General features: G+C 41.6%; 4 protein-coding genes across 4 annotated transcripts in view; 2 read left to right on the forward strand and 2 right to left on the reverse strand.

Moving 5' to 3' along the window:
* Nucleotides 1-9,153: 9,153 nt before the first annotated feature.
* On the reverse strand, nucleotides 9,154-12,119 carry LOC131739335 (uncharacterized). Its single transcript, XM_059032698.1, has 6 exons — nucleotides 10,979-12,119; nucleotides 10,493-10,585; nucleotides 10,249-10,353; nucleotides 9,705-9,814; nucleotides 9,306-9,503; nucleotides 9,154-9,168 (listed from the first exon to the last, which is right to left on the reverse strand). Exons 1-6 carry the CDS (start codon nucleotides 12,117-12,119, stop codon nucleotides 9,154-9,156), a joined length of 1,662 nt encoding a protein of 553 aa, XP_058888681.1.
* Nucleotides 12,120-14,820: 2,701 nt separating this feature from the next.
* On the forward strand, nucleotides 14,821-19,246 carry LOC117426784 (cis-aconitate decarboxylase-like). The gene is made up of 6 exons (XM_059033413.1): nucleotides 14,821-14,904; nucleotides 15,104-15,164; nucleotides 15,372-15,559; nucleotides 15,878-15,970; nucleotides 17,118-17,323; nucleotides 17,672-19,246. The coding sequence occupies exons 1-6, from the start codon at nucleotides 14,887-14,889 to the stop codon at nucleotides 18,594-18,596; spliced, it is 1,491 nt and encodes a 496-aa protein (XP_058889396.1). The 5' UTR covers nucleotides 14,821-14,886; the 3' UTR covers nucleotides 18,597-19,246.
* A 46,461-nt stretch (nucleotides 19,247-65,707) lies between these two features.
* Nucleotides 65,708-67,056, reverse strand: LOC131739336 (uncharacterized). Its single transcript, XM_059032701.1, has 2 exons — nucleotides 66,889-67,056; nucleotides 65,708-66,519 (listed from the first exon to the last, which is right to left on the reverse strand). Exons 1-2 carry the CDS (start codon nucleotides 67,043-67,045, stop codon nucleotides 65,708-65,710), a joined length of 969 nt encoding a protein of 322 aa, XP_058888684.1. The 5' UTR covers nucleotides 67,046-67,056.
* A 1,849-nt stretch (nucleotides 67,057-68,905) lies between these two features.
* Nucleotides 68,906-71,934, forward strand: part of LOC131696756 (cis-aconitate decarboxylase-like) — a 4,208-nt gene continuing 1,179 nt past the window's right edge. Inside the window, exons 1-6 of the mRNA XM_059033414.1 lie at nucleotides 68,906-68,988; nucleotides 69,212-69,272; nucleotides 69,480-69,667; nucleotides 69,986-70,078; nucleotides 70,954-71,159; nucleotides 71,507-71,934. The exon at nucleotides 71,507-71,934 is cut by the window's right edge and continues 1,179 nt beyond it. Of these exons, the coding sequence (XP_058889397.1) occupies nucleotides 68,971-68,988; nucleotides 69,212-69,272; nucleotides 69,480-69,667; nucleotides 69,986-70,078; nucleotides 70,954-71,159; nucleotides 71,507-71,934 (994 nt within the window). The 5' untranslated portion in view covers nucleotides 68,906-68,970. The remainder of the gene's footprint in view (nucleotides 68,989-69,211; nucleotides 69,273-69,479; nucleotides 69,668-69,985; nucleotides 70,079-70,953; nucleotides 71,160-71,506) is intronic.

Below are 71,934 nucleotides of genomic sequence, written 5' to 3' on the forward strand. Positions count from 1 at the left end.
GAGGCAAAACAAATTGATCTTGATAATTAGAGATAGTCTTTTTGATTGTTTGCTTAATTGTTGAATTGTGTCATTTTGCCAATGTTGGCAGTATATTGATTAGTATTGTATGGATGTATGTATTTATATATCTGTATTTTATATTACTATGAAAACGGAAGAACTCACCACTAACAAGATAAGAAAATAAAGTTTGTTTAATTTTTTTTCTTCTGATATCAAAGTGTTTGTGTGTGTAACTCATAATAAAGATCATCTAACACACAGGAAGGAATTCTACTGATACAGTATCTTTTGTAAAAACTGTTAGAAATATATTATTGTGAAATGTGATCTTTATGATAAAAATGATAATAAAACAAAAGAAAAAAGCGTTTCTATATAAAACCATTTTTCATATTCCTTTTGATGAAAGGGTCTCCGTGTATCTCGGGGTGCTGTGTTTTTGTGAAGCTCTTCAATATCTCATTGTCACTGTGGGCCTCAGCGCACTGTAATACACGGCAGAGTCACACAGCTCTGTCTGCTGGATTGTTAAAGGGACGGTTTTTAGAGTTTTGTTGAGAAATGCATCAAATCTGCCTTTGAATTCATCAGCGTTCTCTCCTGCTCCAAAAGTATCTCTTCTCAGCACATACCTCGGGAAATCATTCGGGTACTGTATGTACCAGAATAGATACGGCGAAGAACTGCTAGTACTGTATTTACAGTGGAGTGTAACTGATTGTCCTTCAGCAGCGTTCATATTGTCTGGAGTCTGAGTCACCGTGTCTTCTGCTCTGCATTCTGGAAAACAAATAAAGAAAATATATTTTAAAAACAAACACACAAAACAAACAGCAATAATAAACAAATACATACATACACACATACATACATACATACACACACACACACACACATACATACATACATACCAAAACAAACTATAGCACAGATCATGAGAATGCTCCGTGTATATGCCATGCTATACAGCGTAGCACAATGGTTCCGCGTCATGCAGCAGTGAACTCTTTTCAGAAGATTTAAACCCTCAGAGTGCCTTGTTACCTCTTATACTGTCATCAGGAGTTTCTACATGATGTGATGTCATTTCACCTGCTTATCAGAACCCGTATCGATGTTACACTAGCGCCCCCCTTAGGAAAATCTTCCATCATCTGTAACCTGACATTTTACCCTGTTCACTATTTGTATTTGTTTTTCGTTCATTTCATAGTAAGTTCAGACAGACAGTCTAACTGTTATTTATGTATTTAGCATAGCACATCTCCACTCTGGCACGCACTTGCCGATTCTTCCTGAGCAACATCCGAAGAATCCGACCCTTCCTCACCAACTATGCTACCCAGCTCCTGGTCCAGGCCCTGGTACTCTCCCGCCTAGACTACTGCAACTCCCTCCTGGCTGGCCTCCCTGCGTCCGCCACCCGTCCGCTCCAGCTCATCCAGAACTCTGCTGCCCGTCTGGTGTTCTCTCTGCCTCTCTTCGCCCACGCTACTCCACTACTCCGCTCGCTCCACTGGCTCCCGATCACCGCTCGCATCCAGTTCAAGACTCTTGTACTAGCCTACAGATGCCTTGACCAGACTGCACCCAGCTACCTCCAGACCCTCATCTCTCCCTACACCCCCACTCGACCTCTCCGCTCCGCCTGCACTAGAAGACTAGCTCTACCTCCGCTACGAACCCTGGCTCCAGAGCCCGCTCCTTCTCCACCCTTGCTCCGCAGTGGTGGAATGACCTTCCTACAGATGTCAGGACTGCCCAGTCCCTGACCACATTCCGGCGCCTCCTTAAGACTCACCTCTTCAAACAGCACCTGTAGAACTCCTCTGTTTGTATCCTGGGACACTATCACCCTTCATTTAAATGTGCTTTATTTTGCTCTTATCTGCCCCCTATTTTACTGCATTTAATCCTGTACTTCAGAATACTGTAGTCTGCCAAGTGTTTAACCTGTAGTACTTTGTATTTAATCATATCCTGATGTAACTATCACTATTATCTGCTGTATTATTGAATTGTGGTTTGTCACACTTGTACTTTGCTTGAACAAAAGTTATTGTATTTCTTGCTCTTATTGTATTACTTGTATTGTAACACTTGAAATGTATTTGCTTACGATTGTAAGTCGCCCTGGATAAGGGCGTCTGCTAAGAAATAAATAATAATAAATAATAATTTATTAGAGCAGAACACGATTAGTGCACTTGAAAAGAGAGCAGTTCTAAAAGAAATACTTTAATACATGTTCTTCTAAGTGACAGTTTCGTCACGGTAGTTTTGCATTCTTGCTAAAGGAAAATGTCAGCTAATAATTTATTTATTTATTTTTCTGTTATTAAATCATGGTATACGATATTGGTGCTTGGACTTATTTCAACAGCAAGTACAACTGAAAAAAAAAGTATTGTAAAATGGCCGCATTTTTCCAGTATATTCTGATTCTTGGTTTATTACGCATATCTGAATATGTCAGTGTGTAATAGCGTGTGTCATGCTGCAATTTAAATGAGCAATACATAATTTATCCCTTTAGTCTTTCCTCCTTCATGGTGCTCCCCAATATGTTCAGGGGACATCCAGTAACGTTTGGAATGCTTTCAGAACCATCCACTTGTGGACAGCTCCGCTAGAACAGCAAGAGATGCTAGTACCGTTCTGGAATTCACTGTGTGACAGAAACGCCAGACCGCAGTGTAGCTGTATCGAGAGCCGCAGGGTCTTCTCGTTTTCATTACAGCTTAAGATGTCAATTCATTTTATTGATCATATTCCTCAGCTAGACATTTATTTATTTATGTTCAATGTGCTTTACAGTTGATGATTGCAAAGATTTCAGGGATAAAGTGTGTTCAATTGGATCAATTGTTAAATACTTCGTTCAGTTGGGTAATTTGTTCAATTGGGTTATTAAGATCTCAAGTGGGACAAAACCCAGAAAAAACGTTTAACTTGGGGAAAGGCAGTTGATGAATACCTACCCACCCACCCAGCCAACCCCACACACCCAAACAACCCCACAAGCAATCAGTGTTGTTCATTCTGATTCGGGACGCTGGTAATAGCTGATGTACAGGGGAGGGCAGTGTTGTTCATTCTCATTCGGGACGCTGGTAATAGCTGATGTACGGGGGAGGGCAGTGTTGTTCATTCTCATTCGGGACGCTGGTAATAGCTGATGTACGGGGGAGGGCAGTGTTGTTCATTCTCATTCGGGACGCTGGTAATAGCTGATGTACGGGGGAGGGCAGTGTTGTTCATTCTGATTCGGGACGCTGGTAATAGCTGATGTACGGGGGGAGGGCAGTGTTGATGATTCTGATTCCGGACGCTGGTAATAGCTGATGTACGGGGGGAGGGCAGTGTTGTTCATTCTGATTCGGGACGCTGGTAATAGCTGATGTACGGGGGGAGGGCACTGTTGTTGATTCTGATTTACTTTTAAACCTTCTTTATTAAGTCTGGTTATCTCGTGTAGTTTATCAAGCAGTCGAGCTGGCGCCCCTTGGCCTCTGTCTGCTGTGTGTTTGTTAGGCTCTGCATTTGTTCATTGTCACTGTGGGCCTCAGCGCACAGCAGTACACGGCAGAGTCACACAGCTCTGTCTGCTAGATTGTTAAAGGGACGGTTTGGGAAGTTGTGTTGAGAGTGGCGTCACATCATTTTCCGTATCCATCAGCATTATCCTTGTTACCTGTAAAACTCTACAAATCATATTCTTAGGAGATCCAGTCAGTTGTTGAATATACCAGAAGAGGTTCGGGGTTGAAGACGCTGTATCATAACCACAGTTTAGATTCAACGCGTGTCCTTCAACAACTTTCAGTTTGATTGGAGACTGAGTCATCGAGTCTTCCGCGCTGCATCATGAAAATAAATGAATATATCGATGATTTCAATGTACTTTCTGACGACAATAAAATAAAAACGCGCTAAATGTGTGAATAAGTAAATGCATAGCAAAGATTAATGCAGTAGCAGCGATGAGCAGAAGGCCCTGTCCCATGTTCTGTAGTGCCGCTGCTGTAATAGCCTAAGCTTGGGTTAAACCATTTAGTAATGATTGTTTCAGGGGGCTGGAAGGCGCATGTCAAGTGGATGAGTTCTGCTTTCTATTGGTTAATGTATTTCATATCTTATTATTGGTTAATGTATTTCAGAAATGGAGAGGAATGTTTCATGCAGTGCCTCATCCTACAGGAAGAAAGTACAGTTTACATCCACTATCAGTTCAATTGTCAAGTTCACTTTAAATATAGAGTTAGCGCTGACTGTTCAGTGTGTATAATGAGTGCGAACGTTTATCATTTGAGGCAATTCATAATTCTTCATAATAACACACACACGCACGGACGCACGCAAGCACACGCACACACACACAGACACACACACATATACAGTATATATATATATAAGAAAAAGAGGCTTGCCTGGGCCATGAAGCACCGCCAGTGGACTACTGAAGACTGGAAGAAGGTCTTATGGACCGATGAATCAAAATTTGAAATCTTCGGTTCATCACGAAGGGTTTTTGTACGCCGTCCAGTAGGCGAAAGGATGGTTCCTCGGTGTGTGACACCAACTGTCAAACATGGAGGAAGAAGCGTGATGGTCTGGGGCTCTTTTGCTGGATCCAGAGTCGGCAACTTGCACAGAGTGAGTGGCACCCTCAACCAAAACTGTTACCACAGCATTTTGCAGCGCCATGCAATACCCTCTGGTATACGCCTAGTTGATCAGGGGTTCATCCTACAGCAAGATAATGACCCAAAACATACCTCCAGGCTATGTCAGAACTACCTTAGAAGAAAAGAACAAGACGGTAGGCTTCAAATCATGGAATGGCCAGCACAGTCTCCAGACTTAAACCCCATCGAGCTGGTTTGGGATGAACTGGACAGAAGGGTGAAAGCAAAGCAACCTACAAGTGCAACACATTTGTGGGAACTTCTGCAACAGTGTTGTGAAGAACTTTCCGAACAATATTTGATTTCCATTGTAGAAAGAATGCCACGAGTGTGTTCGGCTGTTATATCTGCAAAAGGTGGCTACTTTGATGAGTCAAAAATGTAGGTGAAATTTTGTTAAACAAAATGATTCCATTATTTCTTTTTTATCTCCAATTGTTTATTTGTTCTATGCTTTAATTTCAGAGTACATTGAGACATTAAACTGCACAAATTTCAATAAAAACTGGAAAAATGGAGGTGTTCTAAAACTTTTGACAGGTAGTGTAGATATAAGGGTAGTGAGACATCCCAAGATGATTCCAGCACCTCCAGATCTCCTATCCACCATCTGAAGGAGTCATATACCACCACCTCCCAGCAGAAAACAGGTAACCTGGCTATTATCTTAAATCTGCTGTTGGATGCTGCAACTAAATGTAATGGAAGTTTAATACATGTAAGTTGTGCTTTGGAAATTAAATAAATGTAGTCTTGTTAAGTTTCAAGTATTAGTCATTTGAGTCTTAATTATACTTTATTAATGATCATTGATAAGGACAATCACAGAATGAATGTTGTAATTATAAGACATTGAACAGTTTATACAGTTTTAACAAGGATTATTTACAGATTCAAAATCCAGTCACTTCTTCCTAGACATAGTATACTTTATAAGAACAGAAAAAAATATCTATATACATGTATACACAGTATTAAAAATGTCTTATGAAATAAAACAGTACATGTTTAGGGACGGAAATTCACAGCAGATACAAAACAGAAATGTCACCCCGGACAAATATAATTTTGAACACCTGACCATGTTTTTCTAATGCCTATACTATGCATTTAATTGCTTGACCAGTTTTTTTATATCCAGGATTTTGAGACAATCATAGCAAATAGCATTCAGGGGTAAGATTCACCAAATTATTTGATTTGTTTTATTAGTTTATAAATACAAACCTATAACAAATATATTACATAAAGTACATCACATACACAAATTGTATTATAATTTACCATTAATATGCACACACAAAATGTTTATTTACTTTATTAATATATACATTATTCACAAATGTGGACTGTAAAATTTGAAATCTTCATTTCAGGAGTAAATGCCCTAGTCAAAAAATCCATTAGGAAATCCCATAGAAAAATCCTATAGGGTTTTGGAACCTTTCCAGTAGGATTTTCTAGTGGATTCCAGTAGGATTTTTTAATGGATTCTAATATGATTCCTATAGGATTTTCTACTTGATTCCAATAGGATTCTTATAGGAAATCTACTGGATTCCAATATGATTTTCTACTGGATTCCTATAGGATTTTCTACTGGATTCCAATAGGATTCCTATAGGAATTCTACTGGATTCCAATAGGATTTCTAACGGATTTTCTACTGATTCAAATAGGATTCCTATAGGCTTTTCTACTGAATTCTAATTGGATTCCTTATTGGATTTTTCTACTGGATTTCTTACTGGGTTTTTTCTATGGGATTCCAACAGGATTTTTTTTTTTGATTTCTTTCAAGATTCCTATTGGATTTTCTTCAAATAATAATAATAATAATAATAATAATAATAATAATAATAATAATAATAATATCATTCCGTAGGTTCTCTCAAACAGTATTACACATCTTCAGAGCAAAAGTATACATTGCAACAGTTGACTCATTTCTAATGTTATTTGCAAACAGATTTTCTGGAGAACGTCATTTAAACACGCACAGAAAACACAAAATAAAATCCTGCAAAAAGTGTGTTATTAATATTTTTTTTATTAATTTAATGTTCAGAACTCAGTTTCCTTTTTGATATTTTTTCTTCATCACTACATTTTTGAGAGATGGCTTGTTTGATTATTTTTTTTCCATTCCTGTTTTTGCATTTATGAAATCTGCAAAATAAATAAATAAATAAATAAATAAATAAATAATAATAATAATAATAATAATAATAATAATAATAAATCAGCACATGGCAAAGTGGAAGTTCTTGGGCAAAGTCATATATTTGTTTTCATTCAGTTTTGGAAATAGGACTTTTTTAATTTAATTCAAACACATTAATTTTGTATGATTTGTATCAATTATATCTTAGGTTTTTTAATAACATTTTCACATTGAAGCACAAGTTAAGATGCTCATATGAATTTTATATTAAACATAATTACAAAAGTGCCGTGTGATTTCTCTGTAAATAAAAGTAAGCAAACTACAAACAGTTAAAGAAAAAAAAAAAGGTTTAACTCACGAATGATGTCTGCAGTTTTCCCTGGATCCAGTGATGGTTTGGCTTCTTTGCTTCTAAAAGCATTAGAAGTCTTCCCTGTCAAGCTGTGTGTTGCTAGAGTTTTCCGTCCAAAGACTGCACAACACAGCTCTTTGGTCGCCTTCTTGGGATCCCCCCATTTTATTTTGCCAGGCTTTACAGAAATAAGTTTAAGTATAAATTAAATGGCACAGTTTTTATAATTATAAATATTATAATAATAATTTATTATCCTAGTGATGTCACTTCATCATAATTGAAGATCACTGCTCACATTTTCACCAGCTAGTACACTTCTCACATCCTGAAAGGTGATTCACTACGTTACTGTTATTTGTAGTGAGTGTTCCTTGTCTTTACTCCATGGAATTTTTGACTTTTTCAAAAATGTGTCTAACTTGGGCAGCAGGAAAACAGCCTTCTCGTATAATAGTGATTGTACCTGAAAGAGAAAATAAAACCGAGTAACAGTGTACAGTAAAAAAAAAAAAAGCTATCAGTCCAGGCTGCCTTAAACAAAAGGGAACAGGAAAAATATCAAGGAAATACCGTCATCTGTCTTCAAACAGTTGACCACAGTGGAACTGACGGCTTCATTTGATTCTCCGTCACACAGAACCCCACTGATTTTGTGCCCGAGACGCCTGTGGGAAAAAAAAGGAAATTATAGCATTTATAACAGTGACTACAAAATATTAGCTTTCCTACACTAGCCCAGTAGGTCCTTTAATGCAGGTAAATATTATTCTAACATGCAGTATTATGTATCCATGATACAACATTTTTTTCCCATTAGTACCCAGTAGACTCTCAATAATTAGGACCAACCTCACACTGCCATGAATATAGTATGGTTGCATCTGTAGAAACCAAACATCTATGATCAATATTTTTTCCAAGGCTTATTACTTTGATTAAATATATATTGTTACAGTTTCATGAACATAAAACAATTAGAATAGAAATGACTCTTCCTTAACAGCTGCTGGTGTGACTGTCACCTGGTCATTAGCACACAGCACAAATACTTACGTTATCACCATGTCATGGTGTGTGCTATCAGGCTCTCCACTTGGATTGGCTGAAGTGATGGCCAGTGGTCCAGTCATATTGCACAGATGGGCGGTCACTGTGTGGTCAGGGACTCGGATCATGATGCTTTCTTTAGTCCCCACTCTGTCATAGGCTGGCCCGACTCCTAAACCAGAACCAAGAGAATGCTGTGAGTGTGGGTCTTTGGACAGAGCCTCTCTTACAAACTAAACTCACACAGGTTTTTGGATTTTCTTAAAGGAAACAAATGATATCCTTCCATATGAGTAAAAGAGTCAACAGATGTAGCAGTGCTATAAAAGGGAGAGTGAAGTCACCTGTGGTTTTACACTGACATTGCCATAATACCCATAAACTATTAGACCAATGCAGTGATGACTGCCAGGATTTGAAACACAGACCTTGCTTTTTTCTCTAAATTATACATTCCAATTTTCGGAAGGACAAAAACATCTATTTATGTTACAAAACTAGAAACATACAACTAAACATTCAAGAGGAGTTTTAAAGTACTTTCATTAAATTAACAGGTGTTTAAATAGTTCATATTACACTTAAGTTTTTTTTTTCCATTTGCCAGTAATATCAGTAATACAACTAAATAACAGAAACGTACTGGGTAAAATCCTATATACATACAAACGGCAGCTGACCTAACTGCCTGTACGGTGGCAGGGATCATTTCCTTTAGATGGAAGAGCCTGTCTGAACTCACCTAGTCTATTGAGCCACTCGCCCTTCTTGACAATGCAGCTGATGCCTCCTGGGTAGACGTTCCTCATGAACTCCCAGAGCAGGGGGCTGAAGGGGGGCTTGGCAGTCGACAGCTGCTCCAGGTTGGAGATTCAGATACAGATGGGCTTCTAGCGTGGGCGATCCTGAAAGAGGGACAGATGTGTGAGCTGAGAGCATGGCTCTGGAAAGTGACTCTACTCCTGCCTCCATGCAAAAGAACTCTTGAGTGCTTATTCTGCACAGCACAGACAAACAAACACATACCTACTCCAGTCCATACCTTGATATTGTAGATCTTCTCTATTGCCTGTGGGTGTTTGCAGGATGCTGCCAATGCGTACACAGTATCGGTGGGAACACCACAGACCCCACTGGCATCCAAGAGTTTTGAGATGCTCAGCAGCCCACTAGTCTTTCTTGAGGTGGTGATGGAACAAGGAGGAGGAGGGGGAGTTTTGTCAGCTTTTTCCTGTGTAGCCTATAAGAAAGAGTGTATTTAAAAGCATGCTCAAATCTGCAACAATCCACTTCAGCACTTTTGTAGTGACCACTGGGAATTCAAAGGCTTCGTGGACATACATGAGTTTAAGGATCTATTAAAAATCTTTATTTCATATTATTTTGGAAATAAAAACATTATTTTAAAACTAATTCCAATATAGCTGGATGACAACTTTACCTTCAGCAGTGGGGGCCCGAGAGGCAGCAGCTCCTTTGTGAAGATGGAATTTCCAAGGGAGGCCAGAGTACCATACAAACAGATCAAAGAGAAGATGGCCAGCATCACAACTGTAATGGAAAACCAACTTAGTTTTATCACCATCCTTGGAAAGAAAATGTACTGGAGTCTACAGGCAGGCTCCATAGAGGTAGTGCATGTGTGTAACAAAACAGACATCGGACCCAACAATGGTAACATTGGGGAGAAACAGGAGAGATTGCCATGTGTGAACTGTGGGTGAGCCAAAAGTGTAGGATCTGTTGAGTTCTGTTCAATCAAAAGCCAAAGATGAATACTCTAGTCTAAGGAAAACATTTACTCAAGAACTTAACCCGTTTGATTGCCAATCCAAACACAGAATATGTTTTCATATTATTAGCCATTATGTATGGTGTTCGGGTGATAGATGTCTGCCTTCCTAATTCAAATTGTTTAAATAACAAGTTGCTGTTAATCTTTGCTCCAGGTTTGACTTTGGGGAAGGAGAAGGGGAGGCTCTTACTTTCCAGTTGGTAAGGCAGTCTGTCCAGTGTGGAGAGCAGGAAACACACCACAATCACCTCCATGACAAGAGTCAGCAACAGCAGCACAACATTTACATAGGCACCTTGGGAAAGAGAGGAAAAAACACACCAACACACATTTATATTTTCCATCCATTTACTCTGACACTTTTCTTTTCACTCCAACTAAACAAACCCCTAAATGTTAGACGAAGATCAGATTCCGTTAAAAAAATGACTTACCTATAATCATTAGGAAGCCATTAATTACCAAGAAAGCTACAGCCCCAGCTGTGAATCCACCAGCAAAATCAGTAGAAATGCCAAGTAACACACCTACAAAATAAAGACATTATTTTAATAATTTTAAAAGCAAAACATTCCCAACTAAGAAAATCATGAATTAGGTGCAGGGCAGTCATGGACATCCTCAGGGGGATTTCACAAATAGAAAGTGTTTAGCTTGTTCTAGAATCCCTATATCATGTGTGCAGTCAAACAGAGCTACTCTTTTTTACAACAGGGACATACATCTTTTATTTATTACTTTCAACACTTATATACTTCCTCAACCACTTTATTTAACTAAAACAGGTTGCACTTCCACTGATATGACTGTTGCCTACAACAGGGGTTTATTAAAACAAATTGGTCGATCACTGTAAAGTTATCATGTGAATCTACTTAAAAAGACAGCTGCCTTTGCCTTTTCCCCTTATTAAAACATACCTGCAAACCGATACCAGGTCCAGGTAGCCCAGATGGCAGCATAGCAGGATGGGATAATGGGCCCAAAGTGCCTTCCCTTCTGGATGTCCAGTCGGCTCACGTAAACCTGGATGATTGCTCCAGGGATCAGTACCCAGGGGACGGTGAGATGGAGGATGGTGGGGTGCACGTCCTGGCTGTGGATGGCAGAGAGGGCAGCTATGCCATTGGTCACATAGAAAAGGGCATCAGGTAGCTCTGTAACGGTGCTGAGAGGGAGGTCTTGGGGTTTCACCCAGCACCGTTTGATGAGTCCCAGAACATCCTGGAGCTTCTCTGTGGATAGTGGCTGCACCCCAACAGGGATCAAGGTCTTCTCCCCTATGGAATTGATGAGTCGGGCAAAGGTACCGTAGAGAGACAGGGCTGTGAACAAGCTACAGATCACCCCAAAGAAGATGTAGTAGTCCCCCAGTGGGATCTGGGAGATTGTGGATACTGTGAGCAGGAGGAATAGCAAGTTATGGGCCACCTCTAGCACATCCATGTTGAGTGACATCAAGCAGAGAACAATGGCGGTCGCTAGGAAGAACCAGTCACCAACCATCCTTTCTCGCCCGCTGACCGCTCCCTCTCTGTCGATGAGAACTGACAGCACAAACTCCTCCCATGACTTCACCAGCCAGTAGGTGCTGTGCAGACAAAACTTGGTTGTGTGGTAGACGTCTTTTCGTAGGTAGGCATAGTAACTGGAGAAAAGCTGGGAGAAAGTGTTGATAGTAACCCAAATAGTGCCCACAAAGAAGGATGGTAGGTAGCCAAAGCAGAAGGCGGCAAAGATGAAAGGAGAGATTGTGTCGCACAGGTATCCCAGTGCCATGGGTTCAGCATATTGGGTGTTCTTCTTCTTTTCTTCTCCTATTTTTTGGGAGTTGCTGTTGTTGGCCGTCCCCAGGAGCAGCACATCAAAAAGGGGGGTCCCAAAGCCCTTGAGGATGTAACGTTGCATGACACCTTTCAGGAGCAAGGATGCCGCTCCATAAAGCCCACACATGAGGATCACCAGCTCCAGGACCCCGGAGACCACTAGAGCCCACCCCCCGACAAGCCCCGCTGCCTCAAAGATCAGCGTCAAGGTGATGGCCCCAAAGACAAAAGGCATGATGTAGTTTACAGTGGCAGAGCAGAAGGACAGGATAAATGAGATGGAAATGTAAGCGATTAGCCCTGCTATAGCAGACTGACCGATTGGTGGAGTAGCCAATTCTGTATTTCGAAAAGTGCAGTTGGCTGGATATAGCTGGTCAGTGGTGTTGGTGCTGTTAATAGAGGGTGGAAAGGCACCCAGGACTATACGGGTAGACCCATAGCTGCCCCAGAGAGCAGCAAATGCGATGAAGGATGCCCCACTTAAGTGATCATACTTCCGGAAGGATAGGAGCCCAGCCAACAGCTGAGTTACCCCCCCAATCAGAATCAGTTGAACACCTGTGAAATGTAGATAGGTAGAAGTCAGAGTCCAGCAAGGTCACCTAACAAACAAACTTCAAAGTAATTATCAGCTGTGCTATTACAGGTCCCCTTATTGTTGTGCTGAAGATCTTTCATTTCTTTTTTAAAACATTAGCATACAGGGTCACTGTATGTTCATATTGTTTTTCTAATAGAATACCAACTTTATTTGCTGCACCTCAGCCTTACACCCACGGTCTGTAAGACTGTATTGAAGCATATAAGAGTGATATAATATTACGAAACATCTTAAATATCATAGAAGAGATCAGTACAGGATGAATTGGTGTTTAGAGAACATGGAATCCTTTTTTTGCCTAAGACACAGATAGATTGTGTTTTTATCAGCCAGAATGTGCTCCACTCCCTGGGATGGTACACCAGTCTGTGCTCCGTTAAAGTTCTGCAGAAGAACGAGGAAAGCACTGATTCCATTGGCCAGGAGGCCCAGGACCCCCGACTCTCCATAGAACATGGCCACAAATTCATCTGCACTCGCCATCTTCTTAACATCAAAACTCTGTCAAATTAGAAAATCATTGAGTACACTCAGCCAACTTTAGCAGGCTTCAATGAGACGGTGCCCACTGGAACATCACAGCATCAACTGTGAATCAAACTTAAACTCAATCAGTGCAAGAGCCGGCTTTTCATTTTGATTTGCCGTAATGAAAGCTCAGTTCTATTGGACAGCAAATACCAAACAAAGACACAACTGGTACACATTTATTGTATTATCCACCACAAACAGCCAATCAATACTTTGTACCAATGAAAGCAACCAGTCTGTACCCACAACTGCCAAATCAGCCAATCACAGCCTGTCAGCTCGACTGGAGCTCAGCATCTTTCAGCAACAACAAACCTGAGAAACTGACATTTCAGTAATGTTGTTCCATTTAGATATCTGGTACTGCCCAGATAAACAATTAAAATGGATACACCAGAATGTTTATTTTCTGCTTTTCCTTTAAAGTGATTTGGAGTTCATATGCACATATGACTGATTTTTATGGTAAACTGTACAGCTGATCGCAAAATCAGAGTCAAACTATTTCCTTAAACAAGCATGGCTGATACACAATGCTATTGAAAAAGAAGAAAAGGCTTGAACAAAACACCCAGGAGTGTCGACATGCATGAGGAAATTCCTGAATCTAGCTATCAGTGATCTGTCTGCCTGCCAGCCAAGGAACAGTTAGCAATACCAGTACCAACTTAATGCACCATAATGCATACAAATGAAACTGCATAACCATGTACTAAGAGAAAAAAGGGATATCCGCCCCATTATTTGTATATACATATACACAAACTACATAAACAAACAAACAAACAAACAAATAAATAAATAAATAAATAAATACATGTTTTTATTAAATTGTGGGTAATATAATCTGTGTCAATAGTAAACTGAACTAAGTGGTCTTTTCAAAAACACAACATATTTTCCACAGTGCCAGTTTATGACAGAGGCATTTTATTTAAGTCTTAAGCATACTTGTTCAGTACAGTATAGTTCAATATAGTATGGTGCCTAATGAAAGCATATGTCAGATAACCAGGTAGATATTCTATGATCCTATTATGTGATTTATTGCAAATTATTATAATGATATATATTTTTTGAATGAAATATATTACCCACACTGTATATATACTTTGTAAACTTAACTGTTTGTTCACGTAAAAACGTAATAAATTAATTATACTGGTTTATGAAAAAGCTTGCCATTTTGATCTACTTATCTTTAGTGTTTGTAAAGGAAATATTCTGCCCAGTCTGTGTGTTTCTTTTATTATATACTGTATGGTATGTGATAATAATTATTATCACACTCATGAGGATGGGCGCCCCCAATGCATGCAGTATCTGATATATATGTTTTATAATCATCTACATTTCTACTAGTTAACTAAAATACAGTTGGTATTTTTAATAATACAAAAAATGATCACACACTATATAACATAATTTATATTAAACAAAATTCATTTAAATAGTTTCTATATAATCAAACAAGCATTTGTCTAACTGTAAAAATATGAAACAAGATTGGTATTACAGTACCTGGCCAAACTCTGGTGAGAGTTTATTTTTTATAGAACCTCTCTCTCAAGCAGGGGAGGAGTCTCCCAGTGCCAAGTTCTCAGTAAGTGTCCTCCCAGAACAGAAAGAGGGTTATTCCCCAACATTCCAGACCTCTTCTTGGTCATTACATAACCCATTTCCTGGTCAAATTAGAAAAATCCCCCCAATTAGTTGAATAGTTTCACTAAAAGAAGGAGGGGTTTTGGAACCTGGAGGAAGATCGGCATCCAGATATGAAAGAATATAAAGAGAGGATGGAACCACAGCAAAATATCAGCTCAGTGACAGAACTTTGTTGTTACACAGCAATCTACTGAACACCATCATGCTCTCAGCACTCAAGGTAATTATTGCATTGAAACTCTTAGAAATGTATGCATTTTTATTTTGTATTTTACTATTATTATTATTATTATTATTATTATTATTATTATTATTATTATTATTATTAGTATTAGTAGTAGTAGTAGTAGTAGTCGTAGTAGTATTTTCTGTCATATATCATATTGATTTTATTTAATTTTTTTCCCTTTTTAAATTAGTTTCAGAGAACCTCGAGGCACTTTTCCTGCCTGCGACTTCTACATAAATCTGCAGTTGAAGGTAAACATTTTTTAAAAAGCTATTTAATTTAAAAAAAAAAAAAAACTGTGTAAATAATGTCAATTTTAAGGATTTCATACCATCACCAATTGAATGGACCCAGTTGTCTTTAAGTGTTGTTATTTTAGTCCATTATTGTAGAGTTGATGCTCTGAATACTAAAGTGAAGCACAGGCAGAGACTGACCTGCTGTTTGTTGTCCTGCAGTGCAAGAAAGGCCTGCCCCAGAGGAGACAATCACCAGTAGTTTTGGAGGGTTCATCCACTTGGTGCACCCGGGCCAGCTGTCAGACACTGTGCTGCACCGCAGTAAGAGGATGATCCTGGACAGCATCGGGGTGGGGCTGCTGGGAAGCAGCTCCCATGTCTTCGAGCTGGCTCTGCAGCACTGCCAGGTAATCCTTCAGCTGAGGCTTACACTGGGCTATGGTACAGAGGGCACACAGGCTGCTGACCTTAGTGGCCCCAAAGGTAACAATGCTGCCCTAAAATGATGGCCAAAGAAGTGGGCCCTGGCTGTACAATTTTAATATCAACCATTCCTTCAGTACTTACCCCATTTTTGAAAAGTTTCTTTGAACAGTCACCATTCCAATTGAGGTTTGCATTGTCAAACCAGGGTGATGATAATAAAGAATTTAACTTGCTTGTTTCCATCTTGTTTCCAAGAATGTTGAGACCCTATAATGATCTGTGATTAACTCTCTTTGCAGCAAATGTATGCTCCAGATTACATCAGTTCAGTCTTTGGTCGAAGGCACACAAGACTCTCTCCCTGTCTGGCAGCCTTTGTCAATGGAGTAGCGGTAAGTCAGTGTATTTGTTGGCTGGCATGTTTTAATGTTTTAACGGGCAGCAGTGTGGAGTAGTGGTTAGGGCACTGGACTCTTGACCGGAGGGTTGTGGGTTCAATCCCCAGTGGGGGACACTGCTGTTGTACCCTTGAGCAAGGTACTTTACCTAGATTGCTCCAGTAAAAACCCAACTGTATAAATGGGTAATTGTATGTAAAATAATGTGATAACTGTATAATGTGAAATAATGTGATATCTTGTAACAATTGTAAGTCGCCCTGGATAAGGGCGTCTGCTAAGAAATGAATAATAATAATAATGTCAGGTTTGTTTACACAGTGCTCAGCCCTTTCAAATTGTAAAAATGTAGTCCATGAAATGAGCACATTCTAGCAGCTGACGAGATCTGCAGCTCGTGTCTGTGGCTGATCATTTCCTCATTGCACTTCCTGCAACTAATTTCCATGAAAACACCTCTTGAAATACAGCATTCCAAAATGATACGCTTAAAAAAAAAGACAATGTAAATGTAAATGTATTTATTAATTTAAAATTTAAAATGATATAAGCACAAAATCATCCAAACATAAAATTATCATGAACAGAGGCTGGGTTGCCAATATTTACTATCAGTATATACAGTACACAAATCAATAGATCTTGTAAGAGATGATGTGTTATTATTTCAACATAAAGTAGTTTAAAACGTTTGTTTTATCTCTAGTTTTAAGTAATTGTTTGAGAAAAGCAAACAAGAGCACTTTACAGGTTACTTAGCAGATGATTAAGGAGTAGTTCTATGAGAAAGTCAAAGGAGAAAAACTTCTGAGATCTGAGGCTAAACATTTTCATAATGCAGAAAATTAAAAACCAATGTAATGCCTTAATTGTGTAAATATAATACTTAAATAATTTAATTTGTTCATTATACTGGATATTTGCCCATCAGGGAGTGACTGTATTCAGGACACATTCCATTTATCCTGTTCTTTTTCTTTTTTTTTTTTTTTTTGAAAAGTGAAAGCTCAGGTTTGTATTCATGTCCTTGAGTTTCTTTTGTAGAAAGATGGGGCACTGCCAGGCTTCCTCACAGTCAGGAATGTCAGTGGAGATCACACTGTACCAGGTGCTTACTGTGCCCGCATGTTCTTCTTTACAGGTCCATTCAATGGATTTCGATGATACCTGGCACCCAGCCACCCACCCCTCAGGGGCAGTCCTTCCTGCCCTGCTCGCTATTGCTCAGATGTTACCTGGCAACGCCAAGCCCAGTGGGATGGACCTCCTGCTAGCTTTCAACGTGGGCATTGAGATTCAGGGTCGGCTCATGAGGTTCTCCAACGAAGCCCAAAACATCCCCAACAGGTGAGGAGACTGCTGCCGAACAAACTTGGCACAATACTGTAGTGCTGCCAAGGAGGAAGTGTGCCAATAGTCTTCCAGCATGAATGAGACAGTGTTTGAATTTGAAAGCAAATCTTAATCTGTTTTTCATTGTTTTTTTTTTAGCCTCACAGTGATTATGTTGTTTTTATTGGAAATTATTATTACACTTTCCTAGTAAAATAAAATGTTTTCTTAGAAGGCATGATAAGAAACGTTTGTCTACCCGAGGTTGTTTTTAAATCAGAATTTTAAAACCATTAAAAGCATATATAATGTAAAATACTCTCTCAGTTACCAGGATGGTCATGCCAGTGTTTCTCCCTTCAGGTTCCATCCCCCGACTGTAGTGGGCCCTCTGGGTAGTGCTGCTGCCTGCTCCCATTTGCTTTCCCTGGATCGCTTGCAGTGCTCAAACGCCTTGGCGATTGCTGCTTCGCTGGCAGGGGCTCCCATGGCCAACGCTGCCACTCAATCCAAGCCTCTTCATATTGGGAACGCAGCCCGACTTGGTCTGGAGGCGGCACTGCTGGCATCCCGGGGCCTGGAGGCCAGCACACTGATCCTGGACTCAACCCCAGGCTGCGCTGGCTTTAGCGCCTTCTACAACGACTACCTGCCTCAGGCACTGCCCTCCCCGGTGGAACAGGATCCCCGCTTCCTGCTAGAGGACCAGGACATAGCCTTCAAGCGCTTTCCTGCACACCTGGGGATGCACTGGGTGGCAGACGCAGCGTGCTCAGCACGGGAGCTTTTGGTCAACACTGTAGGGGGTTTCCACCCCTCTATGATCCAAAACATCCTACTGAGAATCCCCCTCTCCAAATATATCAACCGGCCCTTCCCTGAATCCGAGCACCAGGCCCGACACTCCTTCCAGTTCAACGCCTGCACTGCTCTGCTGGACGGCGAGGTCAGTGTCCAATCCTTCAGCCCAGCCTTCTTGGACCGTCCTGAGCTGCTCAGCCTCCTGAGCAGAGTACAGGTCGAGCACCCCCTGGACAACCCTGCCAATTTCAATAAGATGTACGCAGAGGTGCTGGTGACCCTCACAACGGGCGATGTCTTGAAGGGTCGTTGCGACACCTTTTATGGACACTGGAGGAAGCCACTGAGTCGTGACAGTCTGCTGAAAAAGTTCCGGGCCAACGCTGGGGCAGTCCTGCCAGGAGAGAGAGTGGAGGCCATCATTGATGCCGTGGAGAACATAGAAGACATGCAGGACTGCTCCCACCTCACCATGCACCTGGAGTGAAGGGCTTCATGACATCCTTTGATGACATACACTTGAAGAAAACAATATGAAATGATTGGGGAAACGATCTTTATGCCATTTGTGTTTTGTTTTACTGTATTATTATTATTATTATTATTATTATTATTATTATTATTATTATTATTGTTGTTGTTGTTGTTGTTGTTGTTGTTGTTGTTGTTTTTATATAGTGCATAATTTTAGTGATTATTTACCAATCATACTCAATTGTAAGTAAAGCACAGTTCACATGGATTATGCAATGTATATACTCTCAATTCTGCTAGCACTGTAAATCTCACTATTGCTCTATTTATTGAATTCTTGTTATTTTATTGGATCTTTTACAAAGATTTATTGTGTGTAATTTCAGACTTTTGTATCGGAATTGCAATACTGTTGATTTGTGTAACAGGTCACTAGTTTGGAAGATATCATCTGTCAATTCAATCAATTAAATCATCAAATGTGAAATCAATGCAATGCCCCAAGTGTGCAAATATAATACAAATGAAACAATTGTAATTGCTTTGGTGTTTATATTTTATTTAATTGAAAAAGATGATTAGTTTACAGTGTTTAAGGTGTACAATAATACAGTACTTTCATTGTTAAGTGATATAAATGTATTGTATATACTGCAGATAATAAATTTGTAAAATTAAGTGTTCTCTTTTGAAATCAATTGCCCATGCAAGGGGATATTTCCTTTCCTCTCCTTCAAATTACATCAATAGACAAACTGCAGCGTGAGACTACAATGAGAAATGTCCTACTTTAGGTTACAGAAACCGTCCATGCCATTTTATAACCAAATATCATAGCATACTGATACAATCTACAAGAGAACTATTAATCGGAAACATTGGTTATTTCATTTTCTTTAACTTCTATTTCTGTTCACATTTGGCATTGGGGGCAGCACAATAAAAGTTAAAAATATATGACAAACATTATTTGTTATTGGAAACAGTCTCAGTTTAAAAGAAAGAGAATACTTGGTGGGTTTCATGAGGTACTTCCACAAGAATGCAGGTCTACTCCTCTCCTGTTCTCTCGTGGCAAGGAAAACAGGCCTCGTTCACTTTATTGACCACAGCTGAATTCAACAAGAGGTTGCAATTGAACAAACTGTACCCAGCACTCCTATAAACAGAGCAAGGAACACGGAAAATATGTTTTGCAGCGGCCTGAATTCAAGAAAATGTTGGAACAGTTGTGTCAATACTCATGTGTGGCAATGTGCCCCGCCCCTGTGTGCATATTATGTGTTGTATGTTGCGTGCGTGTGTTAATGTTGGTGTATAGTCATTGGTACACGGGATATAAACGGGTCTGTGTTTCACGTGTATTAAAAAGTGTAGATTTGTATTTAGGCACGAGGAGGGCACAAATCACTTCACGTGCTGGTTAAATGTAATATGTGAGCACGGGGTTGCACAGAATTAATTCACGTGCTGGGATTCAAGTGAATAATCAATTAGTAATTGAATCCCAGCACAACAGTATATATAGATGCACGTTCTTTCACTCAGGGTTGGGTGTTCAGTGAGTGGAGAACGGGATTGGAGACGGAGGTAATAATAATAATAATAATAATAATAATAATAATAATAATAATAGTTAAAATCTGCTCACCGTGTTGTGTCGGTATAGTTCGTTTTGTTTGTCTTTTTATTTTGGCGTATAGTGCCGTGTCCAGTGTTTTTGTCTGTTCCAACCTTTTATTTTCTGTTCTGTTTATTAAATGCTGAGCGAAAGCATTCGCTCAGCTTCACCAAACCACACCTCTCTGTCTGTTTATTTCCTGCTTCTGGTCTGACGCCACCCACTCCGGCCGTCTTTGTGACACGTGGTGTCCTGCGTGGGATCTACAGCGCCGCCAGGACTCAGGCCAGAGCAGGAACCGCATTTTTGGATTAAAAAAAAAAAAATATGGCAGAAGACGCCATCAAAGTGCGGGACTGGATCCTGGAGAATGCTGGGCTGGAGGCCCAGTCTATACCAGTAGCCATCCGGTTCCTGCGGTTGATGGACAGGGAGAGATGGGAGGCTTATGGAAGGGAACACACCCTAAGCACCTGGGAGGAAGGTGTGGAGTTGGTCCTCAGCTACCTGGAGGCGGTCATAACCACAACAACAGAAATATTAAACATCTATCTTCAAATAACAATACATGTGTAATATGAAAAACCTGGAGGGAATTTCTTCAAAAGTAACTAAATCCATAACATGTGCTCACCAATGATGAGACAAATGAAAACAGAACACACAGCTTGCTTTTGTCTTCCTTCCTTCATTGTGAACACACAGATTGCGCACAGCCTCCTCTTATCTGCTCAGGCTTGTGAGTAAAACTGAAGCGTGCTTTTCCTGCAGCCCGACTGCATACCTCCCACTGCTCCACCCCTTTCTCAAAGGAAGGCATGTTGAGGAACACAAGACAACAAGTCTGTTAGCATTAGGACAGGCTTTCCATTGACTTTTATGTTTCAATAGATAAAGCAGTCTTTAGAGGTTAAAACACACATGTGTATGAATAGTGACATGGCATGGGGGGCTGGGAACGCTGAGGTGGGCCCAAGGGAGGTGGTGTCCTTGCACGGACACGGGGTGCTGCGGGTCTGCAGGGGGTTTGTTTGGTAACCCTTGCTTGTGGTCATGCTTGTGGAGTGACCACCCTGAGTTTTACTTGTGCCGTACAACGTCACATATCCGATCCCCTTTGGACTGGGGTATAGGCTGATATGTGAAAAAATTGAATTTGCGAACATCTATAGAAAAAGCATTTAAACATCCATAAATACGCAAACCGCTTTAAAGATGGGGACAATTTTTTGCTTTTAAAGTAAGCAAACGTAAACGTGATTAATTCGGCTACAAATACACAGTGTTGCTATGTGGTTTGCTATAAGCCATCTCCACGCAAAGCTTTTAAAAAAATATATACAAAAAAAAAACGGTAAATGTACAGTAACCTGCAACTGATGGCTTCTTTCTTAACTCTAGAAGTCACTGCCTCCCTGGTTCTGCTTTCTTAATATCTCTGTCACGGTACTTTGCGCTCTTTCTTGATATTGCCAGCAGCTGATAAGCAGCTTGGATTGAATATTGTTTCAGCTATTTTAAACAAACGGCCGGTAAGTGTTGCGTTTATGAAGCTTGCTTTGTTTAATCAAACACATTTAAAAGCTACGACAACATGCTGCCCATATCTGCAAGCGTGTGCTCCATCATATAAACACATTGCACAAAAAATAGCTTTCTCGACTGGTGTATTGAAACGTTACTGCTACACGCAGCTGACTGACACACGCACACAGCCCGCCTCTCTTAAAGGGGAACGCACCAAAAGAATGATAGCTGTAACGCTTTCTTTCTGTTTCCATTGCGGAAGCTGCATTTGCTGCCAATGCCATTACTCTCGTAGTTTACTTTTAATATTTATTTATTTATTTAGCGAGGTGGTTAATTGATCAGGATGGTTATGTGACGGTCAGATATGCGACGTTCCACTGTATTGTTGTACACCCTTTGGGTCATTGAAGGAAATACACTGCCCTTGTAACACACTGTGAGTGGATTTGATTCTGTCTCCCCCAATCCTGTCACTGTGTCTGTGGTTATGAAATGGTCCAGTAGGGGGCAGTGTTCATATTACCATAATGAATCCATTATGGCACCAATTTAAACCCAGTAATGGTGTTTCTTAACACTAGAACTGCCACGCGCATCAATTTGACGTGTTTTGGATTTAAAATTTAAATGACTCAGCATTTGTAAATGCAATGCGGTTGTCCTTTTTTTCTTTTTTTCGTTTAAAAAAAACGGACGACACACAAACACAACACATTCACAAACGCAGAGTTGTTTAAATTTTGAATCCCACTTACGTCCCTCAGCTGTTCTAGTGTTAATGGACCAGTACTGTGCCAGTTCCTAGCCAAACTGGGCCATGTACTGGGCCCATGTGCAAACTATACCGACCCAATTCTGGCACGTAATTGGACCAATACTGTCAAATTGGCCTGCCAGCATTGCACCAATACTGGCAAAACAGTTTGCCAACATTGGTCCAGTATTGGGTCAATTCCGACATGTTTCCTGGGACCCTGTTTGGATCATGGCTAGTCTTTTACATCTCATGAATGCAGAAAAGCTTTGATCAGCTGAATATAGCATTAGAATGTACAGGCTCTTAAGACCAGAATGGAAACGAGACGTAAAGAAGACACTCAAGTTAGTTCAGTCTCAGGAACTTAAAAAGAACACAACTCACATGCAGTATATTGGTGTCTGGAAAATGTCATTTTAAAAAGAGATTGCAGCGTGTTAATGAAGGTACCCATGATAATAGATACAAGTAGATTAATAGTGATATACATGTATCAGCTTTGAAGACCATATCTTATCCTCTGTGCTGAAAGGGTCAGTGAAGAGCTGGTGGGTTGCTGAGCGTCATGGAATTCTGTCATGGGAATATGGTGATGGGTGTGATGGTGATGGGTGTGATGTATTGTTGGTGTGTATAGTGTGTAAATGTGAGTGTATGTAATGTGCGTCTTGTTTTGTTATTGTCAAGGGTAAACGGAACAACCCGTTCCCTGGTGTTTGTTTGCAATGCTGTGTTCACGTGAGAATGAATGCATGTTAGTTGATCTTTGTAAGAATGCGCGTGTGAATGAAATCCCACGTGTGTGCTGCGTTGAGTAAGCACACACCTGCGTTGAGTAAGCACACACTGCCCAGTCTCTGACCACCTTCCAGCGCCTCCTCAAGACACACCTCTTCAGACAACACCTTGTAAAACTCAACTCTTCCCTTCTGGACAATATAACACTCTGCCTTTAATGCACTTTAACTTGCACTTATCTGCTCCCTATTTTACTGTATTTAATCCTGCTCTTAACCCAATCTGTAGTATTTTGAATTTCACCTCGTATCTAACACTGATGTAACTATCAACACTGTTATCTGCTCTTGAACTGCCCCGATATCAAATCGTACTGTGTTTTGTATTTGCTCTTATTATGACTGAAATCATTGTATTTTGTATCTTGCTCTTAATTGTACTGTATTTCTTGATATGTATTTTTTGTATACAACTGTAAGTCACCCTGGGTAAGGACGTCTGCTAAGAAATAACTAATAATAATAATAATAATAATAATAATAATAATAATAATAATAATTGTTCACGTGCGGTTTGGGAGTTTCAGGGTAATTGTATAATTATAGTCACAGTGTATTTAAGGGGACGAGGGCACTGTTTGTTTTAGTTGTGTGTGAGTCAGAGCTAGGAGTTGGAGGGTTGTGAGTGAGAGAAAGAGAGTTGAATTAAAATAAGCAATTGCTATGTGTGCTTGTCACCCCAGCACACTACTTGTTTTTTTTAATTAGATTAGTGTTTGTTGTTTTTCCCAAAGTGCCGTTTGTTTTGTGTTTTGTTTAACAGTGTGTTTTGTTTTGTTTATTTAATAAACTGAGCGTCACTGAGGCTCATTGGGCACCCTGCACTAATGTTCCTGAGTGTTTACCTCCTGGTCTGACCATGCCCACTACAGCTGTCCTGTGACATATACTGTCAGAGTGGGATAACAGCGCCTCCACGTGTCAGACCAGGAGTAGTGCAGGTGTGTTTTTTATTTTTACTATTTTTTTAATAGTGTTTATTTTTTAATGGAAGAATATATGGAGAGGTGGAATGGACGTCAGCGGCAGTTAGAAGCTGAAGGAGCTCCGTGGTGCCTTGCATGCCTGGAGCATGGACTCCTCCTGGATATCTGCCCCTGGGAAGACCCCCTCTTCATGGAAGCCTTCAATAGAGATGAGGTGGAGACCACAGAGGAGTGGAAGCCCCGGGCCAGCTGCCTGCCCAACAACCAGGCAAGGTCATCCAGGGAATGGGGAAGGTGGAAGCAACCCAGAGAAGGAAGAAGGGAAGAAGCAGCCGAAGGAAGCAGCGAAAGCAGCAGCAACACCAGGTGCAACAGGAGGAGGAGTGTTGAGTGCACTGAGTGCTATCAGTACGGGGAGGGGAGGGGGATGAACCTGAAGTCCTGTTGTGTCCAGAGCATTTCCACTGTCAGCTGGGAGGGTGACAGCATTTCCACTGTCAGCTGGGAGGGTGACAGCATTTCCACTGTCAGCTGGGTCGGGGTGACAGCATTTCCACTGTCAGCTGGAAGGGTGACAGCATTTCCACTGTCAGCTAGAAAGCTGTCAGGTGTGCCGCCCATGGGACCCTTGAAGCCTCTGTTTCTGACCCGAGACTATGCCCAAGACGTTTGGGACTTTAAGGGGGAGGTGGCCATTAAGGTCATGTGTTCCACGCACGGGGGGGGGGGGGAGTGTGACGGGGAGCTCCACCTCTTTGTATTATTTACTATTATTATTATTGTATTATTTTGCATATATTATTCTAAATATTGTGGTACTGGGTTTGTAAATAGGGGGATTATTAGTGTAAATATGTGTTATTGTTATGGTGATGGGTGTGATGTATTGTTGGTGTGTATAGTGTGTAAATGTGAGTGTATGTAATGTGCGTCTTGTTTTGTTATTGTCAAGGGTAAACGGAACAACCCGTTCACACAACAGAACTAGGACCACATGTCAGGTAATGATTGAGTTCTAATGTTTGCTCTGGTTTCACACATTAAGGAAGTCCCTGTTCAAGCATGTATTCATTATATTTCTACAGTTCATTGTGGTTAACCAGACCCTGCTTTCTAATTTCATTTCTATGAACATAGAACACGTTTTCAAAGAGTGCAGAGAAGAAAAAGCATCAAAATGCAAACAGTTTGCCTGCACTGAAACCACTTTATAATTCCTTTGCCAGTGATAGTGTGTGGAAGCAGTTCAACACAACTTTCTTTCATCTTTTACCAGGTCATGGGCCTATGCCAGTTAGTGCTGAGAGTTTTTGTACAGCGTCCCAATGAGTTTTCACACACTGCTATCCTCAGAGCACAGTGATAGATTGCTGTGTCGCTCAGAGCAAGTTTGGAAATGGTGATTGTAGTAGAAGATCTGTCTGCTGTAGAAGTGAACTGGCCTTTAGCAAAGTCTGCAGTGTGAGAATAGCTACTCCATGATCTGGCTCCTTTAAGCAGTATGTATTCCAGGGCTTGGTTTGAGTTTGTTTCGATACCACAAGATATTAATGTATTTTACTACTTGTATTATAAGAGCAGCTGATTGTTACTGACTCTCCTTCTGTTCTGTTGAGGACTGATGGAATCCCTGCTTGTCAGGGCTGAAGATTGAGGAAGAAAAAGAACATTTAATAGACAGTCAGAAATTATAATAATATTAATAATAATAATAATAATGTTTTTTGTTGTGTTGAAATTACCTGGCAGGATAATAAACATACACATGATTAATGGATCCATTTTAGCTCAGTGCTGATCTCTTTAAGAACAGAATAGAAAGGTCCTGTCTCTGTGTTGATTCTGGTGCTTTTCTCTTCACAATGCTGCTCTGAAATATTCTGCTTAAAGGTCTTGAACGGCAAAAGTCTGTAACCAATCAGCAAAGAGAAACGTAAACATGTGATGTAAATGTGATGTAATGATGTAACTCTGTGGTTCATAGTTGTGGTTACCATCTTGTTTTATCAACACCTTCATTATCAGTTAACTGGATGCAAGTCAAAGAGGTTTCAATTCTTCATTGACTAACTGCAGTCGCCCTACCCACTTTCCAATGAACCTTCCCAGAACTCAGGAAATCCAGCACTCCCCACATTATAATGTGCACTGCGGTTCCCCTTCTACACAGAACAGCTGTCACTGGAAATGCCATCAGCATTGTAATCACTAGCCTCTGTACACTCCAGGGTTTTTGTATGGGTAGGGCGCTGCTTTGTATCACTGTGCTGGTTCTATTGCACAGTAGTAGATGTAAGAATCAGACACTGAAGGCTGTATTGTCAGTTTTATTTTATTTTATTTTTTTTTTAATTAGTCGTTGCCAATTATTTTTATTATTTTCTCCCAATTTGGAGTGGCCAGTTATTTTTAGGCTCAGCTCACCGCTACCACCAGACAATTAATAAACACATTTTTTACAGCGTCGGAGGACAACGCAGCTCTCGGGCAGCTTACAGGCAAGCCCGCAGGTGCCCGGTCAGACTACTAGGGTCACTGATCCGCGGTGAGCCGAGGACAACCAGGCCGATCTAAACCCCTCCTCCCCCCCCCCCGGGTGATGCTCGGCCAATTGTGCGCTGCCCCCTGGGAGCTCCCGTCCACTGTCGGCTGTGGAATAGCCTGAACTCGAACCGGTGACGTCCAGGCTATAGAGCGCATCCTGCACTCCACATGGAGCGCCTTTACCGGATGCGCCACTCGGGAGCCCCAGGGAGCCAATTTAGATGAGGTATCTACTGCTGGTTTATATTTCCCAGAATCGTCTCCATGTGTTCCTGAGCCCCAGGCTTTGCTGGTGTATTTTAAACCCTGGTTAGGAGCTTGTTTGTACCATTGCATTGTATTAAAGCTGCTTGTCTGATAGTGACAGTTTATTTGAACTGATTCTCCTTCTGAAACTTGCTGCGAATCAGGGCTTTGAGTCACTTTGTGGAGCACGAAAATCAAACCAACCAAAAAAAATATGCCAGAGGAAAGGCAGCAAAGTCCTCTTGGTGCATGGAAAATAAAAGAAAAGTTTTGTGAGGAGCAGCTGAGAGTCCTTATGGCTGAGGTCACTCAGCATGAAACTGAGTTATTTGGAAAAGCCTCAGCCAACATCAGTTATGCTACCAAAGAGGCCACATGGTCCTCTATAGTGGAGAAAGTCAATGCTGTCGGTGTTACCAGGAGGACAGTCAACCAGGTGATGAAAAGGTGAAATTCAGCTATTAGGTCTAGGATGAGTGAGACAATCACGCCACCGCATCCTCTGGCATCCCAAACAAAGTGACCCTGGGTTTGAATATGCGGGTCTGCTCCGTCTTGCTCTTCTCTGAATGTTTTCCTGCCTGTCCTCAACAAGAGCCAAGTGTCGCCGCATCAGGAAGTGCAAACAGCAGCCATCCTGAAGCCAATGACAGGTCTCTGCAGGTGTGTGCTTTTATACAGCTCTTAATTACTCGCTTCTACATGGTTTACACCTTGTCAGAAGAGGTGCAATGTTTTTGGAGGGTCAGCAATTGCCCAAGTGCAAGGCAGAATCCTTGCATCTCATTATAATGTTTGTGCCCACTTAGTATCCCAGATCCCCTTAGTATCCCTCGTTTCTTCACTTGAATACATTTAAATATAATTTAAATTGATTAATGATGGTGTAGCAGGCCGAGCAGTCCTGTACAGGGTTTGTTCATTTTTAGAATGGGGTCTCCCCCTCTGCCCCTGTGTTATTTTGTATTGTTTATTTGTTTTATTGTATTTAAATGTATGTATGTATGTATGTATGAGTGTTTTTAGTTTGTTTATTCGCGTGGATGGGAACCCCCATCCACAGCAGTTTAATTAATAAACTCGTGCAGATTGTGGCCGAGGGGTAATAGAATAATTACTAGCCAGTTAAACCCCTCGGCCACGATATAAAAGCCTGCAGCTCGCTGCACTCGGGGTGGGTGTACGAGAGGAGTGTACAGAGAGAGAGAGAGAGAGAGAGAGAGAGAGAGAGAGAGAGAAAAAAACAAACCTTAAAAAAAAAAAATATACAGGAACAGTGACAGCGACTGCCCAGCCTGACCTGTATTTATTATTTTGTGTTCGTGATTTGTTTTATTTAAACCTTTTTTTCTCTCTGTGAGCAAGTCTTTTTGTTAAACCTTTTTTTATTTATTTTTGTATTATTTAAATAAAACGGCACCGCCGCGTCTTTCTTTTGTTAAAAAACTGCAGACTTGGTGTCAGTATTTTTACTTCCTGCATCTGGCCTGACGTCACCGCCCAGCCAGCCTGTCACACGTGGTGTCCAGCGTGGGATCACCAGCGCCTCCTGGACTCAGGCAGAAGAGGGGTACTGCAGTTTTTTTAGTTTTTTTTCATTTTTTCTATTACGTGGAGAGTAAGGGAGAAAAAATGAGAGGAAGAAGAGGAAAGGTGGGAGGAAAAAGGAGGAGTTGGAGGAAGCAACAGCCAGGGCAAGTCTGCCTGACATGCTTGAGGGGGGAGGAGTGGTGTTTCAAAGTTGGCGAAGTCAGCCACGTGTCACCCGACCTCGCCAACTTTTCCGCCTCCACCTCCGTGGGAGGACAACTTGCCGCTCCCACCTCCGCCAGCAGAGGGAGCATGCCTGCTGGTTCCGCCTCCATCGCCATCACCAGCAGAGGGAGCATGCCTGCTGGTTTCCCCGCTGCAGCCAGAAAGGCAGGAGCCTCTGCTGCCTTCGCAGCCAGAATGGTAGGAGCTGCTGTCGCCTTCGCAGCCAGAAGGGGAGGAGCCCCTGCCACCTTCACAGCCAGAAGGGGAGGAGCCCCTGCCGCCTTCACAGCCAGATGGGGAGGAGCCCCTGCCGCCTTTGCAGCCAGAAGGGGAGGAGCCCCTGCCGTCTTTGCAGCCAGAAGGGGAGGAGCCCCTGCCGCCTTCGCCACGAGCAGAGCAGCAGGAGCTGCCTCTGCTTCCACCACCACCCGCGGGAGAGGAGCAGGAGCTGCCTTTCCCTTCAAGACAGGACGGACTGGGACAAGATGCTGGCGGTCTGCAGCCACCCTTGCATAGGCTGCTAAGAAGAGCAAGGGGGAAAATCGCCGGGTCACAGTGGCTGAGAAGAGGACCAATCCCAGCACCACCGCTAGTCCTGGCTCCCCTCCTGCAATCACCTCCTGAGGGTCTGCTGCCGCTGCCGCCCTGTTGTGCATCACCCGGGGATGCGAGTTCGCCACCGCCCAAGGATACCTGCCTTGCACCGCCCAAGGATGCCTGCCTCGCACCGCTCAGGGATGCCACTCCCGCTCCGCTCAGGGACGCCACGCCTGGATCGCCTGGGGCTGCCTGTTGCTCCGCATCGCCTGGGGCTGCCTTTTGCTCCATACCGGGTATAGGGTACGAGGGAGAAGTGGAGCTCCCGCTGCCATCTCCATGGCCAGGGGCTCCCCTCCCGAGTTCCCCTCCCGAGGGTCCGCTGCTGCCGTCGCCTCCCGAGGGTCTGCCACTGCTGCCGTCTCTTCCCCAGGGTCCGCCACTGCTGCCGTCTCTTCCCGAGGGTCCGCCGCTGCTGCTGTCGCCTCCTGAGGGTCCTCTGCTGCCGTCACCTGGGGTCGCCGAGGGTCCTGCTTTGCCTGGGGTCGCTACCAGTCCTGCCATGCAGTAGGAAATACTGTGGCTGGAGCCCCATGAAGGGGAGCTGCCGGCCACGAAGAAGGGGGGGGGAGGTCAGGAGACCAACTCCCCCCGCAGCAGTTTCGCTACCAGAAATTGGGTGGCCGGAGCCCCACGGAGGGGAACTGCCGGCCATGAAGAAGGGGGTGAGGTCAGGAGACTAGCTCCCCCAGCCGCACTTTCGCGGCAGGATAGTGTGTGGCGGGAAAAGGGACCTCCCACCATGGCCACCCCCATGGACACTGTGCTTCCCCTCTTCCGGGACTCTGAGCTTGAGGGGGGAGGTGGCCGCTGGGGCTATTTGTGCGTCGCAGAAGGGGGGGATATGTAACAGGGCGAGCAGCCCTGTACAGGGTTTGTTCATTTTTAGAACGGTGTCTCCCCCTCCGCTCCTGTGTTATTTTGTATTGTTTATTTGTTTTATTGTATTTAAATGCATGTGTGTTTTTAGTTTCTTTATTCGCGTGGATGGGAAGCCCCATCCACAGCAGTTTAATTAATAAACTTGTGCAGATTGTGGCCGAGGGGTAACAGAATAATTACTAGCCAGTTAAACCCCTTGGCCACGATATAAAAGCCTGCAGCTCGCTGCACTCGGGGTGGGTGTACGAGAGGAGTGTACAGAGAGAGAGAGAGAGAGAGAGAGAGAGAGAGAGAGAGAGACTTTGACTTTTAAGATCCTTTATTTAAATATTCCAAATAAAATCCATTAAAATTCAAATAAAGGTAAAACACAACAAAAGTTAAGATTCCTACTGCCTCAGCAGAATTAAAAAAGTCCTAAAATACATCATGTTCTCCTTAAAAACAGATTTTAAACAAAATAAAAGGATCATAAAAAATCAATATAAAAACAGTGTTTTTTCCTTGTTGAAAACAGATTAAAGCCAAAATAAAAACACTGTAAAACAAAAAATTAAATAAAATTAGAACAAAAACTGGAGCTCCCCCTCCTCACTCACAGCACACAAGGCGTCTCCCACACACCACCTCTCCTGGATGTCCTCCAGGTTACTGACCAGTTTAAAATACTCAAACTCTACTCTGATCTGGCTGACCACGAGCACTCTGAACTGAACCACTAAACTGGTCAGTCCAGAACCAGAGAGTTGATTTTTCCTTGTCTTTAAAATAGCCAATTTTGCCTGTCCAATTAAAAAATTAATAAGAACACACCTGTTTTTCATTTTAAAACTGTACAGAACCCCAAAAATAAAAAGCTCCTTACTAAAAACAACCCCTAAATTATTCAGGATTCCTTGCAGTAAATTAAAAAGTGGCCGCAGCCTCTCACACTCACTGTAGGCACGAAAGAGAGTTTCCTCTGCTGAGCAAAAAACGCACTGCTCACTGATACTGGGGTCCACTCTATGGAGAAACCTGCCTGTGGACACAATGCAGTGTAGAATCTTCCACTGCAGGTCCCCCACTCTCTTGGCGAGAGGCGGCTTGTACAGCACCCTCCACACCGGCCTGTGCCCCTCCTCTACAGCCAAGTAAGCTCTCCACTTGGAGTCTACCAGACCCCTTAGCCTACTATACTCTGTGGCTTTAACACACAATTTGTATATATGTTTGCTATTCATTGTGTGAAAGACAATTTCCTCCACATTCTGCAATTTAAGCAAAGTCCCTCCATTCTCTCCACCCCCCTCTCCTTCCTCACCTACTGCTGGTGACACAATCATCCCTGGAAATAAGGAAAACTGTCTCTGTTCTGTGCCTCTGGACAGCTCCTAACTCAGGACTGCCTTGAGCCGCGAGGACAGGCAGCCCCTCAACTCACCTATTAGACTTTCTGCAAGCCTTTCTGAGTGCCAGCCTAGCTGTGCAGTTAACTGGGAGGCAGTTAGCCAGCGGGAGAGCTCAAGATTTAACAGGTGGACCAACCTGGTTACACCTGCTTTTAAAAAACTGGCACAGAGCGTCATTGACTGGAGGAACTTAACTGGAAAGAGTGGATTAAAAAATAGGGGCTCCTCAAACAGGTCCTGCCCTGTCAAGGACTCCACATCCCTTTCCACCCTCACCAGCTGCCAAGCATTTAAAATACTTTGATAAAAAGGAGGAAGTCCTGCTTTACTAAAATTGGTGTTCTCAATTAAAAACAGGTGTTTTCCTAACCCCAGCCCCCCAACTCTATTGAGAAGGAAACAGGCCAGCCTCTTCCAATGAGCCTCCTCCTCAGTGTACAGGAGTCTCTGAACTGCCTGCAGTCTGAAGGCTGCCACCCTGCTGAAAATGCTGACTAGCCCCTGCCCCCCATCACTAGGGAGGTAGAGGACTGCCGGCCTCAAACTGTGTCTCCCGCTCCAAAAGAACTCCAGCAGCACTCTCTGAATCTCCTTCACCAGGCCCTGGGGTGGGTCCAGGCATACCAGCTTGTGCCACATGCTAGAGGCCACCAGATTATTAATAACAAGCACCCGGCCCTTGAATGACAGTTGGGCCAGCAGTCCCTTCCACCTCTGCAGCCGCCCCCTCACCCTGTCCAACAAACCCTCCCAGTTCTTTTTCATGTAGTTCTCTTTTCCGAGGTGCACCCCCAGCATTTTAATGCCTGTTCTGTTCCATTCCAGCCCCTCAGGCAGGACAGGAGGAGTGCCCTCATCCCGGCTGCCTGACAGGAAGGTGTCACATTTTGCCCAGTTTACTTTGGCAGAAGATACTCTCTGGAACTCATTCAGAGTCTGCTGCAGTGCTTTGACATCTGCATCCCCACTCACAAACAGTCACATCGTCTGCGTAGGCAGACACCTTCACTGTGGCAGAGGAGGGTGTGGAGGGCAAAGAGGACACTGTCCATCCAGCTAACCTGACCCTCAGCAGGTGCAACAGGGGCTCTATAACCAGCGAATACAGCATACCAGACAGGGCGCAGCCCTGCCTTATACCCCTGCACACTGGGAAGGGCTGACTCAGCCCATTGTTGATCTTTAAAATACTAAAAATGTTGGAATATAAAAGCAGAATATAAGAGATAAAACCAGGGCCGAACCCGAAGGCCTCCAGTGTTTTAAAGAGGTAGGTGTGGTCGACTCTATCGAAAGCCTTCTCTTGATCCAGGGAGACCATTCCTACATTCAAATCACAAATATCACTTATAAGTTATCAAAAATAGAGCGACCCGGTATACAATATGTTTGATCCATATGTACCTGTGGCAATGTGCCCCGCCCCTGTGTGCATTTGTGTGTTATATGTTGTATGTTGCGTGTTGTGTGTAAATGTTGGTGTATAGAGATGGCTGCACGGGATATAAATGGGTGTGTGCAGCACAAGTTATTTAAGATGTATTTGTATTTAGGCACGGGATTGCACATCACTTCACGTGCATTTAAAGTAATTAATATGTGAGCACGAGGTTGCACGTAATTAATTCACGTGCTGGGATTCAAGTGAATAATTAATTAGTAATTGAATCCCAGCACAACAGTATAAATAGATGCACATTTCATTCACTCGGGGTTGTGTGTTCAGGGCGAAAGAACGGGAGAGAGTGAGGAGAAAGAGAACGAGAAAGAGAAAGTGAGCAATTGCTACGTGGTGCTGGATGACCAGCACAGTACGTGTTTGTTTAGTGTTCGTCCCTGTTTGTTAGTGTGTGTTCGTTTTTGTTTGTCTCTTTATTTTGGCGTGAAGTGCCGTGACCTGTTTTGTGTTCTGTTTAAACCTTTTACTTTGTTAATAAACGCTGAGTGCTACCATTTGCACTCAGCTTCTCATCACCACCGTCTGTCTGTGTGTCTCTCTCTCTGGTCTGAGTTCCTCCCTGCAGCCAGCCTGTCACACGTGGTGTCAGAACCGGGACGACAGCGCCTCCAGGACTCAGGCCAGAAAGGGTACTGCGGGTGATGTGGAAAAACCCACAGGACTATATATAAAAAAAAAATAATAAAAAAAAATATATAATGGGAAAGAACAGCCTGAAGAAGCAGCAACAGCAGAGCAAAGGGGGAAAGGAGGAAGCAGGGCTGTGGTGTTGTGCCTGTGGCAAAACCTGTCACATCACCATGCACTGCTCCGTCCACGTGGCTCTTCGGGCACTGTCCCGAAAGATGGGATGGGGGGAAGACACGGAGGAGTGGTTCCGCCGGAAGGCTAGGAAGCCAGGACCCAACCGGCTGTCACTGCCGTTGTGCCCCCTCTGCGAGGGTAAGCATTACTTTGCCGTCTGTCCCTTCCACAGTTATGAGGAGGAGCCTGAGCGTCCACAGCCCAAGCGGGAGGAGCCAGAGCGTCCACAGCCCAAGCGGGAGGAGCCTGAGCATCCACAGCCCAAGTGGGAGGAGCCTGAGCGTCCACAGCCCAAGTGGGAGGAGCCAGAGCGTCCACAGCCCAAGCGGGAGGAGCCCGAATGTCCTACGCCTGAGTGGGAGGAGCCCGAACGTCCTACGCCTGAGTGGGAGGAGCCTGAACGTCCACAGCCCAAAAGGGAGGAGTCGGTGCGTCCACAGCCCAAGAGGGGGGAGTCGGTGCTTCCACAGCCCAAAGAGAGGGAAGTCGGGGCTTCCACAGCCCTAGGACCCAAGCTGCCAGCAGAGGGAAAATGCCTGCTGGTTCCACCTCCACCAGCAGAGGAAGAATGCTTGCTGTCCCCATGTCCACCAGCAGAGGAAGAATGCCTGCTGTCCCCATGTCCACCAGCAGAGGAAGAATGCCTGCTGTCCCCATCACAACCAGCAGAGGAAGAATGCCTGCTGGTTACCCCTGCAAGGGAGGGAGACCCGCACCAGTCCCCTGCAAGTGAGGCAGAGCCGCACCAGTCCCCTGCAACAGTAGGGGACTACATGCTGCTCTCACCTCCATCGCCAGGAGACTATACGCTGCTCCCACCTCTACTGCTTCCACCACTAGGAGCAGGGCAGCAGGAGCTGCCTCTGCCTCCGCCACCTCCACCACTTCCTCCACTAGGAGCAGAGCAGCAGGAGCTGCCTCTGCCTCCACCACCGCCCGGAGCAGAGGAGCAGGAGCTGCCTCTGCCTCTGCCACTTCCAGGAGCAGAGCAGCAGGAGCTGCCTCTGCCTCCGCCACCGCCCGGAGCAGAGCAGCAGGAGCTGCCTCTGCCTCCGCCACCTCCACTAGCAGAGGGTGAATACCTACTGGTTCCACCTTCATTGTTGTGGGAGGACTGCTGGCCCCTTCCACCTCCACCAGCAGAGGGTGAATACCTGCTGGTTCCGACACCACCAGGAGTAGAGGAGCAGGAGCTTCCTCTGCCTCCACCACCGCCAGGAGAAGAGCAGCAGAAGCTGCCTCTGCCTCCGCCACTGCCAGGAGCAGAACAGCAGGAGCTGTCTCTGCTTCCCCCACCTCCATCACAGGGAGTACGGTGGCCGGAGCTCCAGAAAGGGGAGCTACCAGCTACAAAGACAGGGGGAGAGGTCAGGAGACCACTTTCCCCAGCAGCAGTTTCGCTGCAGGAGTTCTTGTGGCCGGAGCCCCACAGGAGGGAGCTACCGGCTACGAAGAAAGGGGGAGAGGTCAGGAGACCAGCATCCCCCGCAGCAATTTCGCTGCAGGAGTGGACCAGCATGCTGTCAGCCATGCCACTACCGGCAGGGGTGCTGACAGCATTGCCAGCCATGGGCCCACTGAAGCCTCCCTTCCCAGCTCGAGACTTCGTCCTGGACTGTTGGGTTTTTAAGGGGGGAGGTGGCCGTTGAGGCCATGTGTGCTGCACACAAGGGGGGGGGGGGTATATGTGGCAATGTGCCCCGCCCCTGTGTGCATTTGTGTGTTATATGTTGTATGTTGCGTGTTGTGTGTAAATGTTGGTGTATAGAGATGGCTGCACGGGATATAAATGGGTGTGTGCAGCACAAGTTATTTAAGATGTAATTGTATTTAGGCACGGGATTGCACATCACTTCACGTGCATTTAAAGTAATTAATATGTGAGCACGAGGTTGCACGTAATTAATTCACGTGCTGGGATTCAAGTGAATAATTAATTAGTAATTGAATCCCAGCACAACAGTATAAATAGATGCACATTTCATTCACTCGGGGAGAGAGTGAGGAGAAAGAGAACGAGAAAGAGAAAGTGAGCAATTGCTACGTGGTGCTGGAGGACCAGCACAGTATGTGTTTGTTTAGTGTTCGTCCCTGTTTGTTAGTGTGTGTTCGTTTTTGTTTGTCTCTTTATTTTGGCGTGAAGTGCCGTGTCCTGTTTTGTGTTCTGTTTAAACCTTTTACTTTGTTAATAAACGCTGAGTGCTACCATTTGCACTCAGCTTCTCATCACCACCGTCCGTCTGTGTGTCTCTCTCTCTGGTCTGAGTTCCTCCCTGCAGCCAGCCTGTCACAGTACCACAGTTCCAATAACTGTTTTTAATCTATTAGCGATTGTTTTGGATAAAATCTTTAAATCAGAACATAAAAGTAACACAGATCTCCAATTCTTAAGCTGGCAAAGGTCTCCCTTCTTGGGCAGCAGTGTAACCACTGCCCTACGGCAGCTAAGAGGCAGTTCCTTGTGGCTGAGGCTCTCTCTCAGAACCTGGAGCAAATCCTCCCCCTTTATATACCAGAAAATATTCTAAAATTCTGCTGGCAGTCCATCGATCCCGGGAACCTTTCCGCTGGAGAGCTGCTTGACAGCGGCGGTCATCTCCTGGTGGGTCAGCGGTGCGTCCAGCTGAATCTGCTCCTCCTCACTGAGGCTGGGTAACCCCTGGAGCAGCCGCTCAGTGTCCTCTAGGTTGCACAGTTCTTTATTATAAAGTTCCTTGTAAAAACACACCGCCTCTCTGCTGATTTCCTCCCGGGTGTGCAGTTCTTTCCCACCAGGAGTCCTGATACAGCACAGCTGTCTACTGTCCGCTCTCTTCCTTTCCAGGTTGAAGAAGAAACTGGTGGGGGCATCCATGTCTCTCAACTCCATGAATCTGGAACGCACAATCACCCCCTTCACTCTTTCCTTCAGCAAGCTCCCCAGCGCAAGTTTCTGCTCTTTTAGGTTCTCCAGGGTCTGTTCTTTAAATTCTGAATTTAAACTTTCCTCTAGGAGGAGGATTTTTGACTCCAGCTCTCTCACGGCTGTGTTCAGTGACCTGGTTGCATTTATAGTATATTGTTGACAAAAACATTTAATTTGTATTTTGCCAATGTCCCACCACTGTCTTAAATCTTTATACTGTGCTTTTTCTTTTTTCCAAATTATCCAAAAAAGTTTGAATTGTTGCTTGAATTTTACATCTTGTAATAATTTACATTGAAATGCCAGTAAGATGTTCTGTGGGGTTCTGATTGAATTATTACTGTAATTAATAGACAGTGGTGGTCAGAGAGACTACTGGGGATGATTCTTGCTTTGATAAATTTATTTAAATAATTTTTAGAAGTATAAAACCGGTCTAGTCTCGCTCTATATACACAGTTTGTGTGATACTGAGACCAGGTGTATTGTCTTGAACTGGGGTGCAGGCATCTCCATATGTCAACCAGGTCACTATGCAGCCAACTCTCTGGAGGACTGAGGGTGTGGTTCATCATTATTTCTATCAATATTAAAATTAACAGCACAATTAAAATCTCTTCCTAGTACCACCACATCATTATTATTAATATTAAAAAGAGCTTGCTTTAATTTTTTAAAAAATAAAATTCGTTCCCCCCCTCTATTGGGGGCATAAATATTAATAAAAACATACACTGTACTGCCCAGCCTAGCTCTTACTTTTAAAATCCTCCCTTTCTCGATTTCATCCATATCTAATAAAACTGCCTCTAGGCTGGGTTTAAAAAGCACGGCTACTCCTGCTCTAGTACTAGCGCCGTGACTCATCACGCACAGCCCCTTCCACTCCGCTCGCCACGCCTCCTCATTCTCCTGATCCGAGTGCGTTTCCTGCAGAAACACCACCCCCGCCTGCTTCTGCTCTAAAAACTCAACTAGCTGCGCCCTCTTAAAAGACTGTCTGCAGCCGTTTAGATTAAAAGAAACAGAAACGCACCTTTCCATCATAGCTAAAAAAACTAACAGACTAAAACAAGTAATAAAAGAAGTTTCATAAAACACAGCCATTTTTAAACAAGAGATTTTGAACCACTGTTAAGATCTTTCTTAATTTTCTGAACAATTTTTTTTAATCTATAACGATTTGGCTGATCAAATTCTTCTATTGTTGCTTTCCTTGTAATAACGTGAACGGAGTGGAGAAATAACCTTAAATCAGGGAAAAAACTCTCTATTTCTACTCCCCTTTTCCCTTTTGTTTCTGTCATAAAATCATTTACCTGCTCAAGCGTGTATAACTTTCTTACTGAAGGGTTGGCTGTCAGGGATGTCTGAGATAAGCGAGGAGTCAGAGTGCTCCCCCTCCATCTCTTCTGCGCTGTCCTCTCGCTCGCCCCGAGAATCCGCTCCTCTGCAGCTCCCTCCGACTCCTCGACACCGGTCTCTGCCTCAGCCGTCACTGTTTCAGGCGGCTGAGATTCAGCCAGCGGAGAATCTTGCACCGCGCCCGGCTCACCCTCCACTGTGTTCTCTTCCTCCGCATTGGGAGGGACTGACTCCCCGTCTGGAGCCCGCAGTCTCCCTGTCTGCACGGGTTCGGAGTTCTGCACTGGCTGAGCTCTGCCATCCGGCAGCTCTGCAGCCTTCTCTTGAAATCGTTTCTTTTTAGCTACTACCTTGAATGGTTCTTCACCATCCTCAGTAGTAGCTGTATTATCCTCCGAACCCGTCAGTGACAGACTACGGCTGGGTCTCTTTGTGCGAGGCCGTGGTGTTGGTGGTTCTGCTCCGGTTTCCTTCTGGATCGCTGCCTCCTCGGTCAGCACGGGCTCGCTCTGCGGCTGCGGTGCAGGAGCCAACTCTTCCTCCCGCTCACCCCCAACACCCCTGACTTCCTCCCCGCCAGCATCACCCTGATCCTGCCCTGTTTCTGCTCTAGCCTCCTTTCTCGGGCAGGCTTTCCTCTGGTGTCCCTGTTCTCCACAGTAAAAACACCTCATCGTTTCAGAACTGACAAATACCACACAATTCGTCCCTTCCACATTAAAATTCCAGGCTACATTAATGACTTGATTAGGATCATTTAGTAAGACAAACGCCTGCCTTCTAAACAACATGACGTGCCTAACACTGTTATTTTTGCACCCCAGCGGGATTCCCTTAATCGGGGACACCAGTTTACCAAAACGAGCTAAATTCTTTTCTAATGGCTCATTTTTTAAAAACGGAGGCACATTAGAAATAATAACTTTCGTTACCGGGGTTACTAGAGGGGAAACCTGAACAAACTCTCCTTTCACTGTAAAGCCTTCCTCTACCAGCTTGTTTACCAGAGACACCTCCACTAAAAAAATTACCAGCGCTTTATTCATCCTTGACGCTGACATAATATTCTCAAACCCCACCACCTCTCCTACTGCCAGCAGGCACTCCTCCACCGAAACCCCGGGGTCAGGCAGGCAACGGACCCCGTGTCGGCGGGTGAGAGCCCCCAGCCCTCCTGAATGAGACCCCATTATGGGATCTCCAAACACACACCACCACCCTACAAACAAACAAACAAACACACACACACACACCACTAACCTACGAACAAACAAACACCCAAAAAGAACAACTAAGTAACTATCAAAACAAAATAAATAAATAAATAAATAAAGTTTTAAATTTCCTGGTCCTACCGCACCGGCGTTCCACCTCTCTGCAAGCCCTTCCCACAATCCTGTGCGAGAGAGAGAGAGAGAGAGAGAGAGAGAGAGAGAGAGAGAGAGAGAGAGAGAGAGAGAGAGAGAGAGAGAGAGAGAGAGAGAGAGAGAGAGAGAGAGAGAGAGAGAGAGAGAGAGAGAACGAACCTTAAAAAAAAATATACAGGAACAGTGGCAGCGACTGCCCAGCCTGACCCGTATTTATCTTATTGTGTTCGTGATTCGTTTTATTTAAACCTTTTATTTTCTCTCTGTGAGCAAGTCTTTTGTTAAACCTTTTTTTAAATTTATTTTTGTATTATTTAAATAAAATGGCGCCGCCGCGTCTTTCTTTTGTTAAAAGCTGCAGACTTGGTGTCAGCATTTTTACTTCCTGCATCTGGCCTGACGTCACCGCCCAGCCAGCCTGTCACAGATGGCATAATGCTAATTTGATAGTGGGTGCAGAACACCAGGTGAAAATCGTTCTTTACATACGCCACATTTTTAGTTGTCACTAAACATGGTTTGCGTGTGGAAAATGCAGATTTTGGATGCAATATGGGTGTTTTGCAGCTGCAAATCACTTTGTCCGTATCCTTACGTCAGCCCCTTAATGTGCTATGTTTGGATATACCCACATTTTTTGGTACATTCATAAAGAAATGTTATTGACAATTAATGCACCATAGTTATAATTAGTACTTCATGAAAAGGTGTTTTTATTTTTTTTTATATACTTGACATTCTGCATTATGCTCAAGCTTCTTTCATTCCCTTCTCCAGATATTAAGGTTAAATACAATTTTGGTTTCTGTGTAATAAACATGGTTATATAACGTTATTATGCAATGTATATTTATTGAATTTATTATAAGAGTTTACATTCACTTAAAATATTTTCCATTAAAGAGTAAAAGCTATCTAATGAACACATGTTGATTTGAAATTGCAGTGGATCAATATGACCCCAAACATACCAGCTGTACCTACATTCTGAACATACTAGGAGGGTTCAATAGATTCACATTGAGTGCTTTCAGAAGGGCGCTACGCTGGTCGCTGTTCATGGGACTGAACTGGTCTGACATGGAACTGCATTGGGCTAAAGGGCTTGAGGGATAAGAACATAAGAACATAAGAAAGTTTACAAACAAGAGGAGGCCATTCAGCCCATCTTGCTCGTTTGGTTGTTAGTAGCTTATTGATCCCAGAATCTCATCAAGCAGCTTCTTGAAGGATCCCAGGGTGTCAGCTTCAACAACATTACTGGGGAGTTGGTTCCAGACCCTCACAATTCTCTGTGTAAAAAAGTGCCTCCTATTTTCTGTTCTGAATGCCCCTTTATCTAATCTCCATTTATGACCCCTGGTCCTTTTTTCTTTTTTCAAGTCAAAGAAGTCCCCTGGGTTGACATTGTCTATACCTTTTAGGATTTTGAATGTTTGAATCAGATCGCCGCGTAGTCTTCTTTGTTCAAGACTGAATAGATTCAATTCTTTTAGCCTGTCTGCATACGACATGCCTTTTAAACCTGGGATAATTCTGGTTGCTCTTCTTTGCACTCTTTCTAGAGCAGCAATATCCTTTTTGTAACAAGGTGACCAGAACTGAACACAATATTCTAGGTGAGGTCTTACTAATGCATTGTAGAGTTTTAACATTACTTCCCTTGATTTAAATTCAACACTTCTCACAATATATCCGAGCATCTTGTTAGCCTTTTTTATAGCTTCCCCACATTGTCTAGATGAAGACATTTCTGAGTCAACATAAACTCCTAGGTCTTTTTCATAGTTCCCTTCTTCAATTTCAGTATCTCCCATATGATATTTATAATGCACATTTTTATTGCCCGCATGCAATACTTTACACTTTTCTCTATTAAATGTCATTTGCCATGTGCCTGCCCAATTCTGAATGCTGTCTAGATCATTTTGAATGACCTTTGCTGCTGCAACAGTGTTTGCCACTCCTCCTATTTTTGTGTCGTCTGCAAATTTAACGAGTTTGCTTACTATACCAGAATCTAAATCATTAATGTAGATTAGGAATAGCAGAGGACCTAATACTGATCCCTGTGGTACACCACTGGTTACCTCACTCCATTTTGAGGTTTCTCCTCTAATCAGTACTTTCTGTTTTCTACCTGTTAACCACTCCCTAATCCATGTGCATGCATTTCCTTGAATCCCTACTGCGTTCAGTTTGAGAATTAATCTTTTATGCGGGACTTTGTCAAAAGCTTTCTGGAAATCTAAATAGACCATGTCGTATGCTTTGCAGTTATCCATTTTCAATGTTGCATCCTCAAAAAAGTCAAGTAGGTTAGTTAGACATGATCTCCCTTTCCTAAAACCATGCTGGCTGTCTCCCAGGATATTGTTACCATATAGGTAATTTTCCATTTTGGATCTTATTATAGTTTCCATAAGTTCACATATAATAGAAGTCAGGCTTACTGGTCTGTAGTTACCTGGTTCGGTTTTGTCTCCCTTTTTGTAGATCGGTATTACGTTTGCTATTTTCCAGTCTGTCGGTACAACCCCTGTGTCAAGAGACTGTTGCATGATCTTGGTTAGCGGTTTGTAAATAACTTCTTTCATTTCTTTGAGTACTATTGGGAGGATCTCATCTGGCCCAGGGGATTTGTTTATTTTAAGAGCTCCTATTCCCTTTAACACTTCTGCCTCTGTTATGCTAAAGTTATTTAAAATTGGATAGGAACAGGTCGATATGTGGGGCATGTTGTCCGTGTCCTCCTTTGTAAAAAAACCTGTGAAAAGTAATCATTTAATATATTTGCTATTTTTTTTTCTTCATCTATGATTTTGCCATTTGTGTCTCTTAGACATTTAACCTCCTCTTTGAATGTTCTCTTGCTGTTATAATATTGGAAAAACATTTTGGAATTGGTTTTAGCCCCCTTAGCAATATTGATTTCTATCTCTCTCTTGGCCTTTCTAACTTCCTTTTTGACTTGTGTTTGTAGTTCCAAGTACTGTTTCTGTGTACTTTGTTTTTGGTCCCTTTTAAACGCTCTGTAAAGTGCCTTTTCTCGCTGAATATTTTTTTTTTTTTTAATTGATCTATTAAACCATTTTGGCCTTTTTGTTTTAGATTTAGATTTGTCTACTTTTGGGATGTAATTGTTTTGTGCCTCTAGTACTACATTTTTTAAAAAAACAGCCATCCTTTTTCTGTGGATGTTTTCTCTATTTTACTCCAATCTACTTCTATTAGTCTCTGTTTCATACCTTCGTAGTTTGCTTTTCTAAAATTGTAAACCTTAGCTTTAGTCATTACTTTTGGGGTTTTAAAAAATATTTCAAATGAGACCATGTTGTGGTCTGAGTTTGCCAATGGCTCTCTGACCTCTGTTTTAGTTATTCTGTCTTCATTATTTGAAAAGACTAAGTCAAGGCATGCCTCCCCTCTAGTCGGTGCCTTGACAAATTGCGTTAGGAAGCAGTCATTTGTCATTTCCAACTTTTCAATTTCGTCCGTCGTGCCCCCCATCGGGTTTTCCCATTTTATACAGGGGAAGTTGAAATCCCCCATTAGTATGGCTTCTCCTTTTCTACACGTATTTCGAATGTCATTGTACAACAGATTATTTTGCTCAGCGTCTGAATTTGGCGGTCTATAGCATGCTCCTATTATTATGCCCTTTGAATTTGTGTCCATTATTCTGACCCATATTGATTCTGCATTGTTTTCTTTGTCCTGATTTAACACCTGGGCTTCAAGACTATTTCTTATGTATAGCGCTACCCCTCCGCCTCTTCTGTCCTGCCTGTCTTTCCTATATAGTGTGTACCCACTAATATTATATTCGTCTCCATCACTCTCAGACAACCAAGTTTCTGTAACACCTATCACATCGTAGTTACTTGTTAGTGCAGTAGCTTCAAGTTCTAACATTTTGTTTCTGAGACTTCTAGCATTAAGATAAATACATTTAATAGTGGTCTTACCTGAGTTGTTGCCCTTGTTTTGATGTGGTCTCCCTTCTGTTTTTTTGTTTTCTCCCCCCTTCCTTTCTAGTTTAAATGCTTCTGGACCGCCTGAAGGATCCTTTCTCAGAGTAGATTGGTTCCCTTTCTGTTTAAGTGCAGTCCGTCCCACCTGTATAGATAGTCCTTGTTGTAGAAAGTGCTCCAATGTTCAAGAAAGGTGAAGTCTTCCTGTGTGCACCACGATTTCAGCCATGCATTTTCATTTTGTATTTCCAGCTGTCCATATGGTCCTTTGCAAGGCGCCGGCAGTATCCCAGAAAATACCACAGTTTTGGTCTTGTCTTTTAATTTCCTTCCTAGCTCTCTGAATTTGTTTTGCAGGGATCTGTCTCTACCAATGTTGTTTGTACCAATGTGGATGACTACTACCGGGTCGTCTCCTGTTCATTCTAGGAGCCTGTCCACATTCTCAGTGATGTGCTTGACTGAGGCTCCTGGAAGGCAGCACACTGTTGTAGTAAGGGGGTCCAAACTGCGAACTGAACTTGCTGTGTTTCTCAGTATGGAGTCCCCAACAATCATGACCTCCCTTCTTTTTGCTACCTGGCCAGCACTGTTTATAGGGTCCTGGGTGTTGTTTCTTTCATTCTCTTGATGTTGGTTTTGGTCATCTAAATGTTGAAGTGGCTCAAATTTGTTGGCTGTCTGGATTTCTGTTGGTTGTGTTTGACGAAGTTTCTTTTTTTCCCTCCTTCTGCCTATTTGAACCCAGCTGTTTCGAGACTCTTCCATCTCCCTGGTGGCTTTCAGTCTGCTAGGGGTGCAGACTTCCATGAATTGTGGGTGTGTCAGCTCCTCAAGCTCCTCCAGCTCCTTTTCTAGCAGGCTTAATCGCTGAAGCAAGTGCTGGATCGTGCGGCACTTTACACAAACTTGGTTGAGCTCTGTTGGGTTTTCTCGGATTTCCCACATCATGCAGTTGTCACAGATTACTGGCTTGAAGACCTTTTTTTCTTTTTTTTTTTTTAGTGTAGCTTCTGCAGCTGTCAACCTGCTTTCAAACTGCTTCTAACTGCGTTGTACTTGTCCAATCATACTTCTCCCACGATGTCGCTGGCAATGACATATTTAATGGTACTGCCATAGGATATACAGCCGTGTGCCAATGCATCCGAACACCTCAAGATGTGTCATTGATATCCTTTATATAGCCGCCTGCATGAAAACCTCTGGGTGTGAGAATTTCAATTTCCACTCAATAATCAGTGATATATTATTACTTGTTTATTTAGCAGACGCCTTTATCCAAGGCGACTTACAGAGACTAGGGTGTGTGAACTATGCATCAGCTGCAGAGTCACTTACAATTACGTCTCACCCGAAAGACGGAGCACAAGGAGGTTAAGTGACTTGCTCAGGGTCACACAATGAGTCAGTGGCTGAGGTGGGATTTGAACCGGGGACCTCCTGGTTACAAGCCCTTTTCTTTAACCACTGGACCACACAGCCTCCTATACTGGACCACACAGCCTCCTATGTATCTCTGAATGTATTTCACATTCTGTGTTGTTAATGTATTGTCATCTCCTTATTGTCTGGTATGTGCCTTGTTGTTTAATGTGCCTTGTTGAGGGAAGCATTGTCTGATGGTGAATATTTAGCGTCAAACACTAACAATTCATTGTCCTACACTGCCCCCTAGTGGGGGTTCATTTGAATTGCAATGTAACAAAGAGAATATATAAATAATAGTTAACGAAGCCTAGAAATTAGCAGTCGTATGAAATAAGATACAAAAAACAATCCATCAGTCGTGACGCAATATCCGAAAGGACAGACGCAGCAAGGCAGACGTTTTCCTATAAATAATGTCAAAGTTAATGGTGAGTTGCACGTGTTGTGTGCACGTGGATATGGGGGCTAGATAGAAATTAATTTCTTTAACGCTTTATATACATGTTTATTAAAAGTTGTTTGTTTTTAACGCATTAAATACATGTAAACATCGAGCACATTGATGTTTCTTTGTAAGTTAATTCTATGAAAGTTCATTTTTTTATTAATTGCAAACATCATACACGTTACATGTTGTAATATGTATCAGTATTTCACTACCAGACCGTACGAGGGTGCAGGGGGTAATTAAGAAGAATGTCTCTGAGTAGCTTCTACACAGAACACAGGCTGCACTGCCATCTTCACCAGCGAGACTCACTCGGCAGGCAGCAGGAGGTTTTTGTATGAAGTGATATAGAGACTCTCACAGCGTGGGCCTCAGAGCACAGAAGTACGTGGCAGAGTCAGACAGCACAGCCGCAATGATATTCAGATGAAAGGCCTTCTCTGTGCTGTTATGAGATGCAGAGAAACGATTTCGAAACCTTGGTGGAATGTCATCCTGAGAATGTTCACTGAGTATGAGCTGTGGGGCTTGTTTGGGATCCTGAATGTACTAGAAGAGAACTGGAGTGCCTGATGTTAAATTATATTTACAGTGTATAGTGATGTTCTCTGTTTCTTTAACAAGGGTTGAATTTGAAGGTTGAGTCACTGTATCTCCCTGGATCATTTCTAAAAGAGGAGACAGAAGATAATCACTGTGAAATTAGAATGAAATAAACTGCAGGTACAAGCTTCCTTACAGTAAATAGAGTGATAAATAAACAACCGCTATATGCTGTAACAGGCTACAGATAAAGTAACATGAAAGCATTGCAAAATCTGGTCAAAATGTGTGTCTAATAAGAAATGCAATATTTATGCTGTATGACGGAACAGACGTTAGAAAAAGTAACACTAATTGTGTCTAATTGTGTAGCAGTTTATTTACCTATGATTAAACAGAGAAGTATCAAAGTAAAAACAGCGCATTCCTGTTCCATTGTCAAAACTTCCAAACGACAAACTTCCCTCCAGCGTCAATCTGGAGCTGAAACTGTGACGAATGCGTTTCTATAGCAGTGATGTCATGAAACCAGTGCCCCGCCCCCTACACAGTGCACGCCTTTATTGCGTCATCACTCTGTTTCGTTCACGGGCAGTCTCTTATGTTATTATTATTTGTTTATTTAGCAGACGCCTTTATCCAAGGCGACTTACAGAGACTCGGGTGTGTGAACTATGCATCAGCTGCAGAGTCACTTACAACTACGTCTCACCCGAAAGACGGAGCACAAGGAGGTTAAGTGATTTGCTCAGGGTCACATAATGAGTCAGTGGCTGAGCCGGGATTTGAACCGGGACCTTCTGGTTACAATTCCTTTTCTTTAACCACTGGACCACACAGCCTCCTGAAGCCTTATATCTCAGAAGTGCACCAAAGATTTATTTTGATCAGTTGAATATGTCTATGAAATACACGAGCTTTCGAGACCACAGTGGAGACTGAAGGAAAAGAAAGAACCTTGTTCAGGTTAGTTCAGTCTCAGAAAGTTAAAAAGAACACAACCCACATACAAAGGAATGTGTAAAACAACATTGCATCACAGAGGTGTTGTCATAGCATTCTATTGTAATGAGGACCATTGCTTTCAATTGGATTGGAAATATTGTACTCACATTTACATTGAAGCATGTCTCAGGTTTTTTATTTTTTTTATGTCAGGATAATCTATAAATTATGAAAGTCATTTTTGATAGATTAGCAAAAACTAAACTAAAACAAATACATTTAAAAATGACTTGTTTTTATTCTGAGATATGGTTGATGTCGGATCCCTAATAGTTGTTATTGTAATATTATAATTATTATAATAAGAGCTTAACCTAATTGTCTACCTCTAGTTCCATGCTACTGGTTTATATTATTATTATTTATTTCTTAGCAGACACCCTTATCCAGGGCAACTTACAATTGTTGCAACATATCACATTATTTTTACATACAATTACCCAATTATACAGTTGGGTTTTTACTGGAGCAATCTGGGTAAAGCACCTTGCTCAAGGGTACAGCAGCAGTATCCCCCACGTGAGATTGAACCCATGATCCTCCGGTCAAGAGTCCAGAGCCCTAACCACTATTCCACACTATAAATAGCAAAGCTATCGTACTTGTTAATAGTGTGAGTTTAAGCCGGATATAGAGAGAAGCTGAGATGCTGTTGTATGGAGCTCAACCAGTGCAGGTTCGTTAAATGAACTCTTATCTCGTACATTGTATGAAGGTGCCCAGGAGTATGTGTAGCAGTAGAGTCTTCTCCATTGTGTGCGAGGCTCCCAGTCTGTGCTCTGCGCTCTGCACAGGAAGTGATGTGCTGCTTGTTGCTGTGGTTTATACCCTGCAGGTGTCTGTGCAGCAGGTGGGGTATGCCTGTGGATATTGAGGCTATGTACATTACAATACATGTTGATGTGCAGGGGGATAGTTACCAGCAGGTACAGATTCATGTGTGCTGTTTTCTCTAGTAGAGTGCAGGGGGGATAGTTACCAGCAGGTACAGATTCATGTGTGCTGTTTTCTCTAGTAGAGTGCAGGGGGATAGTTACCAGCAGGTACAGGTTCATGTGTGCTGTTTTCTCTAATAGAGTGCAGGGGGATAGTTACCAGCAGGTACAGATTACTGTGTGCTGTATTCTCTAGTAGTTTCTACACAGAACACAGGCTGCACTGCCATCTTCACCAGTGAGACTCACTCGGCAGGCAGCAGGAGGTTTTTGTACAAAGTGATATAGAGACTCTCACAGCGTGGGACTCAGAGCACAGAAGTATGTGGCAGAGTCAGACAGCACAGCCGCATTGATATTCAGATGAAAGGTCTTCTCTGTCTTGTCATGAGATGCAGAGAAACAATTTCGAAACCTTGGTGGAATGTCCTCCTACTTAGAATATACACTGAGTATGAGCTGTGGGGCTTGATTGGGATCCTGAATGTACCAGAAGAGAGCTTGTGGAGTGGCTTCTGTTTCATACAAGCACCGAATAATGGAGCTCTCTCTCTCTGTTTAAGAACATCTGGATGTGAAGGTTGAGTCACTGAGTCTGCTTGGGTCATTTCTAAAAGAAAAGACAGAACACATAATTAGTAAGATTATATGAGAACATACTTACAAACATAGAAAACATGATATGATAGCATACCTATAGATAATATGAACTCCTTTGTATGTGTCAATGATTTGAACTCCACATTTTCCAATAATCAATTGCACTGTTTATTGTATAATATAAATCACTATTTCTGTTTGCAATTTATTCCTAACCTCTAAGACTTTAAACTCCATTTAATTTTAAGTCTTTAAAACAAGAAAGTCCTGTATTTTACTTGTACTATATAGTATAATAGACTGACACACATGTTTGACAAATTGCATAACCAGTATGTATACATGGACCTACTTATGCTTAAACAGAACAGTAGCATAGTAACCCAAGTACGTTCTTGTTCCATTCTCAACACGACAAACCTCCCTCTACTGTCTGGTGCAATCTGAAGCTGGAACTGTGAACCATGTGTGTCTATAGAGGCGATGTCATGGAAACCAGTGCCCCTCCCCTACACCGTGTAGTTGCTGTCCTCCATTGCCACCTGGTGGTTGTTCAGTTCATCTGCATTCGGATGGTGTTGAGCTGCGCTTTGCAGTTCAGATTTTGTGCAGGTTGATGTTTAAGGGCCCTATTCTCACTTGGTTTACGCATTATTTACGCACCGGAAGAAGGGCTTAAACCAGGTGAGAACAGGGCCATGAATGAATTACTGAGAGCATCAGTGCTCAGTAGTACCTCGCATATTCTGAAGAGGGTGTGTTGAAGTTACAATGGGCTGCATTCATCAATGTGTACGTTTCTTTCGAACAGTGCAAGCGATTCATAATTTTTTCTTTTTCAAAAACTAAGATGCAGAAAGTAATTTTCTCATCAATGAATTATCTCTGGGAAGGGTTTAGGAAAACTCCTGTGAAAATATGTCATGGAAAAGTTTCCATTAAAATGTACTAAACAATGATGAATCACAGCTAACTACTAATTGGCAGAGTTAATGGTGTGTAAACTAGGAAAAATGCGTTTTTTTCGCAATTTCTTTGGAGTTTTGAAAACCTTCAGTATCATAAACCTTCCGAATGTTGGGTCGGACACATTGATGAAAAGAGCTCCCTGTGCTGACCTGTGTGAGAGGTGCAGTGAGCAGGGTCCTATGAATAGAGCTCCCTGTGCTGATCTGTGTGAGAGGTGCAGTGAGCAGGGTCCTATGAATAGAGCTCACTGTGCTGACCTGTGTGAGAGGTGCAGTGAGCAGGTCCTGTGAATCAAGGTACCTGGTACATGCAATACTTTTCCATTCAGCCATTTGTTCAATTCAATCTCTACGATATGGTTAAATAAAGGTTTGTATTATCGATACTTGATCAAATTCAATGCGGATAAAGTTGATGCTGTCCGCGGTCCTGAATGTGTATCTCTGTTTATTGATCTTTACAAGGCCTTTGATACGGTTGATCATGAATTACTTAATAAAAGATTATTGTGAGCTGGTATTGGATTGCAAGCAACTGGACGGTTTCAAAATTACTTTACTAATAGATCACAGATTGTCAAACATGCAGATATGATGTCAAATCCTGTTTTGTTAATAAGGGTGTTCCTGAAGTCTCTATTCTTGGCCCATTATTGTTTTTCCTATATATTAATAACATCAGTGATAACATTAAGCACTGTAATTACCATCTTTATGCAGATGATGATACCATTTTATACTCATGTAATCCCTCCCCTTCCTTGGCAATCAATAATTTGTAGGCTGATTCTGATTCCATTCAACGAGCCTTAATTAATCTAAAGCTTCTTTTAAATTCTAGTAAGACAAAAGCTATGGTATTTTCTTCTACAAGGACAAATGGTCCTAAAGAATTATCTTTAGTTACTTTAGATAAAAAAAAGTTATTGAGATAGTTGGATAGTAATCTCGATTTTAAGGTCCATATTGATAATCATGCAAAAAAATTGAAATTCATGATAGGCTTCTTTTATAGATTCCAATCTTGTTTTTCTGTAGTTACAAGAAAAGGCTAATTGCTTGTATATTCTTACCACAAATTGATTATGGGGACACAGTCTATAGGTTTGCATCGCCCTTAACATTAAGCAAACTGGATCCTATATATCATGCAGCCTTGAGATATATTACGAATTCAAGTTACAGGACTCATCATTGTGTGCTATACAGTTTGGTTGGCTGGACCTCCTTGGCTTTGCGAAGGTTGAAGCACTGGTATATTCTGTTATATAAGGCTATTCTTTGTAAATTACCTCCATATAAATGAATATTTTATAGTCACTTTTTGTAACTACACTATTAGATCGCATACAATGTTTTGAATTTTACAGTTCCTAAAGTGCTTACAGAGGCTGCTATAAGATCATTTGCCTATTCTGCTCCTTGGTCTTGGAATGATTTACAATCTAAACTCAAGCTGCAGTCCCGAATACCTTTACTGCAGTTGAAGAGTAAGCTGCACGATGATCTGCTTGAGAGTTGTGCATGTTTTAAGTAGTTGAGTATAGTTGTTACTGTTTGTTACTATTTGATTGTTGACTGTATTATTATGAATTGTTTGTGTCTTAAGTATTTTATTTTTGTATCTGTGTTTTTGTGCCGTGTTTTATTGTGTTGCTGCTGCCTTTCTTGGCTAGGTCGCACTTGTAAAAGAGATTGTAATCTCAATGTGCTTACCTAGTAAAACAAAGGTAAAAAAAAAAAAAGAAATTCAATGTGGATAAAGTTGACGCTGTCCGCGGTTCTGAATGTGTCAGATACGAAACACAAATGAAAAATGACTCTGAATTGAATGTATTCTTTGCTTATTTGTTGTCATGGTATATTGACTGAGTTTATCAAGCAGTTTACAGAACAATGTGTGCTGTTTAATGTGAGTAGTTTCTAAACACAACACAAGACAGTGTAAAGGGATTTATTAAGCCTATTGTTCTTCTAAAACGGAGTTATTAAGTCTGCTTGGGACATTTCTAATGAAAAACAAGAAACAAACAGCAGATTCAGAGGAACACAATCTCCTGGCTGCTATAGGAGATCCTTGTAGTAATTATACCCACAACACAATATTCACTCCGCTTTTCTTTCTTATGTTCGTCGATTTTAACCTCAAACCTCGCTCCAACCTTTGGTTACATTTGCATCTGAAAACAATGTGAAGAATGCATCTGTAGCAGAGAAAGAGTCGACCCGCCCCTTACACAAACCCTGCAGCTTGCACAGAATCGGACTTTTCATTTACTTGTGATGGCTCCATATTGAAACGTGTACATGTGTGTGTTTAGCACCATGTCATGATTGTTATTTATTATAATACCATAAATAAATAAACTTGTGGTGAAGATGTTATCCTGAGCGTTTTAAGCGCATGTATTGTTATTGCACCCGATACCTCCAGCGACAGTGTGTCACTGACGCTGGCATGCGTATCGGGTGGTTATTTTAAGTAAACAGTAAAGCCATGCGGGAAGTGGCGGTGAGGTTATTGTATGGAGCTTGCTGCAGATTCTCTCGCTGTGGGCTGCAGCGCACAGAAGTAAACTGAAGAGTCTGTAAGATCCACTGAACTGATGATATGAAATGTTTTTCCTGTCTTTTCGTGAGATGCAGAAAGGCGGTTTTGTAACTTTGAAGGAAGGTTGCTGTCACCAACCAGCTCACTGTAAATTGCACACAGAGCTTGGCTGCCAGTTTGAATGTACCAGAACATGTAGAAATTTGCGGGAGGGTCTTTATAAGAACAGGGTAAAGTTGCATTTTCCTTCTCTTTTACTGTGACTGAGGATTCAGATTGATTCACGAACTGTCCCTGTGTGATTTCTAAAGAAAGAAAGAAAGAAAGAAAGAAAGAAAGAAAGAAAGAAAGAAAAACAGTGTCATTATAAACCGTGTCTTTAAATATATTTTAATAAATAAACACACACGTATGTGAAATAAATGGTTAATTAAAGACGATTACCTATTAAACAGCAGAACAGTGTAATAATGTGCACCAGCGCGTGCAGTCTTTGCTCCATGATGTTCTTCTGCAGTCGTGGCTTCTCTTCTTTAACGGACTGAACTGAATATTCGTGTCATGGTAACATATGAAGCTCCAGTACACACCCCGCTGTGTCATAGTCATAGAGACTGACGTATCATTTCCTTTGTGAACACACATAACACGGTTACACACACGCACTCCCTCTTAAACACTGTTATATGTTCATGATCAGAGGTGACTTGTTTCACAGCAGTATTGTAGAAGAAAACACTGATCAAGGTGTTAACGAGTAAAGGATAACAGAATGACGGAGAGGCAAAACAAATTGATCTTGATAATTAGAGATAGTCTTTTTGATTGTTTGCTTAATTGTTGAATTGTGTCATTTTGCCAATGTTGGCAGTATATTGATTAGTATTGTATGTATGTATGTATGTATGTATTTATATATCTGTATTTTATATTACCATGAAAACGGAAGAACTCACCACTAACAAGATAAAAAAAAAAGTTTGTTTAATTTTTTTTTCTTCTGATATCAAAGTGTTTGTGTGTGTAACTCATAATAAAGATCCTCTAACACACAGGAAGGAATTCTACTGATACAGTATCTTTTGTAAAAACTGTTACAAATATATTATTGTGAAATGTGATCTTTATGATAAAAAGGATAATAAAACGAAAGAAAAAAGCGTTTCTATATAAAACCATTTTTCATATTCCTTTTGATGTAAAGTGTCTCCGTGTATCTCGGGGTGCTGTGTTTTTGTGAAGCTCTTCAATATCTCATTGTCACTGTGGGTCTCAGCGCACAGTAATACACGGCAGAGTCAGACAGCTCTGTCTGCTGGATTGTTAAAGGGACGGTTTTTAGAGTTTTGTTGAGAAATGCATCAAATCTGCCTTTGAATTCATCAGCGTTCTCTCCTGCTCCAAAAGTATCTCTTCTCAGCACATACCTCGGGAAATCATTCGGGTACTGTATGTACCAGAATAGATACGGCGATGAACTGCTAGTACTGTATTTACAGTGGAGTATAACTGATTGTCCTTCAGCAGCGTTCATATTGTCTGGAGTCTGAGTCACCGTGTCTTCTGCTCTGCATTCTGGAAAACAAATAAAGAAAAAATATTTTAAAAACAAACAAACAAAACAAACAGCAATAATAAACAAATACATACATACATACATACATACATACACACACATACATACATACATACATACATACATACATACATACATACATACATACCAAAACAAACTATAGCACAGATAATGAGAATGCTCCGTGTATATGCCATGCTATACAGCGTAGCACAATGTTTCCGCGTCATGCAGCAGTGAACTCTTTTCAGAAGATTTAAACCCTCAGAGTGCCTTGTTACCTCTTATACTGTCATCAGGAGTTTCTACATGATGTGATGTCATTTCACCTGCTTATCAGAACCCGTATCGATGTTACACTAGCGCCCCCCTTAGGAAGATCTTCCATCATCTGTAACCTGACATTTTACACTGTTCACTATTTGTATTTGTTTTTCGTTCATTTCATAGTAAGTTCAGACAGACAGTCTAACTGTTATTTATGTATTTATTTATTAGAGCAGAACACGATTAGTGCACTTGAAAAGAGAGCAGTTCTAAAAGAAATACATTAATACATGTTCTTCTAAGTGACAGTTTCGTCACGGTAGTTTTCCATTCTTGCTAAAGGAAAATGTCAGCTAATAATTTATTTATTTATTTTTCTGTTATTAAATCATGTTATACGTTATTGGTGCTTGGACTTATTTCAACAGCAAGTACAACTGAAAAAAAATGTATTTGTAAAATGGCCGCATTTTTCCAGTATATTCTGATTCTTGGTTTATTACGCATATCTGAATATGTCAGTGTGTAATAGCGTGTGTCATGCTGCGATTTAAATGAGCAATACATAATTGACCCCTTTAGTCTTTCCTCCTTCATGGTGCTCCCCAATATGTTCAGGGGAGATCCAGTAACGTTTGGAATGCTTTCAGTACCATCCACTTGTGGACAGCTCCGCTAGAACAGCAAGAGACTCCAGTACAGTTCTGGAATTCACTGTGTGACAGAAACGCCAGACCGCAGTGTAGCTGTATCGAGAGCCGCAGGGTCTTCTCGTTTTCATTACAGCTTAAGATGTCAATTCATTTTATTGATCATATTCCTCAGCTAGACATTTATTTATTTATGTTCAATGTGCTTTACAGTTGATGATTGCAAAGATTTCAGGGATAAAGTGTGTTCAATTGGATCAATTGTTAAATACTTCGTTCAGTTGGGTAATTTGTTCCATTGGGTTATTAAGATCTCAAGTGGGACAAAACCCAGAAAAAAACGTTTAACTTGGGGAAAGGCAGTTGATGAATACCTACCCACACACCCAACCAACCCCACACACCCAACCAACCCCACACGCAATCAGTGTTGTTCATTCTTATTCGGGACGCTGGTAATAGCTGATGTACCGGGGGAGGGCAGTGTTGTTCATTCTGATTCGGGACGCTGGTAATAGCTGATGTACGGGGTGAGGGCAGTGTTGTTGATTATGATTCGGGACGCTGGTAATAGCTGATGTACGGGGGGAGGGCAGTGTTGTTCATTCTGATTCGAGACGCTGGTAATAGCTGATGTACCGGGGGAGGGCAGTATTGTTCATTCTGATTCGGGACGCTGGTAATAGCTGATGTACGGGGTGAAGGCAGTGTTGTTGATTCTGATTCGGGACGCTGGTAATAGCTGATGTACGGGGGGAGGGCAGTGTTGTTCATTCTGATTCGAGACGCTGGTAATAGCTGATGTACCGGGGGAGGGCAGTATTGTTCATTCTGATTCGGGACGCTGGTAATAGCTGATGTACGGGGGGAAGGCAGTGTTGTTCATTCTGATTCGGGACGCTGGTAATAGCTGATGTACGGGGGGAGGGCAGTGTTGTTGATTCTGATTCGGGACGCTGGCAATAGCTGATGTACGGGGGGAGGGCAGTGTTGTTCATTCTGATTCGGGACGCTGGTAATAGCTGATGTACGGGGGGAGGGCAGTGTTGTTCATTCTGATTCGGGACGCTGGTAATAGCTGATGTACGGGGGGAGGGCAGTGTTGTTCATTCTGATTCGGCACGCTGGTAATAGCTGATGTACGGGGGGAGGGCAGGTTTGTTCATTCTGATTCGGGACGCTGGTAAAAGCTGATGTACGGGGGAGAGCAGTGTTGTTCATTCTGATTCGGGAGGCTGGTAATAGCTGATGTACGGGGGGAGGGCAGTGTTGTTGATTCTGATTCGGGACGCTGGTAATAGCTGATGTACGGGGGGGGGCACTGTTGTTGATTCTGATTTACTTTTAAACCTCCTTTATTAAGTCTGGTTATCTCGTGTAGTTTATCAAGCAGTCGAGCTGGCGCCCCTTGGCCTCTGTCTGTTGTGTGTTTGTGAGGCTCTGCAGTTGTTCATTGTCACTGTGGGCCTCAGCGCACAGCAGTACACGGCAGAGTCACACCGCTGTGTCTGCTGGATTGTTAAAGGGACGGTTTGGGAAGTTGTGTTGAGAGTGGCGTCACATCATTTTCCGTATCCATCAGCATTATCCTTGTTACCTGTAAAACTCTACGAATCATATTCTTGGGAGATCCAGTCAGGTGTTGAATACACCAGAAGAGGTACGGGGTTGAAGACGCTGTATCATAGCAACAGTTTAGATTCAACGCGTGTCCTTCAACAACTTTCAGTTTGATGGAGACTGAGTCACCGAGTCTTCCGCGCTGCATCCTGAAGATAAATGAATATATCGATGATTTCAATGTACTTTCTAACGACAATAAAATAAAAACGCGCTAAATGTGTGAATAAGTAAATGCATAGCAAAGATTAATGCAGTAGCAGCGATGAGAATAAGGCCCTGTCCCATGTTCTGTAGTGCCGCTGCTGTAATAGCCTACGCTTGGGTTAAACTATTTAGTAATGATTGTTTCAGGGGGCTGGAAGGCGCATGTCAAGTGGATGAGTTCTGCTTTCTATTAGTTAATGTATTTCATATCTTATTATTGGTTAATGTATTTCAGAAATGGAGAGGAATGTTTCATGCAGTGCCTCATCCTACAGGAAGAAAGTACAGTTTACATCCACTATCAGTTCAATTGTCAAGTTCACTTTAAATATAGAGTTAGCGCTGACTGTTCAGTGTGTATAATGAGTGTGAACGTTTATCATTTGATGCAATTCATAATTCTTCATAATAACACACACACGCAAGCACACACACACACACACAGACACACACACATATACAGTATATATATACAAGAAAAAGAGGCTTGCCTGGGCCATGAAGCACCGCCAGTGGACTACTGAAGACTGGAAGAAGGTCTTATGGACCGATGAATCAAAATTTGAAATCTTCAGTTCATCACGCAGGGTTTTTGTACGCCGTCCAGTAGGCGAAAGGATGGTTCCTCGGTGTGTGACACCAACTGTCAAACATGGAGGAGTAAGCGTGATGGTCTGGGGCTCTTTTGCTGGATCCAGAGTCGACGACTTGCACAGAGTGAGTGGCACCCTCAACCAAAACTGCTACCACAGCATTTTGCAGCGCCATGCAATACCCTCTGGTATACGCCTAGTTGGTCAGGGGTTCATCCTACAGCAAGATAATGACCCAAAACATACCTCCAGGCTATGTCAGAACGACCTTAGAAGAAAAGAACATGACGGTAGGCTTCAAATCATGAAATGGCCAGCACAGTCTCCAGACTTAAACCCCATCGAGCTGGTTTGGGATGAACTGGACAGAAGGGTGAAAGCAAAGCAACCTACAAGTGCAACACATTTGTGGGAACTTCTGCAACAGTGTTGGGAAGAACTTTCCGAACAATATTTGATTTCCATTGTAGAAAGAATGCCACGAGTGTGTTCGGCTGTTATATCTGCAAAAGGTGGCTACTTTGATGAGTCAAAAATGTAGATGAAATTTTGTTAAACAAAACGATTCCATGATTTCTTTTTTATCTCCAATTGTTTATTTGTTCTATGCTTTAATTTCAGAGTACATTGAGGCATTAAACTGCGTAAATTTCAATAAAATCTGGAAAAATGGAGGTGTTCTAAAACTTTTGACCGGTAGTGTAGATATAAGGGTAGTGAGACATCCCAAGATGATTCCAGCACCTCCAGATCTCCTATCCACCATCTGAAGGAGTCATATACCACCACCTCCCAGCAGAAAACAGGTAACCTGGCTATTATCTTAAATCTGCTGTTGGATGCTGCAACTAAATGTAATGGAAGTTTAATACATGTAAGTTGTGCTTTGGAAATTAAATAAATGTAGTCTTGTTAAGTTTCAAGTATTAGTCATTCGAGTTTTTATTATACTTTATTGATGATCTTTGATAAGGACAATCACAGAATGAATGTTGTAATTATAAGACATTGAACAGTTTATACAGTTTTAACAAGGATTATTCACAGATTCAAAATCCAGTCACTTCTTCCTAGACATAGTATACTTTATAAGAATAGAAGAAATATCTATATACATGTATACACAGTATTAAAAATGTCTTATGAAATAAAACAGTACATGTTTAGGGATGGAAATTCACAGCAGATACAAAACAGAAATGTCACCCCGGACAAATATAATTTTGAACACCTGACCATGTTTTTCTCATGCCTATACTATGCATTTAATTGCTTGAGCAGTTCTTTTATATCCAGGATTTTGAGACAATCATAGCAAATAGCATTCAGGGGTAAGATTCACCAAATTATTTGATTTGTTTTATTAGTTTATAAATACAAACCTATAACAAATATATTACATGAAGTACATCACATACACTCATTGTATTATAATTTACCATCAAAGTGTTTTAAATATATGCACACACAAAATGATTATTTACTTTATTAATATATACATTATTCACAAATGTGGACTGTAAAATTTGAAATCTTCATTTCAGGAGTAAATGCCCTAGTCAAAAAATCCATTAGGAAATCCCATAGAAAAATCCTATAGGGTTTTGGAACCTTTCCAGTAGGATTTTCTAGTGGATTCCAGTAGGATTTTTTTACTGGATTCTAATATGATTACTATAGGATTTTCTACTTGATTCCAATAGGATTCCTATAGGAATTCTACTGGATTCCAATATGATTTTCTACTGGATTCCTATAGGATTTTCTACTGGATTCCAATAGGATTCCTATAGGAATTCTACTGGATTCCAATAGGATTTCTATGGGATTGTCTACTGATTCCAATAGGATTCCTATAGGCTTTTCTACTGAATTCTAATTGGATTCCTTATTGGATTTTTCTACTGGATTTCTTACTGGTTTTTTTCTATGGGATTCCAACAGGATTTCTTTTGATTTCTATCAAGATTCCTATTGGATTTTCTTCAAATAATAATAATAATAATAATAATAATAATAATAATAATAATAAAAATAATAATAATAAAAAACAATAATACTAATATCATTCCTTAGGTTCTCTCAAACAGTATTACACATCTTCGAGTAAAAGTATACATTGCAACAGTTGACTCATTTCTAATGTTATTTGCAAACAGATTTTCTGGAGAACTTCATTTAAACACGCACAGAAAACACAAAATAAAATCCTGCAAAAAGTGTGTTATTAATATTTTTTATTAATTTAATGTTCAGAACTCAGTTTCCTTTTTGTTATTTTTTCTTCATCACTACATTTTTGAGAGATGGCTTGTTTGATTATTTTTTTTTCCATTCCTGTTTTTGCATTTATGAAATCTGCAAAATAAATAAATAAATAAATAAATAAATAATAATATTAATAATAATAATAATAATAATAATAATAATAATAATAATAATAATAAATCAGCACATGGCAAAGTGGAAGTTCTTGGGCAAAGTCATATATTTGTTTTCATTCAGTTTTGGAAATAGGACTTTTTTAAAAATTTATTACAAACACATTAATTTTGTATGATTTGTATCAATTATATCTTAGGTTTTTAATAACATTTTCACATTGAAGCACAAGTTAAGATGCTCATATGAATTTTATATTAAACATAATTACAAAAGTGCCATGTGATTTCTCTGTAAATAAAAGTAAGCAAACTACAAACAGTTAAAGAAAAAAAAAGGTTTAACTCACGAATGATGTCTGCAGTTCTGGATCCAGTGATGGTTTGGCTTCTTTACTCCTAAAAGCATTAGAAGTCTTCCCTGTCAAGCTGTGTGTTGCTAGAGTTTTCCGTCCAAAGACTGCACAACACAGCTCTTTAGTTACCTTCTTGGGATCCCCCCATTTTTTGTTGCCAGTCTTTACAGAAATAAGTTTAAGAATAAATTAAATGGCAGTTTTTATAATTATAAATATTATGATAATAATTTATTATCCTGGTGATGTCACTACATCATAATTGAAGATCACTGCTCACATTTTCACCAGCTAGTACACTTCTCACATCCTGAGAGGTGATTCACTACGTTACTGTTATTTGTAGTGAGTGTTCATTGTCTTTACTCCATGGAATTTTTGACTTTTTCAAAAATGTGTCTAACTTGGGCAGCAGGAAAACAGCCTTCTCGTATAATAGTGATTGTACCTGAAAGAGAAAATAAAACTCAGTAACAGTGTACAGTAAAAAAAAAAGCTATCAGTCCAGGCTGCCTTAAACAAAAGGGAACAGGAAAAATATCAAGGAAATACCTTCATCTATCTTCAAACAGTTGACCACAGTGGAACTGACGGCTTCATTTGATTCTCCGTCACACAGAACCCCACTGATTTTGTGCCCGAGACGCCTGTGGGAAACAAAAAGGAAATTATAGCATTTATAACAGTGACTACAAAATATTAGCTTTCCTACACTAGCCCTTTAATGCAGGTAAATATTATTCTAACATGGAGTATTATGTATCCATGATACAACATTTATTTCCCATTAGTACCCAGTAGACTCTCAATAATTAGGACCAACCTCACACTGCCATGAATATAGTATGGTTGCATCTGTAGAAACCAAACATCTATGATCAATATTTTTTCCAAGGCTTATTACTTTGATTATATATATATATATATATATATATTGTTACAGTTTCATGAACATAAAACAATTAGAATAGAAATGACTCTTCCTTAACAGCTGCTGGTGTGACTGTCACCTGGTCATCAGCACACAGCACAAATACTTACGTTATCACCATGTCATGGTGTGTGCTATCAGGCTCTCCACTTGGATTGGCTGAAGTGATGGCCAGTGGTCCAGTCATATTGCACAGATGGGCGGTCACTGTGTGGTCAGGGATGCTTTCTTTAGTCCCCACTCTGTCATAGGCTGGCCCGACTCCTAAACCAGAACCAAGAGAATGCTGTGAGTGTGGGTCTTTGGACAGAGCCTCTCTTACAAACTAAACTCACACAGGTTTTTGGATTTACTTAAAGGAAACAAACGATATCCTTCCATATGAGTAAAAGAGTTAACAGATGTAGCAGTGCTATAAAAGGGAGAGTGAAGTCATCTGTGGTTTTACACTGACATTGCCGTTACACCCAGAAACTATTAGACCAATGCAGTGATGACTGCCAGGATTTGAAACACAGACCTTGCTTTTTTCTCTAAATTATACATTCCAATTTTTGGAAGGACAAAAACATCTATTTATGTTACAAAACTAGAAACATACAACTAAACATTCAACAGGAGTTTTAAAGTACTTTCATTAAATTAACAAGTGTTTAAATAGTTCATATTACACTTAAGTTTTTTTTTCCCATTTGCCAGTCATATCAGTAATACAACTAAATAACATAAACGTACTGGGTAAAATCCTATATACATACAAACGGCAGCTGACCTAACTGCCTGTACAGTGGCAGGGATCATTTCCTTTAGATGGAAAAGCCTGTCTGAACTCACCTAGCTTATTTAGCCACTCGCCCTTCTTGACAATGCAGCTGATGCCTCCTGGATAGACGTTCCTCATGAACTCCCAGAGCAGGGGGCTGAAGGGGGACTTGGCAGTCGACAGCTGCTCCAGGTTGGAGATGCAGATACAGATGGGCTTCTCCTGTGGGCGATCCTGAAAGAGGGACAGATGTGTGAGCTGAGAGCATGGCTCTGGAAAGTGACTCTACTCCTGCCTCCATGCAAAAGAACTCTTGAGTGCTTATTTTCTACAGCACAGACAAACAAACACATAAATACGCCAGTCCATACCTTGATATTGTAGATCTTCTCTATAGCCTGTGGGTGTTTGCAGGATGCTGCCAATGCATACACAGTATCTGTGGGAACACCACAGACCCCACCGGCATCCAGGAGTTGTGAGATGCTCAGCAGCACACTGGTCTTTCTTGAGGTGGCGATGGAACAAGGAGGAGGAGGGGGAGTTTTGTCAGCTTTTTCCTGTGTAGCCTATAAGAAAGAGTGTATTTAAAAGCATGCTCAAATCTGCAACAATCCACTTCAGCACTTTTGTAATGACCACTGGGAATTCAAAGGCTTCGTGGACATACATTAGTTTAAGGATCTATTAAAAATCTTTATTTCATATTATTTTGAAAAAAAAAAAAACATTATTTTAAAACTAATTCCAATATAGCTGGATGACAACTTTACCTTCAGCAGCGGGGGCCCGAGAGGCAGCAGCTCCTTTGTGCAGATGGAATTTGCAAGGGAGGCCAGAGTACCATACAAACAGATCAAAGAGAAGATTGGCCAGCATCGCAACTGTAATGGAAAACCAACTTAGTTTTATCACCATCCTTGGAAAGAAAATGTACTGGAGTCTACAGGCAGGCTCCATAGAGGTAGTGCATGTGTGTAACAAAACAGACATCAGACCCAACAATGGTAACATTGGGGAGAAACAGGAGAGATTGCCATGCGTGAACTGTGGGTGAGCCAGAAGTCTAGGATCTGTTGAGTTCAGTTCAATCAAAAGCCAAAGATGAATACTCTAGTCTAAGGAAAACATTTACTCAAGAACTTAACCCGTTTGATTGCCAATCCAAACACAGAATATGTTTTCATTAAGGATCAATTATTAGCCATTATGTATGGTGTTCGGGTGATAGATGTCTGCCTTCCTAATTCAAATTGTTAAAATAACAAGTTGCTGTTAATCTTTGCTCCAGGTTTGACTTTGGGGAAGGAGAAGGGGAGGCTCTTACTTTCCAGTTGGTAAGGCAGTCTGCCCAGTGTGGAGAGCAGGAAACACACCACAATCACCTCCATGACAAGTGTCAGCAACAGCAGCACAACATTTACATAGGCACCTTGGGAAAGAGAGGAAAAAACACACCAACACACATTAATATTTTCCATCCATTTACCCTGACACTTTTCTTTTCACTCCAACTAACTTTAACTGGTGATAAAACTAAGTTGGTTTTCCATTACAGTTGCGATGCTGGCCAATCTTCTCTTTGATCTGTTTGTATGGTACTCTGGCCTCCCTTGCAAATTCCATCTGCACAAAGGAGCTGCTGCCTCTCGGGCCCCCGCTGCTGAAGGTAAAGTTGTCATCCAGCTATATTGGAATTAGTTTTAAAATAATGTTGTTTTTTTTTCAAAATAATATGAAATAAAGATTTTTAATAGATCCTTAAACTAATGTATGTCCACGAAGCCTTTGAATTCCCAGTGGTCATTACAAAAGTGCTGAAGTGGATTGTTGCAGATTTGAGCATGCTTTTAAATACACTCTTTCTTATAGGCTACACAGGAAAAAGCTGACAAAGATCCAAAATGGAAAATTACCTATATGGTAACAATATCCTGGGTGACAGCCAGCATGGTTTTAGGAAAGGGAGATCATGTCTAACTAACCTACTTGACTTTTTTGAGGATGCAACATTGAAAATGGACAACTGCAAAGCATACGACATGGTCTATTTAGATTTCCAGAAAGCTTTTGACAAAGTCCCGCATAAAAGATTAATTCTCAAACTGAATGCAGTAGGGATTCAAGGAAATGCATGCACATGGATTAGGGAGTGGTTAACATGTAGAAAACAGAAAGTACTGATTAGAGGAGAAACCTCGAAATGGAGTGAGGTAACCAGTGGTGTACCACAGGGATCAGTATTAGGTCCTCTGCTATTCCTAATCTACATTAATGATTTAGACTCTGATATAGTAAGCAAACTTGTTAAATTTGCAGACGACACAAAAATAGGAGGAGTGGCAGACACTGTTGAAGCAGCAAAGGTCATTCAAAATGATCTAGACCGCATTCAAAATTGGGCAGACACATGGCAAATGAAATTTAATAGAGAAAAGTGTAAAGTATTGCATGCGGGCAATAAAAATGTTCATTATAAATATCATATGGGAGATAGTGAAATTGAAGAAGGGAACTATGAAAAAGACCTAGGAGTTTATGTTGACTCAGAAATGTCTTCATCTAGACAATGTGGGGAAGCTATAAAAAAGGCTAACAAGATGCTTGGATATATTGTGAGAAGTGTTGAATTTAAATCAAGGGAAGTAATGTTAAAACTCTACAATGCATTAGTAAGACCTCACCTAGAATATTGTGTTCAGTTCTGGTCACCTCGTTACAAAAAGGATATTGCTGCTCTAGAAAGAGTGCAAAGAAGAGCAACCAGAATTATCCCGGGTTTAAAAGGCATGTCGTATGCAGACAGGCTAAAAGAATTGAATCTATTCAGTCTTGAACAAAGAAGACTACGCGGCGATCTGATTCAAACATTCAAAATCCTAAAAGGTATAGACAATGTCAACCCGGGGGACTTCTTTGACTTGAAAAAAGAAAAAAGGACCAGGGGTCATAAATGGAGATTAGATAAAGGGGCATTCAGAACAGAAAATAGGAGGCACTTTTTTACACAGAGAATTGTGAGGGTCTGGAACCAACTCCCCAGTAATGTTGTTGAAGCTGACACCCTGGGATCCTTCAAGAAGCTGCTTGATGAGATTCTGGGATCAATAAGCTACTAACAACCAAACGAGCAAGATGGGCTGAATGGCCTCCTCTCGTTTGTAAACTTTCTTATGTTCTTATGTTCTAAACCCCTAAATGTTAGACAAAGATCAAATTCTGTTAAAAAATGACTTACCTATAAGCATTAGGAAGCCATTAATTACCAAGAAAGCTACAGCCTCAGCTGTGAATCCACCAGCAAAATCAGTAGAAATGCCAAGTAACACACCTACAAAATAAAGACATTATTTTACTAATTTTAAAAGCAAGACATTCCCAACTAAGAAAATCATGAATTAGGTGCAGGGCAGTCATGGACATCCTCAGGGGGATTTCACAAATAGAAAGTGTTTAGCTTGTTCTAGAATCCCTATATCATGTGTGCAGTCAAACAGAGCTACTCTTTTTTACAACAGGGACATACATCTTTTATTTATTACTTTCAACACTTATATACTTCCTCAACCACTTTATTTAACTAAAACAGGTTGCACTTCCACTGATATGACTGTTGCCTACAACAGGGGTTTATTAAAACAAATTGGTCGATCACTGTAAAGTTATCATGTGAATCTACTTAAAAAGACAACTGCCTTTGCCTTTTCCCCTTATTAAAACATACCTGCAAACCGATACCAGGTCCAGGTAGCCCAGATGGCAGCATAGCAGGATGGGATAATGGGCCCAAAGTGCCTTCCCTTCTGGATGTCCAGTCGGCTCACGTAAACCTGGATGATTGCTCCAGGGATCAGTACCCAGGGGACGGTGAGATGGAGGATGGTGGGGTGCACGTCCTGGCTGTGGATGGCAGAGAGGGCAGCTATGCCATTGGTCACATAGAAAAGGGCATCAGGTAGCTCTGTAACGGTGCTGAGAGGGAGGTCTTGGGGTTTCACCCAGCACCGTTTGATGAGTCCCAGAACATCCTGGAGCTTCTCTGTGGATAGTGGCTGCACCCCAACAGGGATCAAGGTCTTCTCCCCTATGGAATTGATGAGTCGGGCAAAGGTACCGTAGAGAGACAGGGCTGTGAACAAGCTACAGATCACCACAAAGAAGATGTAGTAGCCCCCCCAGTGGGATCTGGGAGATTGTGGATACCGTGAGCAGGAGGAATAGCAAGTTATGGGCCACCTCTAGCACATCCATGCTGAGTGACATCAAGCAGAGAACAATGGCGGTCGCTAGGAAGAACCAGTCACCAACCATCCTTTCTCGCCCGCTGACCGCTCCCTCTCTGTCGATGAGAACTGACAGCACAAACTCCTCCCATGACTTCACCAGCCAGTAGGTGCTGTGCAGACAAAACTTGGTTGTGTGTAGACGTCTTTTCGTAGGTAGGCATAGTAACTGGAGAAAAGCTGGGAGAAAGTGTTGATAGTAACCCAAATAGTGCCCACAAAGAAGGATGGTAGGTAGCCAAAGCAGAAGGCGGCAAAGATGAAAGGAGAGATTGTGTCGCACAGGTATCCCAGTGCCATGGGTTCAGCATATTGGGTGTTCTTCTTCTTTTCTTCTCCTATTTTTTGGGAGTTGCTGTTGTTGGCCGTCCCCAGGAGCAGCACATCAAAAAGGGGGGTCCCAAAGCCCTTGAGGATGTAACGTTGCGTGACACCTTTCAGGAGCAAGGATGCCGCTCCATAAAGCCCACACATGAGGATCACCAGCTCCAGGACCCCGGAGACCACTAGAGCCCACCCCCCGACAAGCCCTGCTGCCTCAAAGATCAGCGTCAAGGTGATGGCCCCAAAGACAAAAGGCATGATGTAGTTTACAGTGGCAGAGCAGAAGGACAGGATAAATGAGATGGAAATGTAAGCGATTAGCCCTGCTATAGCAGACTGACCGATTGGTGGAGTAGCCAATTCTGTATTTCGAAAAGTGCAGTTGGCTGGATATAGCTGGTCAGTGGTGTTGGTGCTGTTAATAGAGGGTGGAAAGGCACCCAGGACTATACGGGTAGACCCATAGCTGCCCCAGAGAGCAGCAAATGCGATGAAGGATGTCCCACTTAAGTGATCATACTTCCGGAAGGATAGGAGCCCAGCCAACAGCTGAGTTACCCCCCCAATCAGAATCAGTTGAACACCTGTGAAATGTAGATAGGTAGAAGTCAGAGTCCAGCAAGGTCACCTAACAAACAAACTTCAAAGTAATTATCAGCTGTGCTATTACAGGTCCCCTTATTGTTGTGCTGAAGATCTTTCATTTCTTTTTTAAAACATTAGCATACAGGGTCACTGTATGTTCATATTGTTTTTCTAATAGAATACCAACTTTATTTGCTGCACCTCAGCCTTACACCCACGGTCTGTAAGACTGTATTGAAGCATATAAGAGTGATATAATATTACGAAACATCTTAAATATCATAGAAGAGATCAGTACAGGATGAATTGGTGTTTAGAGAACATGGAATCCTTTTTTTGCCTAAGACACAGATAGATTGTGTTTTTACCAGCCAGAATGTGCTCCACTCCCTGGGATGGTACACCAGTCTGTGCTCCGTTGAAGTTCTGCAGAAGAACGAGGAAAGCACTGATTCCATTGGCCAGGAGGCCCAGGACCCCCGACTCTCCATAGAACATGGCCACAAATTCATCTGCACTCGCCATCTTCTTAACATCAAAACTCTGTCAAATTAGAAAATCATTGAGTACACTCAGCCAACTTTAGCAGGCTTCAATGAGACGGTGCCCACTGGAACATCACAGCATCAACTGTGAATCAAACTTAAACTCAATCAGTGCAAGAGCCGGCTTTTCATTTTGATTTGCCGTAATGAAAGCTCAGTTCTATTGGACAGCAAATACCAAACAAAGACACAACTGGTACACATTTATTGTATTATCCACCACAAACAGCCTATCAATACTTTGTACCAATGAAAGCAACCAGTCTGTACCCACAACTGCCAAATCAGCCAATCACAGCCTGTCAGCTCGACTGGAGCTCAGCATCTTTCAGCAACAACAAACCCGAGAAACTGACATTTCAGTAATGTTGTTCCATTTAGATATCTGGTACTGCCCAGATAAACAATTAAAATGGATACACCAGAATGTTTATTTTCTGCTTTTCCTTTAAAGTGATTTGGAGTTCATATGCACATATGACTGATTTTTATGGTAAACACTGTACAGCTGATCGCAAAATCAGAGTCAAACTATTTCCTTAAACAAGCATGGCTGATACACAATGCTATTGAAAAAGAAGAAAAGGCTTGAACAAAACACCCAGGAGTGTCGACATGCATGAGGAAATTCCTGAATCTAGCTTTCAGTGATCTGTCTGCCTGCCAGCCAAGGAACAGTTAGCAATACCAGTACCAACTTAATGCACCATAAAGCATACAAATGAAACTGCATAACCATGTACTAAGAGAAAAAAGGGATATCCGCCCCATTATTTGTATATACATATACACAAACTACATAAACAAACAAACAAACAAACAAACAAACAAACAAACAAACAAACAAATAAATACATGTTTTTATTAAATTGTGGGTAATATAATCTGTGTCAATAGTAAACTGAACTAAGTGGTCTTTTCAAAAAGACAACATATTTTCCACAGTGCCAGTTTATGACAGAGGCATTTTATTTAAGTCTTAAGCATACTTGTTCAGTACAGTATAGTTCAATATAGTATGGTGCCTCATGAAAGCATATGTCAGATAACCAGGTAGATATTCTATGAATCCTATTATGTGATTTATTGCAAATTATTATAATGATATATATTTTTTGAATAAAATATATTACCCACCCTGTATATGTACTTTGTAAACTTAACTGTTTGTTCATGTAAAAACGTAATAAATTAATTATACTGGTTTATGAAAAAGCTTGCCAATTTGATCTACTTATCTTTAGTGTTTGTAAAGAAAATATTCTGCCCAGTCTTTGTGTTTCTTTTATTATATACTGTATGGTATGTGATAATAATTATTATCACACTCGTGAGGATGGGCGCCCCCAATGCATGCAGTATCTGATATATATGTTTTATAATCATCTACATTTCTACTAGTTAACTAAAATACAGTTGGTATTTTTAATAATACAAAAAATGATCACACACTATATAACAGAATTTACATTAAACAAAATACATTTAAATAGTTTCTATTAATCAAACAAGCATTTGTCTAACTGTAAAAATATGAAACAAGATTGGTATTACAGTACCTGGCCAAACTCTGGTGAGAGTTTATTTTTTATAGAACCTCTCTCTCAAGCAGGGGAGGAGTCTCCCAGTGCCAAGTTCTCAGTAAGTGTCCTCCCAGAACAGAAAGAGGGTTATTCCCCAACATTCCAGACCTCTTCTTGGTCATTACATAACCCATTTCCTGGTCAAATTAGAAAAATCCCCCCAATTAGTTGAATAGTTTCACTAAAAGAAGGAGGGGTTTTGGAACCTGGAGGAAGATCGGCATCCAGATATGAAAGAATATAAAGAGAGGATGGAACCACAGCAAAATATCAGCTCAGTGACAGAACTTTGTTGTTACACAGCAATCTACTGAACACCATCATGCTCTCAGCACTCAAGGTAATTATTACATTGAAACTCTTAGAAATGTATGCATTTTTATTTTGTATTTTACTATTATTATTATTATTATTATTATTATTATTATTATTATTATTATTATTATTATTATTATTATTATTATTAGTAGTAGTAGTATTAGTAGTAGTAGTAGTAGTCGTAGTAGTATTTTCTGTCATATATCATATTGATTTAATTTAATTTTTTTCCCTTTTTAAATTAGTTTCAGAGAACCTCGAGGCACTTTTCCTGCCTGCGACTTCTACATAAATCTGCAGTTGAAGGTAAACATTTTTTAAAAAGCTATTTAATTTTAAAAAAAAAAAAAACTGTGTAAATAATGTCAATTTTAAGGATTTCATACCATCACCAATTGAATGGACCCAGTTGTCTTTAAGTGTTGTTATTTTAGTCCATTATTGTAGAGTTGATGCTCTGAATACTAAAGTGAAGCACAGGCAGAGACTGACCTGCTGTTTGTTGTCCTGCAGTGCAAGAAAGGCCTGCCCCAGAGGAGACAATCACCAGCAGTTTTGGAGCGTTCATCCAGTTGGTGCACCCGGGCCAGCTGTCAGACACTGTGCTGCACCGCAGTAAGAGGATGATCCTGGACAGCATCGGGGTGGGGCTGCTGGGAAGCAGCTCCCATGTCTTCGAGCTGGCTCTGCAGCACTGCCAGGTAATCCTTCAGCTGAGGCTTACACTGGGCTATGGTACAGAGGGCACACAGGCTGCTGACCTTAGTGGCCCCAAAGGTAACAATGCTGTCCTAAAATGATGGCCAAAGAAGTGGGCCCTGACTGTACAATTTTAATATCAACCATTCCTTCAGTACTTACCCCATTTTTGAAAAGTTTCTTTGAACAGTCACCATTCCAATTGAGGTTTGCATTGTCAAACCAGGGTGATGATAATCAAGAATTTAACTTGCTTGTTTCCATCTTGTTTCCAAGAACGTTGAGACCCTATAATGATCTGTGATTAACTCTCTTTGCAGCAAATGTATGCTCCAGATTATATCAGTTCAGTCTTTGGTCGAAGGCACACAAGACTCTCTCCAAGTCTGGCAGCCTTTGTAAATGGAGTAGCGGTAAGTCAGTGTATTTGTTGGCTGGCATGTTTTAATGTCAGGTTTGTTTACACAGTGCTCAGCCCTTTCAAATTGTAAAAATGTAGTCCATGAAATGAGCACATTCTAGCAGCTGACGAGCTCTGCAGCTCGTGTCTGTGGCTGGTCATTTCCTCATTACACTTCCTGCAACTAATTTCCATGAAAACACCTCTTGAAATACAGCATTCCAAAATGATACGCTTAAAAAAAAAAGACAATGTAAATGTAAATGTATTTATTAATTTAAAATTGAAAATGATATAAGCACAAAATAATCCAAACATAAAATTATCATGAACAGAGGCTGGGTTGCCAATATTTACTATCAGTATATACAGTACACAAATCAATAGATCTTGTAAGAGATGATGTGTTATTATTTCAACATAAAATAGTTTAAAACGTTTGTTTTATCTCTAGTTTTAAGTAATTGTTTGAGAAAAGCAAACAAGAGCACTTTACAGGTTACTTAGCAGATGATTGAGGAGTAGTTCTATGAGAAAGTCAAAGGAGAAAAACTTCTGAGATCTGAGGCAAAACATTTTCATAATGCAGAAAATTAAAAACCAATGTAATGCCTTAATTGTGTAAATATAATACTTAAATAATTTAATTTGTTCATTATACTGGATATTTGCCCATCAGGGAGTGACTGTATTCAGGACACATTCCATTTATCCTGTTCTTTTTCTTTCTTTTTTTTTTTTGAAAAGTGAAAGCTCAGGTTTGTATTCATGTCCTTGAGTTTCTTTTGTAGAAAGATGGGGCACTGCCAGGCTTCCTCACAGTCAGGAATGTCAGTGGAGATCACACTGTACCAGGTGCTTACTGTGCCCGCATGTTCTTCTTTACAGGTCCATTCAATGGATTTCGATGATACCTGGCACCCAGCCACCCACCCCTCAGGGGCAGTCCTTCCTGCCCTGCTCGCTATTGCTCAGATGTTACCTGGCAACGCCAAGCCCAGTGGGATGGACCTCCTGCTAGCTTTCAACGTGGGCATTGAGATTCAGGGTCGGCTCATGAGGTTCTCCAACGAAGCCCAAAACATCCCCAACAGGTGAGGAGACTGCTGCCGAACAAACTTGGCACAATACTGTAGTGCTGCCAAGGAGGAAGTGTGCCAATAGTCTTCCAGCATGAATGAGACAGTGTTTGAATTTGAAAGCAAATCTTAATCTGTTTTTCATTGGGTTTTTTTAGCCTCACAGTGATTATGTTGTTTTTATTGGAAATTATTATTACACTTTCCTAGTAAAATAAAATGTTTTCTTAGAAGGCATGATAAGAAACGTTTGTCTACCCGAGGTTGTTTTTAAATCAGAATTTTAAAACCATTAAAAGCATATATAATGTAAAATACTCTCTCAGTTACCAGGATGGTCATGCCAGTGTTTCTCCCTTCAGGTTCCATCCCCCGACTGTAGTGGGCCCTCTGGGTAGTGCTGCTGCCTGCTCCCATCTGCTTTCCCTGGATCGCTTGCAGTGCTCAAACGCCTTGGCGATTGCTGCTTCGCTGGCAGGGGCTCCCATGGCCAATGCTGCCACTCAATCCAAGCCTCTTCATATTGGGAACGCAGCCCGACTTGGTCTGGAGGCGGCACTGCTGGCATCCCGGGGCCTGGAGGCCAGCACACTGATCCTGGACTCGACCCCAGGCTGCGCTGGCTTTAGCGCCTTCTACAACGACTACCTGCCTCAGGCACTGCCCTCCCCGGTGGAACAGGATCCCCGCTTCCTGCTAGAGGACCAGGACATAGCCTTCAAGCGCTTCCCTGCACACCTGGGGATGCACTGGGTGGCAGACGCAGCGTGCTCAGCACGGGAGCTTTTGG

This window comes from Acipenser ruthenus, chromosome 11 (assembly GCF_902713425.1).
Source record: "Acipenser ruthenus chromosome 11, fAciRut3.2 maternal haplotype, whole genome shotgun sequence".
In the NCBI taxonomy this organism is placed as follows: domain Eukaryota; kingdom Metazoa; phylum Chordata; class Actinopteri; order Acipenseriformes; family Acipenseridae; genus Acipenser; species Acipenser ruthenus.

Bases quoted from the DNA above. Each gene is read 5' to 3' on its own strand.
- LOC131739336 (XM_059032701.1), bottom strand. From the start codon at position 67,045: ATGGCGAGTGCAGATGAATTTGTGGCCATGTTCTATGGAGAGTCGGGG. The intron at 66,520-66,888 runs GTAAAAACACAA...TACATTTCACAG, and splicing joins AGTGGAGCACATTCTGGCTG to GTGTTCAACTGATTCTGATT.
- LOC117426784 (XM_059033413.1), top strand. The intron at 15,971-17,117 runs GTAAGTCAGTGT...TCTTCTTTACAG, and splicing joins CCTTTGTCAATGGAGTAGCG to GTCCATTCAATGGATTTCGA. The intron at 17,324-17,671 runs GTGAGGAGACTG...TTCTCCCTTCAG, and splicing joins GCCCAAAACATCCCCAACAG to GTTCCATCCCCCGACTGTAG.
- LOC131739335 (XM_059032698.1), bottom strand. From the start codon at position 12,119: ATGCCTTTTGTCTTTGGGGCCATCACCTTGACGCTGATCTTTGAGGCA. The intron at 10,354-10,492 runs GTAAGTCATTTT...CTCTTTCCCAAG, and splicing joins TGGCTTCCTAATGATTATAG to GTGCCTATGTAAATGTTGTG. The intron at 9,504-9,704 runs GTAAAGTTGTCA...TCTTTCTTATAG, and splicing joins TCGGGCCCCCACTGCTGAAG to GCTACACAGGAAAAAGCTGA.